The sequence below is a fragment of the Neovison vison genome, chromosome 3 (assembly GCF_020171115.1).
Source record: "Neovison vison isolate M4711 chromosome 3, ASM_NN_V1, whole genome shotgun sequence".
NCBI lineage: Eukaryota > Metazoa > Chordata > Mammalia > Carnivora > Mustelidae > Neogale > Neogale vison.
Window position 1 is genome coordinate 98,866,059 of NC_058093.1, and position 72,089 is coordinate 98,938,147.

Here is a 72,089-nt window from a genome sequence, read left to right on the forward strand (position 1 = left end):
AGGTTGGGAGCATGGAGGCAACAGCAAAGGGAACGATGAGGGAGTCCTCAGACTGCTGAGGGGACTGTTGCTCGACTCTGTGAATGCAAACCGGTGAAGTGGGTACCCTCATAGGTGCGTTGTGTGGTATATGAATTCTATCTCAAGCTGTCACAAAGAAAAGGTCATCTAACGACTAAGGAACGAACACCCAGTAGGGATGGGGATATCAGTGGTCAAGCTCATGATTACCTTCACTTGAGAACCAACTGACTCTTGACATTTAGCCCAGTCCAGCATGTCCAGGACAGTCTCTAAAAATGCTCCCACTTGGGATGCCTGGGAGGCTCAGTGGGTTAGGCCTCAGCCTTCGGCTCAGGTCATGATCTCAGGGTCCTGGGATTGAGCCCCGCATCCGGCTCTCTGCTCAGCGGGAAGCCTGCTTCCCCCCCCCACCCCCCCACCTGTACTCTGACTACTTGTGATCTCTCTCTTTCTCTTTCTCTCTGTCAAATAAATAAATAAAATCTTAAAAAAAAAAAAAAAGCTCCCACTTGAAGTAACTGGGGATCTGAGAGCATTTCAAACCGCTGAAAATGTGCCAACCACCGCATTCACCCGATGCGTCAACATGTAACCCTTGGCTTTTCTGCATATCGAAATGAACTATAACATGAAAGAAATCTGGCATTCTTGAGGCAAACTATTCCACAGAGCTGGCTGCCCAAAGCTGATTTGAAACAGTACTTTTAGACATGAGCCAACAAGTCATGGAATTAGTGGGTCAAGGGAGCAGGTGGGCAAGGGAATGCTTAGGAGGCCGCTTATCACTCATCCGTGGAAAAGCACACTTATTTATCCTATTGCTAACTCTTTTGATTGACCTCATAAAAAGAGCACCTACAAAAATCAGTAAGTAAAAGACCAGTCACCCATTAGGAAAAGAACATGACAATACAGTTCCCAGGGGGGGGGAAATAAGTAAGAACGAGATTTAAATGTGAGAAAGGACCTGTCCTCTCCTAAGAGAAAAATGTAAACTAAAATAAGTATCCCCAAATTCCATATTTCTGTCGGAGTGGCAAATACTAAAAATTTTACTTATGTGGTGGGCTTTCAGAGGAGTTAAGAAATTAGGACCCGGTGTATTATTGGTGCAGAAGGAAACTGGCACAGTGTCTCTGGGAGACAATCAGACAGCATCTAACACAGCGTACACGGCCCATGTCCTGTGACCCGGCGGTTCCCCTTGTAGGACTCATGCTCCATTCCATTTGTTCCTCAGTCTTTTCTGCTTTCCTAATCTCTTAGGCTCACTTCCGCAATTGAAGTCAATAAATGGGTAATAATTCCCTTAAACTTTGGAATTAATTTCTTTCTGACTATAGGAATTGGCGGTTCAGAAAAAAAACGAGATGCCTTAATAATTGAAGAGAAACCTTAGAAGTTCCTTCTATGAAGGTTCACAGCTATAAATGTAATAAATGAAGCTTCCCCAATACTGCACTGTGGATCGGGTTGATAATCCCATTCAGGGAGAGCTGGCAGCGCCAATTATCAGCATGTGTGCTACCATAGCGCCCCCTGCTGACCTAGAGCAAAAACAAATTTCTGTGGTCGGTTTTAGTCAACTTTTTTTCTTTTTGTCTTTTCAAAAGCTGTTCTAAATGCACTGCATTTCCTGCCAGTTGGGCAGGTCTTCAAAAAAAAATTAAATATAGAGTTACCTGATTATTACCTCTTCTCTGCTCAAGCAAAGAGATTGGCTGCTTTCACTGTTCTCTCCTGGCTGCTCGTCCCTTCCTTCCTTTCTTCAGCAATTCTAGTTCTGCCTGTTTTCCTCTTTCAGTCTACCTGTTGGCTTCACTGGCCACCTGTGTGCCCACAATGCACCTGAGCCTGGCACCCACAAACAACCTGCCATTCCTTCACTGACTGTAATGGCTTTCTCCCCACTTATTCCTTCTTCCAGGGTTTCTTTAAAATGAGGTCTGTGGGGGTGCCTGGGTGGCTCAGTGGGTTGAGCCGCTGCCTTCCGCTCAGGTCATGATCTCAGGGTCCTGGCATAGAGTCCCGCATGGGGCTCCCTGCTCAGCGGGGAGCCTGCTTCCTCCTCTCTCTCTCTCTGCCTGCCTCTCTGCCTATTTGTGATCTTTCTCTGTCAAATAAATAAATAAAAAATATTAAAAAAAAAAAAAAAAGCCTCTGCCTTTAGCTCAGGTCATGATCCCAGGGTCCTGGGATCGAGCCCCGCATGGGGCTCTCTGCTCCGCAGGGAGCCTGCTTCCTCCTCTCTCTCTCTCTGCCTGCCTCTCTGCCTATTTGTGATCTCTGTCAAATAAATAAATAAAACCTAAAAAGAAAATTGTTAAAATGAGGTCTGTGGACCATCTTTGCATTATTCACCAGGCTGTTGCCTAAAATGTGGATTCCTGCCCACCCCCCAAATCAGACTTCCTGGAATCCTGGAATCTACTTTAAAACAAGAGAATCTGCAATCTAGTTTAAAACTAGAGAATTGGAATTCTTATGTGTACATGTGCGCACACGTGCGCACACACACACACACACACAAATTATAAAAACCTCCCTGATTGTTTTGCTCTGATCCAGAAACTTGCCATACCCCTTAACCTTCAAAGTCCATCTCAAATGCCACTTCTAGTGTAAAGCCTTTCCTCATTCCTCCATGGGCTAGAAATAACCCTTCCTTTCAATTCTCCATAATGGTAACCATTGTAACCTGTGGATTTTCATTGTTTTTTTTTTTTCTTTCTACTTTTTTTATATCCCCCCAAAAGATCAAAACTCCTTGAGATGAGAGACTATTTTATTCATCAATGTATTCACTGAAGGTTTGTAAACAGTAGCTATCCACACGAGTACTTGTTGAATTAAATTAGCATTCTCAATTAGAAAATGGCTGTTTAATATATCTGTGATGTTTTTAAAGGTAGACTTTTAAAAAAGCACACACCATACTCATTGAGGAAGCAAAATGAACATTCAACTTGAATTATTTCTATTAGCAAAGGTTCCTGCTGGATGAAATACAGTTCACAGTTTAGTGGACCTCTGTGTGTGTGTATGGTGTAATCATCTGGAAAATAACCAGGTCTAGACCTTCATCCCTTTCTATCCCTTGCTAAGCCCAACAGGTCTCGAAGCAACAATTTCAAAGAAAAACAACATATCATAAAATTAAATTTCTCCTGTTGCATTCCATATAATAAGGACGATTTTTACAATTATGGCCCAAGTTAGCTAATGTATATTCTTATATTAAGGAAAATGTACTTGCCTATGATTAAAATTCAACAAAATAGAATTCCAATTTCAGAACAAATGCACTTACCAAATCCCAGTAACAAAGTGCTGCCGCTGCAAATCCTCAGAGTAAACAGGGTCCTTATTCTTGATAATGAGCACCAGCCCCCCTTCCCGCCTCTCTCCAGCTCCTACCCTAACGCCCTCTGAAACATTTTAGCAGCAATTGCAAATCTTCTTTAGGTTTTTCTGAACCTAATTTTATTTATTTATTTATTAAAAGATTATTTATTTATTTATTTGACACAGAGAGAGATCACAAGTAGTCAGAGAGGCAGGCAGGGTGGTGGGGAGCAGGCTCCCCACTGAGCAGTGAGCCCGACTCAGGGCTCCATCCCAGGACCCTGAGATCATGACCTGAACCAAAGGCAGAGGCTTTAACCCACTGAGCCACACAGGTGCCCTTGAACCTAATTTTAAAAGGATAGGAGACATTATTTTTTAACTGCTTATCAATCTCATTCTTTATGGTGTTTTAATGTAAGCTGAAGGTAAAAATACTTTGTATTTATTAGGGACACAAAGTTGCTTGCCAGAGCACCTCAAATCGGCTGTCTATGTTGGAAAAACATGTCATCCATTCAGTGTCCTCATTATCTCGGGAGGGGAAACATTTCTTTCACCAAAAACTCAAAGTCAGCAAAAAACCAGAAGGATTCCTGACCTTTTGTCAGCCATTTGCTGTCTTCAATATTAGCATTTTCCAAACCATATTCTGCGGCATGGAAGGTTCTCCACATATATGGATAGAGATTTAATTTAAAAAGCAAGAATTTATGGGAGGGTGGTGGGAATCAGAGATTAGCTAAGTTTGAAAAAAACCTGGAAGTTGAACTTCGTCCCCTCATACAGGATATTAAATAGTTCACATGGTCCTGCAGTGAAGCAGGAATGTGTACACGTTTCCCTGATTTATTCAAACACAGAATCAGCCTTTAAAAATTTGGTGGGGGGGACATCTCAAGTTAAATCTTGTGCGTTGCTAATAATATTCAGCAGGATTTGAAGTGAGAAATAGTTTCATGCAGGTATGCTCAAAGAATCCATCCAAAAAAATGCCAAGAAAAAAATAGTTGGAGTTGAAAATTCAGAATCACACAAGTACATTCAAGACGAGTGGCTTCTCAACAAAAGTAGGCTTAGCGATTCTGAATTAAGAGCACCTACAAGAAAAGGTGGCAGAGTTCTCACCTTATTTTGGTGGCTGAAGGGCTTCCATGCACTCTCCCTTGAACTTCAGGGACTGCTTCCGACTGGGCTCAGTGTGGAGGCCAGCCTCTTCTTTTTCTCTCCCTCAGATTTATAGAATTTCATAACTGTTTATGAAAGCACCTGATCCCATTCTCCACGCTGTTCACTGAGTACGTTCCTTGTCAGGCTCTTTACCTTGTCTAATTTGTCACTCCCTACATAGGCCTACCTATTTTCATTATTTGGGGGTACACACCAGACATGTTTTCTGGACCAGAAAGTGATTACTGCTCCTGCATTAAAACAATTTTCAAATGCATCTACCAAAGTCACTTTAAGGACTTGTCAATTTGATTACATCTCCGGTCATTCTGGAATAATGCAAGACACTTTTGAGATGGTGCTGTAGTGGGTCATTTGATGAAATCATGTGGATCCCTGCTATTTTCTGTTAAGGTACCTGTTAGGACTTTTTCCTTTTCCTATATGAAAGCAGTATCCATTGTGTAATTTGGATTCTCTTAGCTCTTGGGGTGATTTGTGTCTATGTGGCTAGATTTGATTCTAGTTGTTTCTCCTCAATATAAATTTAACACCAAGCATTTGTGGTGTCCAGAAGATTCACATGGGCAGACTGCACTGCCCAAAAGAAGAGATATTTGCCACTTTAGAAGACATCACCAAGGCGGCTAGAAAGGAGACTCCTCATTTTCCCTCCTCCCATCATGCCCCAAATATACAGCTACACAAAGATCAATTCTCTCTGAAAGAGATCCATAAACTAATTAATTGAGTGGCCCCCGCACACTTGGTGACTGAGAAAATCCCTACATCTAAATGAATAGGAAGGGCACCTAGGTGGCTCCGTGGGTTAAGCCTCTGCCATCGGCTCAGGTCATGATCTCAAGGTCCTGAATTGAGTCCTGCATCATGCTCTCTGTTCAGCAGGGAGCCTGCTTCCCCCTCTCTCTCTGCCTGTTGCTCTGCCTACTTCTGATCTTTCTCTGTCAAACAAATAAGATCTTAAAAAAAAAAAAAAAGAAAGAAAATGAGCAGGAAAGGCTGATACACACTCTTGCCATAAACCCCTGGTATGCCGCTTACAATCAGACCTGTTAGAAAGGTTATTCTCAAAAAGACTAAACAAAAGCTGGTACATGCAGAAGAGAACCCTTGTAACACTGTTGGTTGGAATGTAAACTCACACAGACACTACAGAAAACAGTAAGGAGGTTCCTCAAGAAATTAAAAATAGAACTACCATATGACCCAGTAATCCTGCTTCTGGGTATACATGCATGGTAAGGAAAGAAATCTGCCTCAAAGAGGTATCTGTACTCCCATGTCCACTGGAGCTTTATTTATAATAGATAAGGTGTGGAAACTTCATAAATATCAACATATGAATCGATAAAGAAGTTGTGATATCTGTGTGTATATACACATACACACACATATGATGGAATATTATTCAGACTTTTTACAAAAGGAAATTCTATCATTTGTGACAACACAGATGAAGCTGCAGGACATTATACTAAGTGCAATAAGCCAGATAGAACACAAATACCGCATGGTATCATTTATATGTGGAATCTTTAAAAAAGAAAAAAAAAACTCAAACTTACAGAAAAAGAGAGTAGAGTGGTAATTTCCAAGGGCTGAGGGACCAGGAAAACGAGGAAGGGTAAAAGCGTATAAGCTTTCAGTTATAAAAAGAAAAGGCTTTAATGATCTAATGTATGGCATAGTGACTGTAGTTAATATTTCATTGTATAATTGAAATTTGGCGAGAATAAATCTTAAGCATTCTCCCCAAAAAAAAAAAAAAGTATGTGAGGTGTTAGGTGTGTTAATTCACTTGATGGTGGAAATCATTTTACCACGTACATATATATCAAGTCATCATGTTCTACACTTTAAATATATTAACATTTATTTTGTCAATTATACTGAAAAAATAAAAAATAATTTGCTTGTTAACTTTTTTTCCTGAAAATAACAACTGGTGTATGGCCTTCTTTAGGAGGGAAAACTCAGGCCAATACAGCAAGCTGGATAATCTGATTCTTCACTTACATCCATGAAGTACCCTCGAAACCCACTCCAGGAGGAAAATGGATTCAAGGTAGGAATCAACATCCTGAGCCAAAGACCCAAGATTGTTGGTCAATACAAATTCCATTATACAAGCACACAAATCTAATATAAAGAACACCAGATCAGGAGTCAGAAAATGTAAAATTTGTCGGCAGCCTGGTTGTCAGGATACGTAAGGTGTATTAGGGTGGTCACATAATTATCTAAACTGTGACACTTGAGTGATAGGAGACACTGTTAATGACTATACCAGGACAGCAGCTGTAAACTAGGACTGTCCTTAGCAAATTGGGACACATGGTCATCCAAATTCTGCCCCTAGATACTCTCCAGAGACACTTTCAGTTGTAAAACAATGATCCCATGTTAGCAAACCAGTTTTAAATTTTTATCTCAAAAGGTTAGGGTTGGCAGACAATTAAGTAACATTTCAAAATTAGGTTGATTTAAAACAGAAGTTTTAAAAACTAAAAACAAGGTTTAGAACACCATCTCCCTAAGATTCCATTTACCAGTCTTTCATGAGTCTTCTGATAAATTATTGTTCTTCTTTCCCAACACTTTCATGAATACACTATTTTGAGGGCTTTAGCTTTTCTCCTCAAGCACCAAAAAAAAAAAAAAAAAGTATTCTATTTTTGTATTTGGTTTTTAAAGATTTTTATTTATTTACTTGACACAGAGAGAGAGAGGGATTACAAGTAGGCAGAGAGAGGGGGGAAGCAGGCTCCCCGCTAAGGAGAGCCCCCAACGTGGGGCTTGATCCCAGGACTCTGAGATCCTGACCTGAGCCAAAGGCAGAGGCTTAACCGTTGAGCCACCCAGGTGCCCCCACATTTGATTTTTTAAAAACAATCCTATTGCTCACCTCTCCCTTTAGTCCAGTCTGAGGGAAGGAGGAAAAGGAAAGGGTGGGAAATGGAAAGTGGAAGAAGAGGGACGGGAATGAGAAATGCAAGTCCAGGGCAGGCTTCTTCCCTCAATTTCTTTTTGCGGAGTGGGCTTCAGATGCACAAAACCAACAGTAGCTCCTGGGTATTTCCTGCACTATGCCGTCTTTACACACACACACTATGATACTATTGCTTGAAGACAGGCGTTTTACATAAAATCTGGCCTCCAAATGCAAGCTAGCCACTCAGTGCTTATACCTATCCTCTCCCAACTCTGAGGAGTGGACACCTGAAGGCTCTGTTTTCCAACTTCTTTGGTTGCTGGCTTCCAGTCAGGTCCTGCCAATGGCAGTGAATGGCAGAAAGCAAAGAAAAACCAGAGAATTTTTTTGTTTTGTTTTTCTTTGCCTCCAGCTGCATCACCTACAATGCTCCTGTTCTTTGCTGTGATTCAGCTTCCTCTGGTGATCCTGGCCTGGGGCTTTGCCCCACACTTCCTCCCTTTGCCCCATCAGCGTAGGGACAGCACTGGCATGCTGCTCTTGCTGAGTTGAGTTGCCTCAGTCTTCACTCGTCCTCACAGCTCTTTTAATACCTGAGCTATCAATTCTGTTTTACGCTGTTTAAAATACTCAAGGGTAGTTTTTGTTTTATTGGTGGAACCCTGACTGCTATTACAGTCAATAAAATAGTAAGCTGTTCCAACTGTGGAGGAAGAACTCACTCTGGAAAGGGCTTTATGGATGAAATGTAAATCTCCTACATGGAACCTTCCCCAGGGTAATGTCATTATTCAAAAATTTCACCTTTGATGTTGGATTTAGACCTGACCGTGCATAAGATGCAACTTACTCTACTTAATGTGTAGAGCTGAACCATGTTTTTCCACAGTAAGATATACTTTATCGAACAACTGAGACACATGTAGAGATTTAGGTATGAAAGAATGAGTAGAAACGTTCTAATAAAAGGAAGCTTTAGAAATCAAGTATTTGCTTGTATAAAGATAGATCCCAATGCTTTATGTATTTTTATTGAAATAGAAAAGGCATACTGTAAGTGGAGTACACAAATGATTTTACACAAAAAATGCATTGAAAGAAATGCATTAGGCTATTCGGAGTTTGTAATCTCTCCCAAATAATACAGTATAAAAATAAAAGCAATGTTGCAAATGGCCTTCAAAGGCAGGATAATTTGGGCCCCAAATTATATCAGAATTAGTACTGTAAGTAGTAATTTGAATTGATTTTATAATTATGTTTAAATTTCAAATACTCCAGGATCTTAAAATATTCATTTTATTAAATAGAGGGATAAAATTATCAAGTTTATAATAAATTTCAGGTAAAAATTCTGCATTAAATTATCCACACCAAGAAAAACATATTTAAGGTGTTTCCTTAGTCTATTATAAACATTTCATCTTTCTAAAGTTCTCTTTCATTATATTTGGCCTTCTGGTTCTGGTGAGTGAAGCTTTTATAGAAAATTACTGCTATACCAACTACTATTTTCTCCTGGGACTGTCCACACATAGCTCCTGATTGCTCAATACAGACCTATCATATAAAACTAAAATGCTGCAACTTGATCAGAATGATGCACTCTTGCCTTACATAAAAATACAAATCACAGTATGCCAACACTCAGTAATTCCAGCTTTAATTTACTAGCCTAAGGGGATTAAGAAGATACTATAAAATTTTAGTACGGGAAATATCATAGATGTAAAACAAACCTGCTTAAGAACTTACCAGAATGACTGTAAAGAAATGAAAACTAAATAAATATACATACCTGGCCCCACACAAGTATCTGAATATTAATACTAATCGGAGTATTAAGACTCACTTAGTGTATACCAGTTGAACTTTACTCTACACTATCTTGATGGACTTTTGCCATTATCACATACTTCATGTTATACTAAGAAAAGGAATTAGCATATTTTCTTGTTTAAAAGACTTTTATTTATTTGAAAGAGAGCACAAGCTGGGGGCAGGTGGTAGAGGGAGAAGCAGACTCTCTGCTGAGCAGGGAGCCAGATGGGGGATTCCCAGGACCCTGAGATCATGACCGGAGCTGAAGACAGAGGCTTTTCCAGACTGAGCCAAAGAGGCGCCCAGCATCTTCAGTGTCCATACTGCATTCTTCCTGTCCTCTTAAGCTCCACTTTCAAGAACAGGAATTTCACATGCAGTTGCAATATTCACTGTGTTGGGAAAGCCTTCCCAACCCTTGCCCCTGGGGCTCATCCTGCAGATACCCAGCAGTCCATAGTTTAAGACCATCCTGGATGGATGCAAATGCTGTATTCAAGTTCCACCTGTCTCCAAACCCCAACCAATTACACAAGCTTTTTATTATATGGGCTCTTCTCTGTATTTATGGTATAGCAGATTAAGATGGTGGAGGAAAGGCAAAAGGATCCTAGTTGTGATTATTTTCTTTAACAAGATGGAAATAAAAGATGAGAAAATCTAATAGTATTTTAGTCAGGTACTATTAAGCGTCCCAGTTTTTAAGATTATAGATTCACAATAGTGAATACACTAGTGACTACTTTTAAATAAAATACTAAATAATTATGTGCTATAAAAATCATATGCTCACAATTTCAGCTTGGATTTGTTTCGCAGCTTATTTAATGCTGTCTAAAAATCAAGCAGGTAATGAAAACTACGTATTTTGAACATGCATTATAGGAGGCAATGTAGTGAGACTCTAATAAGGCCAGTCACTTAGAAAAGTTAGCGCATTTATCTGATATACTTAGGCTCCATAAAACGGTCACGGATGCAGGCTATGCTGGAATTTAACTTCTGCAATGCTGCTTTATAAATCGGACTGAAAGCCTTTTGGAGTCTAGATGCTAAGCCCTAACAAAAGCAAAATGGAACTATGGTCTATGTAGAATCACTGTTATTACTATTCTATTAAGCACCACACATATACATGGTGTTTGGCATTCTCTCCTGAACTAAAAAACTTGTAGAATCACAGGATTTGAGAGCTGGGAGAAAATTAGAAGGCACTGAGAGAACTCTTCACTTTCTGCTTGAGAATAGTGATGGGGCACTCATCAAGGAAGTCAGCATTTATAAAGCACCCAGGCACAAGGGGCTGGGCACTATTGATTTCACTATTTTATTTCAGATTAAATAATTCTCCTCAATCAGTTTTGTTAAAGGGGAGTCCCAGCATCAAAGTCAGTGCTGCCTTCTCAGGATAAGTATTCATAAAGTGTGGCCATGGAACCACCATCGGGGGCATTCCTAAGAAACTTGTTAGAAATGCAAATTCCCAGGCCTCCCTCTAGACCTACTAACTGGGGGGTCAGGGGGACAGCAAGCCCTACAGGCGATGCTGACACATGCGTCTTCAGCGGACACTGCTCTTCAGCAGCGGCTAAAGTTAATTTGGAGAATATATATTAAAGCATAATCTTATACTAAGCTACTACAAATGGATTATTACACTTTATAGCAGAATAATTAAGACAAAGATAGCCTTCAACAGAATTTTGTTTTGATGTTACACGGTTTAACTGACACTGAATTTTTTCCCAAGAAAAGCAAATACTGGTAATAAAGATTAAATATTGGTAATAAGATTCTAAAGAACGGTTTTCACCTTGTATCAAAAGATTTTTGAAACAGAAATCTGTCTGCCTTTCAAGGACCCACCAAAATTAATAAATACTCCTGCCTGCCCGACTGACTTTATTACTTGCTATAATTAAAACTAGGTATAGAAAAACCAAGTAGAGAAATACTGAAGGCTTAGTATGTAAGATCTAAGTTATAGTTAATGAAAGAAGCTATGAAGAATGAAATCATATATAAAATTAAAAACTAAAAATTTCATGAAGTGCCTTGTTAAAGTTTCAATTTTAAAAAGTTTCACTTTAGAACTTCCAAGTTGGAAATTTTTCTTTTCCAACTTTGAAGTATCATGAAGGAAATGTTGTCTTTATCTGAGTACTTCTCCACTGCAAATTCCCAACTCAAAAACAAATTCCCATTCATCTTACCAAAAACTTAAAATGTTCTCAATTAGATATTTTTAGCATTTCAACATATACCCCTAACCAGAGAGTACTAATTACTTTCTGTAAGTAATTTTTCCTTATCTCTACATTAATGATTTCCTTGTTTGACACTTTGATAGTTAATGTATATTACACATGAGAAATTTTATAGGAAAGCATTGCTTTAAATGCAATGACATGGAGCGCCTGGGTGGCACAACTGGTTAAGAGCCTGAGGGTGCGTTGTGATCTCAGATCTTCAGATTAAGCCCCACCTCAAGCTCTGCACTCAAGGGAGTCTGCTTGAACTCTCCTTCGCCCTCTGCCCACCGCCACCCCCCACCTCCCCGTCGTTGGGCTCTCTCTCAAATGAACAGATCTTTAAAAATACATAAATAAAATACAATGACATTAATATGATGCTTAGTTTTAAAAATATATAAATCACAATTTTTCTAGATAACCAAAAACCAGGATGAAAATAAAGTGATCTAAAGAGTTAAGGTTAATAAACATTTCCATCATCATGCAATCTTTATGCCTGGAGGCAAAACAGTAAAGCTTCATGTAAATGTAACAGTAAATCCCAAGTCGTTATTTGCTTCTAATTTGTAATGAACTCCTCGTCTATCCTGCTTATTAAAGGCTCTTAAGATTTAAAGGAAAATTTCCTGTGTACATACAGTACTTGAACTACAAAACAAAAGTTTTGTAGAGACGGATAAGGCTGGTACTATTTAAAAAAGGAAATGGGGGGCAGTCTAAAAATTGCAAGTCTATGAAAAGATGTACCTCAATTTGTCTAAATGAAATTTGGTACACAACGTACATACTGGAACAGAAACCTAACTTCAAATTCTGTATACTGAAAATCTTCTGTTAGCCATGTCACCATTTAAAAAAAAAATCACACAAACTTAGCTACAAAAATTAAATCTGCAGATATCTCAAATACTATTCATGTATTTCTATGAATTCTTCCTAAAATATTATCTAGTAATAGAGAATATTTCAAAAGAAAAGGAGGGAGACATGAAAAGGATTATAATAACTAGAATTGCTTAAAATAAAAATAATGTTTCATTTATTTGCTAATATTATTCTGGAAAAAATATCTTCTAATTAATTCCTCCTTTATCCTTCTTTAAAGATATTTTGTTTCTTCAACCAGCACACTGAGGATTAGTGCTACATACCTTAGTATCCTGACTTATGAAAATCTTTGGCTTTCAGAGAAGTCATACCTTGCAACCCCAAACTGGCTCTGCATGATTGACTGTGATGGGGATATTAGCATTCTTCCTGAAATGAGGCTGAATACCTTTGAGAACATTCACATTTAACCTTGTGAGCTTACTTGTACAAAAACAGTAAACTTTTATTTATCAGCTACTAGGGAAAAATCAGTTTACTGTAAGGAATTAATTACACCAGGCAGATAGAAGCCCATATGTAAATTTCTTTTTTTTATTTAAAGGAGTACGTACAGGTGCACTGCATACACCTAAGGGCTTTTCTGAACTCCAAAAAGCATTCATCTAAGCACCTATAAGGCTACTTCATTTCTCAGTTTTGTTTCAGTAGAATCTGATGTTCATCAAACATCAAGTCTGACAAAACAGCAAACTCCCTTCAATTAAGGTCATAATTTGAAGCATTATTCAACAGTGGGATTTAAATTACATATATAGAAAGAAAAGTAGAAGACTGAAAAAGGTATCAGAAATCACTATTTGGTCTTTAGATTCAGAAAGTATGACTGTAGGCCAACACTTGCTTGAACAGAGGAAGGATATGAGCAGTCACCAGAATGTAACATTTCCAAAGGTTGGCAATGTGGTTGCTGTGATCTGAGGGCCCTGACACCTACATTTCTGGAACCAAAGAATGGAAGTAATCCACAACTTCATTTCTTGAGAAGATGAACCCTTAATTACAAAGGTGCAAAAAGGAAGTCCTCAATTGCTTACTCTTATGGCTGCAGTATTCAAATTATAAAAAAAAAAATCATTCAGACAAATAAAACCTGGGAGAAAACACAATAGGTAGGCAAGGAAAGCAGCAATAATTCATACTTGCAGTTAACCGATTTAATGATGCTTTCTTCTACAGAGGTTGTTCTTAAACACACACATACACACAAACACAAAGACAAACCAACAAAAAGTCCCAGCAGCCTGGTGGAGGAAGTCCTCTGCATAATCCATCCAGCATGTTAACCAAGCTGAATGAGTCCTGAGTGACAACACCGGATCTGTATGACATGTGAACACAGAGCACATGACCAACCAAAAGTCTCTAAGTTCAACCTCATCTCCTACCATTTTTGCAGAATAATTTAGAAGTTGAATTCTGCCTTTACTGTTTCAGCTATCTTAGCTTGTAACTTGCTGAAGGTATTGGTGAGCTGTCAAACAGCACAAATAGGAAGTAAAGGTATCTAGATAATAAACCACAACTGAAATTAGTCTTTGAGCAATTGAAATGTTACTTAAGTTCTTTAAAAAAAAAAAAATTCATTAGAATTGCACTTTTTACATGCCTTTTCCCAGTCAAGGTAACAAAATCAGTATTACTTTCAGCTTAATAAGAATTACTGCTTGCACCAAATAGGAGAAGAGCTGTTTGGGTTTTTTTTGTTTTGTTTTTTGTTTATTTGTTTGGTTTTTTAAAGATTTTTATTTATTTGACAGAGAGATCACAAGTAGACAGAGAGGCAGGCAGAGAGAGAGAGAGAGAGAGAGGGAGGGAAGCAGGCTCCCCGCTGAGCGGAGAGCCCGATGTGGGACTCAATCCCAGGACCCCGGGATCATGACCTGAGCCGAAGGCAGCGGCTCAACCCACTGAGCCACCCAGGCGCCCGAGCTGTTTGTTTTTTAAACAGAGTATCATAAACAATCTTTTAACACAAAAGTTCTCAGGACAAGCAAAAAGATGGCTAAATTCCATTTTCAACTCATGGTAACACCAAAGCAACTTTAAGACTGTGAATAAGATGAACTGAAGCTAAATACTGTAGAGGGAATTTTAAAAGTCAGAACTTTTAAGAAACTTTGAAGAGAAATGAACTATTCTCACATGACTTGAAAAGGAAATGGGTCTAGATGAATCCTGAGACATGTTCATCCACTGATGTTCCACAGTGAACAGGGGCAGTTGCACAAGAAGTACACCATAAAACCTAAGTTAATAAGAGTTGTAATTAAGAGTACTTTATATTTAAGCTTGGTAGAGGAAAAATTCAAATGAAATTTTTAAAGTAGAACCTTTTTTTGCCTTCTTTGGTATTTTAGTCATTAATTATTTATTTAGGAAAAGTAGAGGCATCCAGGTCTGGAGTAATTGGGCACATTTATATATGAAAAATAATCAGAAACCAATTAATAGATCTGTCATACACAAATACATATATATAAACATTTTATTTTAATAATACTCTTTATCACTTCAATTTAAATCATTCCATTATGAAAATGTCTTAATTGAAGACAGAATATTTCTTCAAAACTCTAAATTAAGCAGAGCTTTAACCATTAAATTTACAGCAATAGAGCCTTTAGAAATACATAACTCTTCATTTTACAATAATATTTCCCCTTTAAAAATTTGTCATAGTTGGTCACAGATTTAAAATACAAGGCACCTAATGCTAGGAAAGGATAATACAGTTTATGTAGTGTGATCTTTAAAGTCCCACTAAACTTACATGGACACACTTGCATAAAATTAAGCATTTTTTCTGTGTTGTTAATTTGCAATATTCTACTAAACTCAAAAATATAATCCGTACCTATTATAGGCAGCTTACTTCATCACTTTATCTGTTAAGAAATACTGATCTATATATACTTAAATGATTTCTTGAAAACATTTTCATAATATAGGCCAGCATTTAACAAATAATATGTGAAAATAAAGTGTCCAGAACATTAGAATTCTATTCCTTGATTAGTTCAAATTATTTCATCAGCTGAATTCCTTGAGATGTGTAAGGCAGGTTGGTCCTTTAGAGGGACTGTGGATTGGAACTTCCTATAACTGTAGTGATATGTACACAGCTACATAGCAAAGTACTTCATTATGAAATGAAGAAAACAGATATGAGGAAAATATATTTTAGAGTTCCAAACAACTGAAACTGTTATTTTTCAGACTAGGCACTGAAACATTTTCTACAAAAACTTGCCAGAGATTGTCTCTTCGCTGCATAATGTTCCATTATCAAGCTAAAAATAAAAACAAACACAAAATTGTCATTAGTTTATAACCGTCACAGCTTTAATTTTCTACAGTTATTGCAAAAAGCAAATTATCTTAATATTGAGATATATATCAAACACAGTTTATGTACTTAATAACTGGATACTGGAACTGGAGGTGAGTACTAAGAACTCACAGAAGGAAGTTCCATACTACTATTGAAGGCTGACAGCCAACACTGCTTAGTAAGACAGCATAGTAACAGTTTTGTTCATGGCATACCCCATCATTACCCCATGGAGACAAAGACTCCTGCCACACCTGTCCTTTAAACACTACTGCAGTCCATCTTCACAATCTCCCCTTTATCCAACTCTCACTTCCAAAAATACTGAATCCTTGCCTGGGTGGGGGTGGGCATGAGTGTGAACGTGAGAATAATGAACAGCATACTAGGGAGAGTGTGCATAAATTATAGTACTAAAAAGCTTTAAAGAATAACTGTATGGATTTTTTTTTTTTAGCTTGAAGGTGGCAAGTAAACATATTTAGTTCCACTCTGTCCCCAAAAGCTCAGGAGACGAACAATAAAGGGATTTTTTTTTTTTTTTTAAGGAATAAATCACATGAACAAAGAGAAGAGCAGAGGCAAGAAAACAACAGCCAACCAGATCTCTCTAAAAAGAGGGGTGAAGGAACACCAAAGAACAAGAAAATTAGCATGGTTTTTAGAAAAAGCAGTTACACGTTCAGATACCCTGCCTAACTTTTCACAGCTTGTCAAGTGCCTCTTCTCCAACCCAGGAGAAGATGTGAGGTGTATTTTCTATAAGGAGTGAATAGAGGGTCTCTGGATTGGGGAAATGCCAAGCACAATCCAACATGATTCAGTTACCTGAATAACACTTATATAATCATAACATTGTAAACACTGCTTATAGATCTATCCAGAATTATAAAATAACTACACTGAGATCAGGAGGTGAGAAGGCAGGTAAATTGGGTGGAGGCAAAGGAGGGGGAAACTTGAAAGTAATCTATCCTCATCTACCAAAGTGGGAAAATAGACCGATGATGCCTAAAATGGAGAAATCAAGAAATAAAAGTATAAGCAGGGTACTTAGAGAGACTGTGTGTGGCATGGGTGGGAAAGCAGGAAGCAGGGATCAAAACAAGAGACTACGAGTTTAAAGTGATTCCTCAGAGTAGGACAAGAGCGAAAGCAGAACAGGCAGTGCAGGGTGGGTGGCAGCTGCTTTGTACAAGAAATCTTGTAGAATTCTAACTCTGTGAACTATGTGCATGTATAACCATCATAACAATAAAAGCTAGAATAAAAAACTGGCTGACCAAAGAAACCCAGAGCCAAGACAATTAGCCCTAGGTTAGAGGTAAATTTACCATGAAGACAATAACAATTAAGCTTCCAAGTCCAATTTGAGTGCAGGGAGTTCACGGTAGCTGTTCAGTGTTCTAGGTGAGCCAAGGAAGCTCAGTGCAATCAGGAAACATTTCAATATAAAAGGGACCTGAAGCTCTCAAATTTCAATAATTCACTGTGATCTCTCACTCTAAATGAATATATAACCACTTTTATACATGCCAAAAATGTATGTTGGATATATTTCAGGCATTCATTCAGTGAAAGATAAAATATCATGTACTCATTTGTCATGTCATAAATATAAGGAAAGATAGTATTTCTTAAAATTTTTTAGGAATGGGGAAATGCTCTTGAAACAGTAAGTGAAAAATCCTAGTCAATCAGGATATACGCTATGCAGTTAGGGAAAACACACACACATGTATAGAGAAAAGACTGGATATACATCAAAATAATACATTTTTTTTTTTTTTACTTTTATACTACAGGAAAAATATCTTTCTAAAGTGTACTGTTACATAAAATGATGATTCTTAGTATGAATAGAAGTAATAGTTAAACGTTGGATCACTTCATTTGCACATAGTTTCAACTTACCAAGTATTTAATACTTGCAATAATCGAATGAGAGAGGGACTACTGTAACCCCATTCCACAAATAAGAAAACTGAGGCACAGACAGGTTAATAACCTTGCATAAGATCACATAGCTAAGTACATGGAGAAGCTAGAATTGGAACCCAGGCAGTGTGACTCTAGAGCTCGTCTTTTACCTTCTAGACTATGCTGCCCTGAAAAAGCTAATTACGGAAAACCAAGTCTGTATTTGAGCATTACGGGAATAAAGAAGCTTATACAAACCTGGACTACAGACAACAGCTAACTAGCTCCATCCTCCTGAGAAACACCATGCATAGGAATGAGACTCTCGCACTGTTCACTGTCTTCAGGAACCCTTAAAAAAAAATATGATAATAGTTAAGGAAAGCTTTAAAACTGAAAAGAGCTCTTAAAAATGATCTATTCCATTGTCTGATGCTGTGAGGTCAGAACTAAAATTAGGGCAAGATTTCTCAACAACTTGCCCCAAGTTCTGATTATAGTACGATGCAAAAATAAAAATCTTTTAAAAAAGAAAAAACTGAAAAAATGTGAGGCAGTGTTATCATGTTTTATTATAAATCTTATTCACACCAGTGAACATTTTTCTACTTAAGTTTAAATTCATTACACCAAAACAATAAGCACTTTGGTTTTACCTGTAAATCAAAACATTTTTAAAAAGTAGTTGTGAAGAAACTATCTTACCACCCAAAGGATCTCAACAACTTATTTTACCTGACATAATACATATATATAATAAACAATAATCTTTCAATAATTCTTCATACTAGGCCAGCATATGATTTCCAGTTTACTTAGCAAGGAATATATTTTTTAAAACTTGTATTAGAACCAAACCTACCTCTGAATTCGATGTTTTCTGCATATAAAGGCAAAAATTCTTCTGATTCCCACCATCACAGGATCCCAATTATTATAATGGCATAAGAGAGTCACAATAAAAAATGAGAAAAATACAGGGATAGCGCCTGCAAAAAATAACCAAGAAAACTGCACCTAAAAATAAAAACAAAAAACCCCCACAATTATCATTAAGATAATTTTCTCCTTTAACATAAGTTTTCCATTTACGAAAATTTCCAGGAATAATTTAAAACACCGAGAATACTAAGCACTGACAGTATGTTATTAAGTATGTTATTATCAAATATGAGGATTCAGAAATCAACGTATGATTCCACTTGCTTAAATTACCAACAAAATTATGTCCTGTTTGGGAAAGGGTCTAAAGGAAAGCCAGAAGGCACACTTTTCATTTATTAGGTGTAATATATCCGGGAGCGGAATTACAAAACGTTAAACTTTGTCTTCTACATCATGATGCCCTTTTCCTTTTTTTTTTTAACTGATTACTGCTGACTTTCAAGTAGATCCTCCCCTTCAGTGTCTAAAGTCACCTTCAAAAACTCACATTTTTAAAAACTGTGTTACAGTATGCTGGGATATGTTGTGCTATGTGACAGTTTCTTAAAGATGGCACCAAAAACAGATAAACACTTAAGTGCAACTTTTGCAAACCTTTTATTAACAATTTGCAAAAAATTCTAATTCTGACTCTTAAAATAGTTTGTTTCTGTAGTAACAAATGAAAAATTTCAAAAGGAAATCATGGCTAAGTAAAATAAAGATGACAAATAGGAATACTTTTACTAAAATGTGAGCCAGAAAAGACAAGCAGCAAGCAGAGCTAATGAAAAGCCCCTCAGATATCATCAAAGCTGAGCCCCCAGTACATCATCTTATCAGGGTTCTCAAGGAAATTAAAAATAATGAGATGCCATAAAGTGAAGAAACGCCATCTAGATACAACAAAGATCAAAAACAATTGTCAAAGAAGGCTGCACTGACTGAGACTTACTGCAACCCACTGGTGTGATCTCCTTCAAATAATGATGAAAATAGTAACTCCTGTCTTTAAAATAGATCAGAAAAACTGTGTTTGCCCTCTTTAAGTGTTAAAAAAAAAAAAAAAAAAAAAGTGAGGTTTAGGATCACAGGCAAGACTCCCTCTGGTGGGTACTACTCCATTTCATAGGACCATTAGTCAGAGTAATGGGGATTTATGAGAATATTTTTTATGAGGGACTCACAATGCATAACACAAGAATAATCACTGACAACTTTTAACATGCATGTCCTGCTTGACTGATACACACATGGGCTTTCAGTCTAAGACCCAGGAAAGAGCATTCAGTAAGAGAAACTAAAAAGCCTTCACGCTGTTACCAAATTACCGTTATAACATACTCCAGGAATATTTGCAAGAATATACATAATCAAGAAAAACCATGATACACTTATATGACCCAAGACAAGAAAAAGTATGAACACTGAAGACTAATGAGTTAAAAATGTAGACAGAATTGATAAAAGTGGCTTCATGAATGTTCAGCCTATTTTATAACTGAGTAAAAGCAACTTTGTAAGGTAGGTAAAACCCTAGTTGACTTTTAAAGACCAAGTTCCCTTGTAACAACGCAAGTTATTTATGTCACCACATAATAAAAAACTTCTAATTTGATTTCCAACAAGCTATGAAGATAATTTTTCAAATGAAGACATTTATTATAACAAAATATTGTCTACATTACAAAAAATATCTAAAAACCTGAATATATGTGAATACAAATCTGAATACAATCAGAGATGCTTCCTATTACACAAAATACCAATTATATTAAATAGGTAACGATTTATTTTAGGCATGATAAAAGATATTGATAACTGCTAATTTCAGAAACTATATATAAATACAGTTGGCTATTAGAATCAAAAACCCCATGAAAGTAGATTTTCCTGTTTTTTTTTTTTTTTTCCTCCTGGTTTACATAAGAGAGAGACAGAGAGCATGAGCAGAGGAGGAGCAGAGGGAGAGGTAGCGATGCAGGGTCCCTGAGACCAGGCTGGATCTCAGGACCTGGATCATGACCTGAACCTAAGGCAGCTAAAATGTAAACTGACTGAGCCATCCAGATGCCCCTCCTGTTTCTACAGCTCTGGGGCACACCCTGCCACTTTTTCTAGAAGGTATCTTCTTACCCTCAATTCCCACACACCAAAAGGCCCACCCCCTACTCATTTAACAGGCTAATTCTAGATGTGAAGACAATCAAGAAAGGACTGGTTATGTTTTTCTAATTATTCAATCAATTATTTATTTATTTTCATTTTCCCTTTTCTTCTGTTTTGTCCTATTTTAAAGTATTTGATTAAACAAATTACATAATCATTTAATAAAATTAGGTCCCCTGTGACAGTTCTTTTTTAATCCTAAAATTAACCTTCAATTTTTATTTTTCAAATCTGCAAAAGCTGATGTTTTCAAAATATAGTACAGAAAAATTCATTTACACAGTAGTCTACCAAAATCCTCTAATAACAATACTTCCCCAGTTTCACTAGAGCAAGTTCGGTTGATATTCAAGATCCTGAGATGTGGAAGGACCTGGCTATTATTCAAATCTGTAAAGAATCTAATGATGTGTAACTTTAGTGTTATGTATATTTTATAATATTCACATTCTTTGAAAATGCATGGTACATAAGATAATTCTCAACTAAGGAGAAGCTGTTTTTAACCATGACAAATAAATAAGAATTTACTGAGTCATGAAACAAAGTAAATTATCAGCACAGAATTGTTTAGAATATATATCACTTGGAGTATTTTGCCTTTATCCTATGAACTGCACAAAGATCTAAAGAAAAATCACTTTAAAAATCTGATTCTAACTTCTATATATTATAAGCTTTGGGGCTTTTAAGTATTTCCTCTTCAAATTTTATTAAAACAAAGCACGCGTGCGCACACACACACACACACACACACACACCCCATTTTGTTACTTAATACTTGGGAGTTCAGGGGAGCGTGGGTGGGTCAGTCAGTTAAGCATCCGACTCTTGATTTTGGCTCAGATCATGATCTCAGGGGTGTGTCACTGAGCCCTGTGTTGAAATCAAGCCCTGTGTTAAGCTCCAGTTGGGCATGGAACCTACTTAAGATTCTCTCTCTCTGCCTCTCCCTGCTCATACTCTTTCTCTCTTAAAAAAACAAAACAGTGGGCGCCTGGGTGGCTCAGATGGTTAAAGCCTCTGCCTTTGGCTCAGTTCATGATCCCAGGGTCCTGGGATTGAGCCCTGCATCGGACTCCCTGCTGGGTGAGGAGCCTGCTTCCCCCTCTCTCTCTGCCTGCCTCTCTGCCTATTTGTGATCTCTGTCAAATAAATAAATAAAATCTTTTAAAAAAAAAGACCAAAAACAAAAAATCAGGGGCGCTTGGGTGGCTCAGTGGGTTAAAGCCTCTGCCTTCGGCTAAGGTCATGATCTCAGCATCCTGGGACCGAGCCCCACATCGGGCTCTCTGCTCATTGGGGAGCCTGCTTCCCCCTCTCTGCCTGCCTCTCTGCCTACTTGTGATCTCTCTCTGTCAAATAAATAAAATCTTTAAAAAACAACAACAACAAAACAAAAAACAAAAAAAAAAGTTTGCAAACTTTGAAATGGGTGATAAATGACTACACTACATCTTTTAGTACTATATATATACTATGCCTCTTTTCTCCTTGTTACTCCTAGAAGCAGTAAAGAAATTCCTTGCTTCATGCTGTGGGGAGAGATTATCTTTTCTGTGATGTTATCATTGCCAATGTTTGCCATAAAAATCCCTGCATCCATACCAGGACATCACAGAAGAGGGACAGAGCACCTGCCCTCCTGAGTCCTGACAGAAATGAACATTTGCTGAGAAACATAATTCTGTGTTGCTCATATCTATAATATTACTACAGTATTAAGGAATCTTTGGAATTTATCTTAGGAATCAAAACACCACTACTTATATAATAAAATATATCCCATCCCCTATTCTATACCACTGACTTACCAACGAAATGTGGAATAACCAGCTCCCAAAACTGGAGAACTACATTTAAGATACTGTCCTTAACTTAGTAATTAAGAAAAAAAAAGTTAAAAATGTATGAGATTATCCATTTCTTTGGTACTTTTTATATCTCTATATAGTAAAGCACCTTAGAGAGGCAGAGCAGGCACCAACTATTAATCATGGTTGTATGGCTTATAATTTAATCATATGTCCTAACTTTCACTACTCCATTTTAAAAATCCATCTAAAATAGGGGCACCTGGGTGACTCAGTTGATTAAGTGTCAGATTTTTTATTTCAGCTCAGGTCACGATGTCAGTGTCATGAGATCGAGTCCCAAATGGGGCTCCACTCTCAGCAGGGAGTCTGCTTGAGATTCTCTCTCCTCTGCCTCTCCTCCCCACTCATGCTCTCTTGTGCACGTTCTCTCAAAAAAAATTCATCTAAAATATTTAATGAACGGTTTGCCTTACCTTTTGCATACACATGTCAGCTATTATGGACAGAGGTATTGTAAGGCTTAGTGCAAGTGTGCCTATCAATGATGAGGTAAGAAAGCAGCCCCTAAAAAGGAAAAAAAGAAAATAAACATTTCCATATGAAGAAAGTAAAACCACCAAAGAAAATATAGGCATGAAATATCAGGAATAAAGATAAAAGCTTAGGGCAGATTTAGAAGCAATAAAGCAACTAGGATGATTTTTTAAAGTTTACCTTCAAATATTAAAAAATCCAAATATATAAGAATAAAATTTTCAAGTATTTCATACTATTTTCAAAATTTGCTTACACATATTATTCAACATTGGATGTACAGCTTCTATTTCACTAACATTTTTTATACAACTGTCAAAAGAACTCTTATAGTTTTGTAATACCTAGCTAACAAAGAAAATAGCTTAATTAAACTTCAGGACGTTACTTCACAACACAGACTTTTAAGAAAGTAGATAACCCAACTTACGAGTCTGTCAGCAAAGCAAAAATATCACACCCTCATGAAAACTAAAATAGTCTTCAGATCTGTTTTGCTCTTTTGGTTTGGGTTAGCAATGAAAAGAGCTGACAATTTTTAAAGGATACTTCCTTCCTGTTTTCCTTTTTTGTGGTAATTGTTCTAAGCAAAATATAAGTTCTTCATTTTCTTTTCACCTTGAACTTTCAATGTTGGTATCAAATTTTGAATTACCACTCTGGAAATAGTTTTATTTCGTTGATGGGAGAAAATGAAAGGAAGCATTATACCGAATAGGTAAGCCATTTATACAGACTAATAATGTGGGTGTATAAAAAGAAAATAGGGGTGCCTGGCTGGCTCAGTAGGTAAAGCAACACATTCCTGCTCTCAGGGTCATGAGTTTGAGCCCCACATTGCAGGCAGAGGTTACTTAAGGAAAGAAAGAAAGATAGATAGATAAATAGATTAATTAATTATAAGCCAAGATAAAACCATAATGTATATAATTAAGAGACTCACAGAAATTCTAAACTACTAAATTCTAGCTCAGTATATGACAGAATTAATACTGTCCTGCAAAAAAAGAGCCTATCTCTTGATAAAGTGTCACTCAACATTTCAACAGAGGCTATACCATCAGTTCTTATCACTGCAGTAAAGAGAACTCAAGCACTAGTAGTTCCTACCACACATGAGCTGCTCTGTGAAAAGACAGTTTAAGAAGTCAAAAAAAATTTTAATGTGGCATATGTTTTTAGAGATTTATAACACAAAGTACAATCATGAAGAATCTGAAACAAAGTATTAACAAGAAAACTGTTTGACTTACACCAGCTTTTCCCAATTTAGCTGAGGTTAAATCCTTGTCATCTATTGTCATTTCAGGGACTCACTTTAGGAAATGCTGAGACAAAGAACTAGGTACTATCATTCAACATCTATACAAATGGTACAGGATTTGGGTTTAACAATGCACCTCAGTTTGTTTGTTTGTCTGTTTGTTTTAATAAAAAAAATCAGTGACAATTCTGTCTCTTTAAATTTACAAAAAAAAAAAGCTCACAACCACACTTTGAAATCTGTAGTTTACTACTCAGCACTTGGATTATGTAAGATGAAGTTTACTGTTCTTTTTATAGTTAAACATACAATAATAACCCTGATCCCCACCCCCCGCCAAAAAGAAGGGAATCATCCTACATGCAGAATATGAGTTCTGATTTAAATGTGTATTTTCTTATGATATAAAAAGATGTAAAATATATAGAGATATGCTTCTTAAACTTGTTCGGTTGCCAAGAGCACCCAGAATTTAAGGGATGTGTTTGTTTCATTACTGATTGGTTTGCTGCTACTGAACCGTTACTATTAGTACTCTTAATCACTCGAGTGTCAAAGTATATATGAAAAATAAACCTTCTTGAGATTCTGAAAAATCCATTCTAGGTAAGGATAAACATAGCTTATATCATAATATAAGACTATGAATGTCCAATTTATCATTCAACAATACATACTCATATACACATTTGGGAAAATAAATAGTGTTCCCTCCATGGGGACTGATAATGTAATTCTCTATCAAAATCTAGTAAGTCAAGCAGAGAGAGTCAATTATCATATGGTTTCACTTATTTGTGGAGCATAACCAATAGCATGGAGGACAAGGAGCGTTAGAGAGGAGTAGGGAATTTGGGTAAATTGGAAGGGGAGGTGAACCATGAGAGACTATGGACTCTGAAAAACAATCTGAGGGGTTTGAAGTGGCGGGTGGGTGGGAGGTTGGGGTACCAGGTGGTGGGTATTATAGAGGGCACGGCTTGCATGGAGCACTGGGTGTGGTGAAATACAATGAATAATGTTTTTCTGAAAATAAATAAATTGAAAAAAAAATCTAAAATCCGTATGACTGACTCAGTCTTTTCCAATTACAGGCATTTAACCTGCAGCTTACTTAAGTATACATGCAAAGATAAACAGGAGGATATTCAATGCTACTTTATTTACAAAGCAAAGCACTGGGAACTTAAAATGTCTACCAATAAGGAACAAGTAAAACACATTATATTCTACCTGGTATGTAACATAATGGATTGGAACATAATATACTAGAACACTACGTAGGCTTTAAAAAAATGAATTGAACCTAACTGCTGATATGTAAAGATTTACAAAACAATCAGGGAAAAAAAGCAAGTACAAAACAATATCCATAGCAAGTCCTCATTTGCGTGTTAAAAGTAAGACAGATTGGGGGTGGATCAGGAGACTGATACACACTTCTACATGGGTAAAAAATTTTGTAGAAGGTTTAGAAGTTAATAGTGGTTGCCTCTAGGAAAAAGGAATGGAGATTTAAAGTGAAAGAGAGAAAACATTTCCTTTTCATTGCATATCCTTTTGTAAACTTTTGTATGTATTATTCTTTTCATTCTAAAAAAGTTAAATTAAAAAAATTCTAAAACATGTTATTTATTTAAATGTAAAGTTTTCTAAAGGAGCAAAAAAAAAAGCTCACATAGAGAGACGACATGTCACAACTCCTACTTGATCATCCCCTAAAGCCTATATTAAATTCTGCTAAACATAATAAAACTCTCTACTGTATGTTTAATTAAAATGGAGCTCTCAATAAAGAATGAGCATTTTAATATTTGTAGTGACATAATCTGTTTATTATGAGTCTTAATGTAATAATGTAATAGGCATCATACTTAACCCTTCTCTAGTCTAACGTCCAAAGAAAAATTTAATAATTGCTTTCAAATATATTACTTTGCCTTGAAATTATCTAATTTAAACTAAAATTCCTAGAAAACATGAACCTGTATTAAAATACAGTGAGTACATAATTAAACTGTAGTAAAAAATGGTGGAATATCAACAATCCCTCATGATTCAACAGAGTTCAATCAAAAAACTACCAGTAAGTAGTCCTATCTGTTCAGAATCAAGAGTAGAGAGAGGCAAGAGAAACCAGAGAACAAAAGAAATACCAAAATTGATAGAAAAGAAGCAATAGGATGAGAGAGTATACAATATATATTAATAAAGAAAATAAAATATGTAAATCTCTTGGCTTAAAAAAACATAGCACATAAAATACACATAATGAAAGATGGAAGACTGAATGAATAAATGGATTCTGATATCAAAGTGTTTTAGATCAGTAAAGAAACTTAAGGACATAAATTAACTATAAAATAAAGTCTATCTTTAAGTGCTACATGAAAGGAAGTAAGAATATCAAGAAAACTGAAATTTCCCTGATTGAGGAGAGGGAAAAGTACAGGTAGAGAATTAAGGAAGTCTTCATGGAAAAGGCTATTTTGTCTCAGTCTTTTGCAAGGGAAAACTAGTCAGTGGTCTTAATTGGCCTATCGTAAAATCCATTTAGGAGCTTAAGTACAATTTGTGGGTTTTTTTCGGTTCCTATTAGATAGTAACATGACTAACTTTAAAGCTCTGTATTTGAAAGATTTCTTAAATTCCATACATGATATTGTCTTCAAACTATTTTAGGGTCATTATCACACATCAATATATTTGATACAACATTTCAAAACATGTTAACATCTCAAATTAATCAGGGTTACATATCTAGCTCACTTATATGAAAAGTGCTAAGAATAAAACAAAAAAAGTCTATGAACAACCATTCCAAAGTCTCTAAGTTCCCTAGATTCTCACTCAGAACTCATGTTATTCATATAAACCTCCATTAGATAATGACATCTTTCATCTATATAACATTCTACTTTTAAAATACTTCTATAAATTTAGATCATTTATATGCATTCATTCATTCAAATATGTATTCAACAAATATTTATTGAGCTCCTTCTACGTATAAGGTATTACTCTATACAGTCAGTGCACAGAAGTTAAAAAACAAAGTTCCTGCTCTAGTGGAGTTACTTTATTAAAGTGTGAAGTGTGTAGGGGGAGAAGGTGCACAGAAGAAGCCATCAGAAGACAAAAGAAAACAAATGCTTAAACTATCCAAAAGTCCATGAGCTGGTAGCTAATAAATCAGGGTAGGGTAATAAATAGTACATACCACAACCACAGGAACTCTGAGAGAACTGTTCCAATAAGGCCGTTAATGATAATGCACATTAATACTACTTTATTGGGGAACTCAAAGTCCTCAAATCCAGTATAATGAAGTAAAAAGAAACCTGGCCATAAGAGCAGCAGATTAAACAGACCTACAAAACCTAAATATGTATAAAAGAGACAACAGTTAGTAACTGAGATTCATTTAAGTTTTTCAAACTTATAACGCTGTAATTAGAAAACATTAGATTTTGCACAAAGAGCTCCAACAGGTTTCCTTAACTGGAACTTCTCTTTCTTTCAGTCAGACATATGGGCAGCTCAACATCGGAAAAAACTGTACTAGCAACTGTGGTCACTGAGTCTTCAAGATTCCACTATTCACGCTGCCCAGAGCAACTACTACAGAATAAACCACTAATTCAAAAAGAAAGGTTGTTAACCTTAGCTACTAATAAGTTAGTGACTTCAAACTTAATGAAATAACTGGTATATCTGTGTGTATGGATATGGAGCCCAAATTAATTATGGGGAAGTAGACAGTCTTCTCTCTGATTTAACACATATTTATGTTTAAAGCACCTGTGGTAATGCTGGGAATAATGGAGAAGTTTCCAAACCAGATATATTCTTGGTCCTTGCCTTCCAGGGAGCTCATAAGCTAACTGGTGAGATAACATATATACACAAACAGCTCCTCAACTTATGAACTACATGCAGACTATCTGTAAAGGAAGGCTGTAACGTTTAGTGCGAAAGTGTGTGCTCTGCAGTCGGACTGCCCTGAGTTCCAATCCCAGCTCCACCATTCACCAGTACTGTAAACCTTATACAAGATGCAAAACCTCTCTTAAGCCTCAGTTTTCCAACCCATAACCATAAAATCACATTTAATTCGGTTACTGGGAAAATCAGATGAAACACTTATACAATATAACACAGTACCTGGCATAAAAAGTTAGAAAAGGTAAACTATTATTATTAAAGAAATATAAGTTTAATGTTACTACATGTGAATACAAAGACTATAAAGGAAAAATGTACAATTCTATAGTAATTTTTATTGCACTTCCTCTACAGTTGAACATCATAGATCCATTAGGTAATTATAGAGCTTACTTAAAAGAAACTTAAATCACAGTAAATATGTATTTTGTATTTGTTCCTAAATAATAAACTAGAATTTAGGATGCCTAGTTAAATCTAAACAGGACTGGAGCATCCATTCTCTATCTGCTGCTAAGGACTTACAACCACCCACCATCTCTGAAGAACTGTCTTGGAGAGCAAACAAGCTTGCCTTTCCCATGAAGTTCCCACCCTGATCAGCCCACCCCCTCTACAGCCCACAACTAACTCATGAAGGATGCACAAGGCCATGCTCATGGCTGAAATCCTAATGGCTCAAGCCCAGAAGGTCTCTGAGGAGTACCTTCTTCTTCACCCTCCTGAAGTGTTACCTGCTCCTTCACCCTCCCCTCTTCCTCTTGCCCTGACATGCCCCGAACTGGGCCAAACCTCAGTTATACATGAGCCCACATGGCTCTTTGATTCTCTATCCTGCTTTTTCTTACTTCCTTGTCAGTTTTCCCTGCAGAGTGCCCCTCAATAAATCACCCACAAGAAATTCCTGTGATTAACATAATAAATAAATAAATGTAAATGAGGGGGGGAAGAAATCATATCCTGCTTCTAAGATACCCAGTTTAAGATATCTAGCGATAAAAATAGAAACAAATCAAATGACATATACAAAAGGGACCCAAGCTTACACAACATTAAAAAGCTGTAATTAAAACACCAAAATTTGGTGTTACCAAAAACCAAATCTAGTTTGGGGTCCCTGAACTAAATTAAGTCCACAGAATCCCACATAAATTAACAACCTTTAGACCTAAAGACAAAGGTCCCAATTGCTTCCACCTATTCTCCAGATTCTTCAGAATCTGACCTGCATATCCTCCTATTCTTCCCTACAGTGAGCCTCTAGTCCAATCACATAGATCTACACATTGTTCCCTGTTATGCTCTGCTCTATCCCCATGCCTAAAGAACCCTGCACAACCCAATCCTAATGTCTTTTCTGTCCTGCCTATTGTAAGGTCCAGGTCAAAATAATACTGTGTTACATCATATATGACGAAGACCAATCAAGTTACATGACTGTGTGTACTGTAGTAACAATAAATTGAACAATTTCCTGAAGATTGTCAGTCTTAAAAAAAAAAAAAAACTCAAAAAATATTAGCATTTTGTTCCATTCCAAGTGGAATTTTCTATGACTCTAAAATAAGACATCACTAAAGTTACCTTCCTATTTGAGGTATATTAATTGAATTCCATATTTAAACTTGAATGATCACTTGGTCTGGTAGCTTTCCAAATGTTTTGTTTCTGTTAATCATCAGGTGAAGATATTCAAACATTTTTTAGCAGAAAAATATTTTCTACAAATTAAATTATAATGCAAAAGCCCCCCAAAACAGAACTGTTTCAGCTGAAGCAGCAAAAGAATCTAAGAACCAGAACCACGCATACAACTCCCACTTCCTCTCACCCTTCGCAGGATCCTCTGCAAATCAGTTTGAAAGCTACTTATCAAGTCCAATTTCCTCATTTTGCAGATGAGTATGAAATAAATGAAATTAGAACAGTCATATTCCTGGTCTCCTGATTCCCTATTAGCTGTACTTCGAACTTTCATCACCAGGCTTTTTTATCTAGTGATAGTCAGGTATCTTTTGGAAGACATCTACAGATATCTAACAGAGAGCACAAGTTTTTTACTGAGCTGATACAAGGCAAGGAAGAGCTTATAAATCATATTAGGTATTTTATTTACCAAAATTAAGAACTGACGCTAGAAACTACAATTGGGTAATTTGAAAATCTTTATCATAAAAGAATCTATATCTTAAAGTGCAGTGGGAAGCCTTTAAATGGCCCTTGACTCTTAATGAACAGTACATAGACTAGAATGGTATTATATATATCATTGGGAGCAGTTTCTCCAATCTAAAGCTTCTAACAATTCAAAAATAGCAGAAGGTGTAATACAGCAAGTATATTCTCACATGCCTAAAACAGTGTAATTCTATCATAGCAATGAAGAAAATATCTGATTCAAAGGCTAAAGACACGAAAGCAAAAAAAGCATTAGGAGGAATTTCTTTCTTTACCTCACACTGAGGAAACGAGCATTCCATCACAGGTGCAAAATAATGCAGGGCAAGGTATGAGAAAAACACTGAGACTGGACTTCATAATCTTTAAAATCTGATGGTTTTAAAGAATTATATGGAGAAGAAGAGAAAGGCTTCTTTATTCCCTCCAAAAACAAAACCCTAAGTTAATCATTCAAAGAAAGTAGCCTCACAGGTAGACATATTCTTACCAAAGAACATTGGAATATCCAACTTATCTTCTCTGTCTACTTTTCTCTTAATCATAACAATATAGACAGCATAGAGCATAGCTCCAACAAGAGACCAAATGGAACCTGTAAAAATCAACATAATGAATTAATGCATTTGTTCATTAACTCATTCAACACACATTTATTTTAAACCTATGTGTCAGATGTGATTTCAAGAAGTACACAAATATGAAAAAATGAAAGTAATCCCACCTCCCTCATGCCCTTCAAGAGTAGAGGAAGAAGTTTAAAGAGTGAACAAATACATGCAAAAACATCCAATGATCTAGCCAAACATGCATGATATAATATTAAAACTCATATAAGTAACACTTTGTTTCTAAATTCTGAAATGCGTCTTTGTATTTTCCCCTACATAAACAATTTCACCTGACACTGTCTGGCATAACAATGTTTCCTTCCATCTCTAAGCCACTGCTTATACAGTCCTCCCCACTGTGACCTATCATCTTTATTACATATTTCACTACCATCTTCAAAGCCCAGTTAAAATTCCCACTTCTGCCACAAAGCATCTCCTTCTCCTCCATGAATTTCCATCCTCCTTGTCTTCTATTTTAGACTACTTAATACTTACATGGTTAGATATAGTATTATTTATTCTCTAGTGGTTTCATTTTATAAATCTAATGATTAAAATCAAGAACTCCTTGAAAACTGCAAACACATTACTTATACTTTTTATTGTTCTAAAATATCTAACATAATAGAAGGTTTATAGTATAGGCATAATAAATATTCGTTCTCTTAAGTATTAACTCATTCTCAAAAACATTTTGCTAAGTCCTTAAAAATAGCTAAATTAATGTGCCGTCTGGCAAGTGACCACATTTAATACTTTAATTATCCAAAAGTCCAATGTTTTATTAAATCTATTTTTAAAAATTATTCTAAAGCATTTTTAAAAAGCAAAAAAAAAGGCTATCAATAAAAATCTCACACATATACAACAAATACGTGTATTGTTTTACATATACAAAGTTGCTCTGGCCGAGAAAGAGGTGATACAGTTCAAGGCATGGCTCACTGGGCAGTGACCAGGGATGATTTAGAAAGCACCGTTCCATTCAATGAACTTCAAATGTCTAAACAAAGTATCCAGAGGGAAACCATTAAGATGGGTTCTGATTATCTTTGCTTTTGCTTAACCTAAAGAATGGATCAAAACTGAGTGTTCCCCTTAGAAGTAAATGTTTTAGACAAGAAACATGAGTGAATCACAAAATTAGTGAGTGTAAGTGTAACAGAAACAGAGTATTTGCATAGTCTCAATGTATCTCCCCACAAGATGCTTATTACTTACAAAGAAAAAAATGTGTAACTTTACACTGGAGCAACCTAGCAGACACTACCTTAAAATTAACTAGTCACTAGTAATGGGAGAACACCATGTGCCTTCTGATATGGTATGTGGATCAGGACAATTCTAATATTACTTCCATGGCATTCTTACCAAAAATACACAACATAAATTTAACCATAAAGAAGTATCACACAAACCAAAAGTGAGGAACATTCCACAAAACAACTAGACAGTATCCTTCAAAAGTGTTAAGGTTATAAAAGACCACCACCACCAACAACAAAAAAGACTGAGGGGCAGTTTCAGATGAAAGGAAACTAAGGAGACATGAAAACTAAATGCAACAAGTGATACTGTACCAGACATTAGTGGGAAAAATGCTGAGATTTAAAAAGGACATACATACAGACCAGATAATTTAATTATAATCAATTTTGGAGTGCCTGGATAGCTCAGCTGGTTAAACAGCAACTCAGTTTGGGTTCAGGTCAGGATCTTACAGTTGTGAAACTGAGCCCACATCAGACTCAGCATTGGGCATGGAGCCCAAGATTCCCTTCCTTCCTCTCCCTCTGTCCCTCCCCAGGCCCCGTCTCTCTCCAATCTTTAAAAAACACACACACACACACACACACACACATATACACACACACATGCATATATATATGATAGTCAATGTTAATTCCTGACTTTTATAACTATACTGCAGTTATGTACATAGTTAGCAGAGAATGTGAGTGAAGGCTATATGAAAATTCTGTAAACTATTTTTGAAATTTTTTACATTATTTCCAAAGGAAAAGTTAAAAAAAGACCATGTTAGTGCCTGACCTCTGTATGTGTGTGTCTGCACACACATGCACATAAAGACATAATGACGTGAACAAAACTTTCTTGTATACTCTTAACAGAAAAAATGCAGAATCACATACTTACCTATTGTATCTCTTCCAGCGGATTTTTCAGACCCTGACAAGTTTACCAGCACAACACCTCCAATGCTATGGGAATAATAGGATTACTGATGAGCAAAACAATAAACTCCTTAAAAAGGGATAATAATAAAGATAAAAATTATTTACAAGTGATCTAGACTACTCTCAAAACTGGGCAAAACTACAACGGCCAAAGAATTTAGTGATTTAATTAATATTTGAACAATATGAACAGGACAGAATAAGTGCTATACTTGTATTAATTTAATTCTCACAAAATGTACAAATTACTTTATAATAAAGGTATTATTGCTACTACCATTACCATTTTACACTTCAGAAAACAAATGCACAAATATACAAAGTAACTTGACCAAAATCACATAGCTGGGATTGAAACTCAGCCAGTCTGCTTCTAGGTAAGTACTTTTACCTCCTATGTTACCTGCTCTTTTCAGTTAACCAACTTGTCTACCCTCTTCCAAACTTTTTTTTTTTTCCAATTTATTTATTTTCAGAAAAACATTATTCATTATTTTTTCACCACACCCAGTGCTTCATGCAAGCCGTGCCCTCTATGATACCCACCACCTGGTACCCCAACCTCCCACCCACCCCCCGCCACTTCAAACCCCTCAGACTGTTTTTCAGAGTCCATAGTCTCTCATGGTTCACCTCCCCTTCCAATTTACCCAAATTCCCTACTCCTCTCTAACGCCAAACTTTTTTTTGAAGATATACATATAGTATATCCATACACATCTTGCAATAGCACTAAATCTTGCCTACTGATAAAACCTAAATTAGCAATAAAACTCTCCTTAAATGTTTAAATGATTAATTAATGGATGAAAAAAGGCTGAATTAAAGATGTAGAGAAATCTGAGATCATTCATTCACTCAGTTATTATTTACTGAAAAAAATTTTCAAGTTATTATTTACTGAGCTAATCACTGTGTTACAGGAGCAAACAGAACAGATGTAGTTCCTGTTCTCAGGGAGCTTATAACTACTATTTCTATGGTTCTTGTAATTGTACATATTTTTAAAGCAGATAAAATAGTGTTAACTTTTTTAAAAGCCATTCTAATTCTTTTACCTACCGATGCAAAAAAAACTAAGTGACACAGGAAAGGAATATTAAAAACTTTTTTTTTAACCTTATGGAATTATATCATCCTAAGTCAAATCTAGTGCTTACATTAAGTATTCATGTCTCTCAATTAAATATTTAAATCTTCTGTTAAACAATCATTGTTTAAATTCAACTATTATTTATTGAGCACCCACAACATCCTAGAAACTAGAGGTTTCAATCCATTTACATAATAATAATCACAATGACTAACTATATTGAGCACCTACTATACATCAGACACTGTTCCTAGCACTTTTAAAGGTTTAACTCATTTAACACTTGTAAGAATCCTCTGAGACAACTCACTAGTATTCCCAACTTACAGGTGAGGAAACTGTAACACAGTGAGGCAAGAAACTTGCCACAAACCACAAAACTAATAATGATGGAGACAGGATTGAATTCCAGAGAGCTTAGATGGAGAACACCTGCTTTTTTATCTCTAGACTGATAATGTGAGACTTTTTAGCTTATCAGATTTCCTTCAAAATTGTTGCTATGTCAAATTCTTTTTATAACCTCAGAAACTGAATCTCATTGCACAAGACTACTTCAAAACAAAGTATAATCAATGTTCAATACAGTATTAAGAACATGTAATAAACATATTAAATATTCTAAGCAATAATTTTTCTAGACAACAGGTCAAGCAAACTTCCTCAAAGGAAAAAACAGTAAATATTTTCGGCTTGCAGACCATATAGTCTGTTGCAACGGAACTATCATTATGGTGCTTAAGGAGCCATAAATAATATGCCAACAAATGAGAACGGATATTCCAATAAAACTTTAAGAAAACAGGAATCAAGCTAGCCTTATTCTGCTGACTCCAGTTCTAGATCTACTTTAATGAACCCTGTCAAAATTTACAAATTCAACATTTTAAAACTATTTCCTTCTTTTTTAAAACTTTATATTAATACAGTAAAAAGAAAAGTTAAAAATTGGCATGAATTTTTAATAAAGTTGAATAAAACCTCATTTACTTCCCCAATATAAATCTATTACATTTCCCTAATACACAAATACGTTTGGCTAAAACAATTAGTCAATCATGCAATATGATAAACTTCTATTGGTCATAAAATCTAAGTAATAAATTAGTTATAGTAAATTAGTCAACCAGTCTAACCTTGGAAACTACCATGGTTATATCAATAAAGGAGAAACACACCGAAATAAGAGTACCTCAGTCCCCATTATAATAATTTTTTACATACATTCCCTCTGAACTTAAAAACAAGTCTGGAAAGTAGATACTATCAACATTTTCTCATCTAAGGAACCCTCTTGGAGAATTTAAGGGAACTGACAGAAACAAAGAACAAAGCTCTGATTCAAACCCCGCTCTGACAGCTAGGAAACATTACTTTCTCTATTAAATTATTCTACTACCTTCTCTGATTCCTGATTTTTTTCCTCAGTAAAACAACAGCTTTACCAAACTGACACATCTTTTTTGAGTACTGCTGGTAAGCAAAGCCCTAGGCTAAACTGTTGGTGGCAAAAATAAGTATAAAACAAGGCGGTGGCCTTTAAAGGTTTATAATCCACAGAAAAGTAAGACAAACACAAAGTTACATAAAAATAAAAGACTTAAATACAGTTATTGGCGATACTGATGATATACAGGAATGCAAAGTTGCCAAATGATTTATATAGAAAATAACTGAAAGATCACTTGAGGCTGAGCCAATCAGGAAAGACTGCATATTCGACTTTCAGAAGTAGAAGTAAAACCCAAAACAAAAACAAAAAGGTAACTTGTTTTAGGAAAAGGAAAAAGGAACTTGGAGGTAATGAGGATCAAGCTGCCACATTAAGTTAAATATAAGCACCAGTACAATACATAGTATTATACCATCTGTCCTCCCATGAATGGGAGCGCCTTGGGATCCCTCCCTCCAGTTACTCTCCCAGGAACATCTAGAAAACTAGTCAAAGATGTGACACGGGCTGAGTAGCATGCTGTCCATATAAAACCTTCTTTTATTTTTATCTTTCTCTGCCTATAGAGTACACTATAATACGAACTATCCTATGTCACTATCAGAAATTTTTTAAACATTACATTTTTAAACAGAATTAACTAGCTATTATACTATATTCTTACCTTAAAATTACAGCTAATAGTTTAGAAAGAGTAAATCTATCTCCACTGTTACTTGGAAACATTGCAGCAAGAATTAAGGTAAAAAGTCCTACAAGGAAAAAAGATACATCAGTTTAAATACTGTAAAAAATAGCCTTTAAACTAAACCATGCTTATTTTAACCATGCTTATTTTAACAGTATAGCCCCGTTTACTTTAAACTAGTAAGAGTGAAATTGGGCACTCAGAGTAACATTATGACCTCATCATAGTCAAGCATATGTGCTCAGGTTAGTTTTATAGCTTCAAAAATACTTTTCCTCTCCCAGATTTGGAAGGTAATTCAATTTTTTAAAATAAAACACCTTTCATAAGGTAAATTATGGCTCTGAAATAAGCAATTACATTTAGTCAAAGGGTCTAGAAAAAGATCTTCAGAAAGAATGTGAAAGGAATGACTATAATATAAAGAACTAGCCTATAAAACCTTAATATGTTTTTATATTAAAAAAAAACATAAAATAACCAAAGGAATATAAATAGCACAAAGCTGCAGCATAAAACCACCGGTATTATATAGTTACAATACACTAATGTACATCAGAATGAATGTAATAATTTATAAGATAAAAATGTGTATATGCGTGTGTCTGTATATATATATTAAAAACAGAGTGTATATATAATATATATATAGCCGAATATAGATATATAAATAGATATAACAGAAATATATTTTAATTTATAATGTAGATTTTTAAAGACAAGTTTCTTACCAGAAGTTGAGGACAAAATATTAACTATAGCAACTTGTGTGTCTGAAAGTGCTTCTTGATATGACAAATTTGCCAGAAACCACTAAAAAAAAAAAGAAAACAAAGTGAAACCTAATGAATGACATGCTTGTATCTGTCATAATTTATAGGTCCCTCTTTTACCCCCCTAAATATTTTATCATAAGAGCTTCTAGAAGTCGCCTTCTATTGAAAAGTCACTGACTTAAAAAGAGGGCATTTATAATTAGATTTAAGATCTTTGCTATTCAATGTCCCTTAAGAAATTAACAACAGTTTGTTAAAATTAGCATTCAGTTTTTTAAAAAATAAGGGTAAAACTGAATCAACTCAACTTTAAAATCTGCTTTATCCAAGAATTTCCAGCATTCTACTAAAGTTTATTTAAACAAAATTTAAATTTGGAGAAATTCTCAAATTTTTTTTTTTTTGAAGATTTTATTTATTTGTCAGAGAGAGGGAGAGAGAGCGAGCACAGGCAGACAGAGAGGCAGGCAGAGGCAGAGGGAGAAGCAGGCTCCCTGCCGAGCAAGGAGCCTGATGTGGGACTCGATCCCAGGACGCTGGGATCATGACCTGAGCCGAAGGCAGATGCTTAACCAACTGAGCCACCCAGGCGTCCCTGAAATTCTCAAATATTAAAATATGTACAGACACTTCAACGAAACAACAAAGAAATATGATCTTAGAGCACTACTAAATGGTAGCAGATAGCTGAGTTTAATAGATTCCATTTAGTCTACACAGTACTCAAGGAGAAAGCCACAGTAAAACTATAGCAAAGTGATTTTCATGGCACCTGTAATCTTCCAACTTCCCAGATAACTTCACTGGACTTTCTAAATAAGAAAATGAGGTAGCAATTGCTAAGACGAGCAATATCAAACATATATGAAGTGCTAGAAAAAAGGTAGAAGATTCTGCTTCTAATAATCTTTTGGAGATCTATCTACAAGAACAGACAATAGTTACAAGGTGATAATTAGCTTTCTTGACTCACTTTCCTTACCACTTTAACACATAAATACTGTGCTCATTTTCAAAACAATCTCACTGGTCTCAGCTAATGCATGATAAAGAAATAAAGACAGATCATTCAGATAGCAGTCATTCAAAAATCATAAGAAAACATCATTATTTAGAAACTCTTCCTAGATAGATCTTCCTATCCTACACTTCTCGCCATTCTCTGGTTCTCAAACCCAAGGCACTCTCAATACAAAATTAGACCCATCCCAATTGCCTTCCAATAAAAATTAACCTTACAATGTTTCCCTTCACTATTCCACAATTGAGGAAACCACTTATTAATAAATAATACATCACAAATAATTTGTATATTTCATTATTTCATGAGTGGTAAGTTATTTTTAAATTATCATTAAAAATATTCTAGGTAAACATTCTATGACCTAAATTATATTCTACAGAGAAAAATTAAAACATCATAAGCCCTCATGAGACAAAAGATATTCAAGGAGGACTGGCAAATACAGGAAGTATTAACTCCTGTCCTGCACTGCACAATAAACTAGCCACTAGCTACATGTAGCTACTAAAGAACTGAAATGTGGCTAGACTGAATTGAAATGTTTAGCGACTAAAATTGAAATAAGAACTGAAACTGAAAGGAAATGGAAACTAAAGTAGCAAGGAAATGTTTAGAATATTTAGTACTAAAAAAATAAAAACTATCTCATCAATAATTTTTATATTGATAACATACTGAAGTATTTTACATACAGTGGGTTAAAAAAACATAGTATTAAAATTAACTTCACTTGTTCCTCTTGATTTCTCTTTTAAACATTTTGAAAATTTTATTAATGTTTTTCTAATTGTAGAAAATTTTAAAAATACCTATGACCCCTGCATTTGAGGCTTGTATTTCTGTTGAACAGCACTGTTCTAAACCTTATCAAAGCTTATCACTCTTAAGTTGGGTTTCCAAAAAGCTATATACCTGGACCATATTACTCTGACTTTCTACAGAAGTGCCTTTAATAAAGACTAACATCATTTCCTACTCTTGTAACTTACTAAAGTTTTTTTTTTTTTTAAAGACTACTGATTTAACCATCCAAGTGCACACCAACAATGAATAAACAAAATGTGGAATATCCATAGAGTGATATGGTATTCACCCTTTGAAAGAGAAGAAAGTTCTGACACATGCTACAAGGATGAACCTTGAAGACTTTATGCTGAGATAAGTCAGTCATAAAATGAAAAACAGTGGGGCGCGGGGGTGGCCCAGTCAGTTAAGCAGAGAGCCTGCTTCTCCCTCTGCCTGCTCTGACAAATAAATAAATAAAAACTAAAAAAAAAAAAAGAAAAGAAAAAACAATCTATGAGTCCGTGCACACGAGGTACTCAAGAGTAATCAAATTCATAGAGAAAGAAAGTAGAATGATGGTTGTCAGAGGCTGGGAGAGGTAAGAAAGGGGAGTTATTTAATGGATATAGAATTTCAGTTTTGCAGGATGAAAAAATGTTCTGTTGATAGGTGGTTGTGATCTTACCTAATGCTACTGAACTATACACTTAAAAATGGTTAAAATTAAAAAAAGGTTAAAATGGTAAATTTTATACCATGTATATTTTACCACAATTTTTTTTTAAAGATTTTATTTACTTTATTTGACAGATAGAGATCACAAGTAGGCAGAGAGGCAGGCAGAGAGAGAGGGAGGAGGAAGTAGTCTCCCTGCTGAGCAGAGAGTTCGATGCGGGGCTGGATCCCAGGACCCTGGGATCATGACCTGAGCCAAAGGCAGAGGCTTTAACCCACTGAGCCACCAAGGCGCCCCTACCACAATTTTTAAAAAGGCTTTTTATATGCACATATGTATCTGTAAATCAGCATGCTATATGAAATAGTACCTATGTATTTAAGTAACATTCTCTCAGAGTTGTGAGTTGGAAAAAAGTTTGCTTTATCCCATGAAGGGAAGTATTTCCTTTTAAACAGGCAATAAGCTGTGAAATTCAGGAGGTTTTTCTTTTTGCCTTTCCTTTTACCAATTTGCCTAGAGATGAATTGTGTGCTCATTCAAAGTAGCTTTCTTCCTCTTAATCCGAGTTCCTGATATAATCATCCCATTCCACACCCAGGTTCTTTCAACCACACACACACACTACTCATTTAATCTCTTATCTTTCCCCCTTTGTCTTTAACTTTTACTATATAGATGCTTTTATTATTCTTCACCTCAAGTGTCATTCAAAAATTAGGTAACACTGTGAAGTGTGTAAACCTGGCAATTCACAGACCTGTACCCCGGGGGATAAAAATATATTATATTTTATAAAAAAATAAAAAATAAAAAATTTAAAAGAAAAAAAAATTAGGTAACAAATGGTAAGTCTTAGTCTTGCCTCACATTCATTTAAAACAAGCAAACAAAAAAAATAATTAACAGCATAATCCAAATCTATGAGCCTTTAAATTAATTTTAGTATATATATCATTCTAACTCACAATGATTTTTTACTTGTACTGGTGAATATATTAATCAAGGTATCACTCAACTAGATGTTACTCAGGAATAGGATGGAGAAAAATGGGCTCAGCAATGAGGCAAAACTGAGAAGTAAAAAAAATCTTATAATCAGTTTAATGATATTGACATAAGCACTGCATTATCTAGTGTTTAAATAAGCTCAGTACAAATTTAAATCTTAAAGGATCATACTAAATAACCTTGGATTAGACTGCTCCCAATGACATATATAGAAAAGAGCCCTGAAATCCATTATCAAATTCTAAATTTCAGTTTTCACAAACTCAGACAAGTCTAATCCCAGCTTATTCCAAAATATTTCCTGTATGATTATTCTATGTGAAATCTTCAGCACATTTTCAGTTTATCAGTACAATAGGAAAGGTATTAACAATATAAGGAATTCTGTAGAAATGTTTACTATGAGTACTTGCTAAAATATTTGACCACCTTTATACAAATTTAAACACAATTAAATTATTAATTAAATTGACCACAAATTACAAATTAATTATAATTAAAGTAATTAATTAAATTAATTATAAATCCTGTTATTTATACAATTACAAAACCACTTATTTGACAAAATCAATGCATACAGTAAACTCTTACTTGGATATTTACTAGCCTTTGTATATATCATAGTGTAAAACAACTATTAGTTATCCTGACCATGAAGCAATGCCAAATTCTGAATATATATAAGTAGTTGTTGTGTTAAGAGTATTGGTTGGCTTCTTTGAGGTATGATAAGCAAACACTGACTTTGATACAGAAAGTCCACAGTATTTTTTAAAGTCACAATTAAGCAACCTAACAGTGTTACATTTCAATAGCGTACTGCTGGCACATATACTGTCTTAAAATTCAAGTTCTAAACATATAAAAAAGAGAAGACCTACCACAAAGCAAAAAAAAAAGCTAATTTTTGCTACTTGAGTTGCAGTAAGTTTTCCCACAGTTTTGAATAAGGATTCTTGTTCTTTCACAGTAGGATGTGACATGCGAGACAACTTAGCTTCCAATGCATGGCTTGATGGAAGCTGTCGAATCTCCATGATATTACTGAACCTTACACGAGACTTTTTGGGAGCTTAAAAGGAAAAGTATAGTACAAAATCATTAACATCTCCCCTCACGTCCAATGAAAGTCACAAGTTTTAATTTACTGATAAATGCATATTCTTTAATCGACATATGATCAGACTTGCACAGCAAAGAAAACCACAGTTATATTATTGCCTGAGGCAGTTCTAGTCAAAGAGTTAACAGGAAGAACATTTTCATCTATAAAAAGGTTTTAAAATGAGACCAATATTCAAACAAGGGTTCTGCAACTGTGCACATACACAATTATAGAATTGTAGTAGAATTCTATAGTAGAATTATAGTATGGTTATTATTTTAGCATTTATGGTAAAACTTTATTTGGATTTTTCTTCATAGAAAGCCAACTTATGAGAATTATGTTCCTGGTCAAGCATGCAGAACATTCCTCTAGAGGTCTATTCTTTGCAAGAGAGTATTATGGATGAATACTGCACTTATGCTGGAGCTGGTATTCTTTACTCAATTCACAGAACCAACAAAACTCATACAATTTGCTATTAGGAGTCTCAAATGGCATGGTTGAAGAGGATCTTACTCATTTAAATATATATATTTTATGTATTTATATGTATATATATGTATGATGAAACCATAGAGATTTCTAGTATTTGGAAATTATTTCCAGTTTAAATAAAAACTTCCAGTCAAACTCTGGAAGATTAGAGGCCAAGCCAATACCACATGGAAAAGAAGAAATGCCAGTTGATCCGAGTCCACCCCACAAAATCACTAAGGCTGGGGATGGCTTACATGAAGCTAAAATCTCCTCCCATTTCTAAGTTATAAAATTCTAAGTTTTGCTTACTTTCTTCAGTATCAATGTTTGTGTTCTCAGGTTTTTCACTTGGAATATCATGAAATTTCACAGGAACATAAAGAGGTTCACTCTAGAATGTAACAAAAACAGAAATAAATATAAACAGCAAGTAAAATGGCTGATACATTGGCTAAAATTTAAGTTGATGGAATGTAGACATGAACACCACTCAAAACACAGCTGTTCACCACCATATTCTGCTGTTCACCACAGCAGAATATTCTTGAAACGTTTTGGAAGAGCACTGGTACATTATATTTAACATTTAAATGTCATAAAAGCAGATCTCCTTCTCAAGCTAACAGATTAGCTCTAATTCCTTTTCATTTATTCTTTTAACAAATACATGGTGAGGTTCTACTACGTCAGAAACTGTTCTAGATCCTGGGGATGTAAGACTGAAAAAAGACAAAGTCTCTGTCCTCAATGATCATACAGTTTAAAGGGGAAGGTAGACAATGAAGAGATAAACAAGATCTAATATGTATGTGTATTTGCCAAATGTTTTATCTTATTCAACTAAAGATTCAACTAAAAATTAAGATTCCTGAAAACCATTAGAGGATTAACAGACAAGAAAAAAACAGCTACCACTTATCAGTTCTTTACAATGTACCAGTTACGAAGTCCAGAGCAGTTAAACATGTCTTTCTCATTAGTCCTCATAACAACCTCATAAAATGGCATTTTTAAAAAACTTTCCTAGAAACAGAGATATAAAATGATCAAGTGGTAGACAACAGAATTGCCAGGTTTATCTAACCATGCTCCAAAGGTCTATGTTTTTAAGTGGTTCTGAATTCCTCTACTGTTTTTACATATGTTCTTTAAATGATCTATATTTAAGGCATGATTATCCAACTAAGCTGTTCTTAAATTAACAGAAAATGTTTTCTATTTAATTCTCTATTAGTTCTTGGTTTAGAACTCTGCCAATAAAAACTATGCAGTAAGTGAAGAGGCAACAGGATCTGAAAATTGACAGTCTCTTTGTTACACTGAACTTTTCATTATAGCATTTGGCCCAGAAAGATGTGACATACCCGTATTACTGATAACAGCAAAAATTAGTATTAGAGTAGGTAGAAGAATAGTCTATCACCTCAACTCTGCCTTCTACCCTGATAGAAACAACTGATATTAATTTTTCTGATTCTTAAGATCCCAGAGAAATGGAATGATATTTTCTCTAAGCTTCAGAATACCTTTACAATACCTGGTAACCTACCTTGCATGCAACTATAGTTCTAAAAGCCAAACAAACAAGCAAAAAATTGCACTGACCATAAGGCCACAAAGCTAATGGTTTAATAAACTGATGTTAAACTTTAGAGTAACTTTAAAATTTTTCTCAGATAGAATGCCACATTTGGAACAATACATCTTAAAAGAGAAGCCTTAAGTATGGTCTAAAAAAAAAAAGATTTCTAAATACTTTCTCTCAAACTGGATTATAAATGCTTAAAATAAGTAAATATGTTAATTACTTTACTTACACACTACTTATTATCTGTCTCTTCTGCCCTCCCTGAACACACACACATTCTCAAATACTAGGACATAAGCTGCATATTTCTAGAGCCTAAAACAAGTGTGTAACACTTAGGAAAGCCAGGAAGGTGCAGTTGGTTGAATATCCAACTCTTGCTTTAGGCTCAGGTCATGATCTCAGGGTCATGAGCCGGAGCCCTGCTGGAGATTCTTTCTTCCTCTCCCTTGGCTCCTCCTCCTCGTGCTCTCCCTCTTCCTCTAAAATAAATAAATAAATCTAAAAAAAAAAATGCTCTTAAAATTTTGTGGAAAAAATCTATGGAACAAATGAACAACTAGCTTATATATTCTTAGTGTCAAACAAATGTATTTGCTCCTAAGTGATGATAATAATGAACACAAAGTGATTGATGAACCTAGTAAGAAACAAAGGACAAAGGACTATCCCTTAGGATTTTCACTCCTTAATCAATGCCCCCTTCCCTTCTCTTCTACAGGGCTGAACTGCTTACTTCTGGGTCCCAAGAAATAAAGTACCATATTACAATTCTTATGGCGGGCACCCAATATTAGGATATATCTACATCCTAATATAGAGGTGTTATAAAGCTATTTCAGTCCTTCCTATCATGGCTTAACTCCACCCGTTCCAATCCTTATGAGAAAAAAAGCACTTACCAAAGAACTATTCATAGTTGTATCTGTTGTGCAAGCAGCAAAATAACCCTCAGCATCTGCAAACTACAGATAACAGGACATAAAATTCAATTAAATTCATGGTATAAAGTAAGGCTGCTGTCAGTCACACTCAAAGGAACAGAATAAAAAATCCAGAGTATTATACGGATATACTTATTATTAATCGTAATAGCAGCTAAGGCCAAGTATTCAATTACGCAAAGTAGGTATATCATCTTCTTTTTACTGATGAAGAAATAGGCTGAGAGATCTCATCTAAGTAACAGAGCCAGGATTAAAACCAAAGTCAATCTAAATACGAAATTTATGACCTCTGCATAATACCATTTATTGTAACATTTCAGATAAGAAGGTAAAGGATGGGAGGGTTTGTGAAAAAGAGAAATAACTTCTTAGTGTTATCATGATAATAGTAATAACATCAAGAACTCCCTAAAAGATTAATGGACTGGATTGCACTTGGAGAACCCTACGCTAGTGCGAGTGCTGTACAAGCATGTTTTTATTTACCCACAGCTACCCTATTATTATCCTTGTTTAAAGTCTGAAAAGGTTAAATAACTTGCTCAAGGTCATAAAATCAACAAATGAAAGAACAAAACTCAAACACCAGAGACCATACTCTTAAAAGAATTCCTGTGTCAATGAAGAGTCCAAAAAGAATTCTACTGTGCAACAAATATATTAAAAAACAATAAGAAGGAGTCAATGTAGAAAAATGAACAAAATATAGGTAACTCCAAAAAGAATTCTACAGTACAACAAATATATTAAAAAACAATAAGGAGTCAATGTAGAAAAATGGACAAGATATAGACAACTCCAAAAAGAATTCTACTGTGCATAATATATTTAAAAACACCAAAAGCATGCAGAGTAAACAAAATATCATTATTCACCTATCAAACTGGTAAACATAGGGATTGTGATAAGGATTTGATCTCATGTACTGATAACAGAGATATGAATTACAGACTATAATTTAGCAATAGGAAGCAAAAGCCTGAAAAATGGCATTACTGTTTATCCAGCAATTACACTTTGGAGACTTCTCTTAAGTAAATAACTACAGATGTGTATAAAGATATTCCTATTTACTTATATCAAAAGAAAAAGTGGAAATAATCAAACTATCAAGGAACAGTTAAATAAAATAGAAAACATAGTAGCAGATGTTTATTTATTAGCCTGGAGAGGTATTAATGATATACTGCTAAGTAGAAAGTAAAATCAAGTTAGACAATGATATAGCCTAACTTGACTTCTACTATAATTTTAAATATATGCATGTAAACACATAGCTACAGAAGTATCATATATATATACAGTGGTTGCAGAATGGTGAGATTATGGACAGACTATTCTTATTCTTCATGTTACCATAAATTTCTCTTCAACAATGAACATGCATCACTACTACAATTTAAAAAAAACTTAATATTAAAAAATGTTCTAGGAATACTAAATTACACAGAAAGTTGTTCATGATATACCACTAAGAACAGAAAGCCAACTGTAAAACAGGACATAATAGTATAGTTACACTTTTGTAAAAAATAAAATAAAAATACACACATGAAAAAGAACAACAGGATATAGGTCAAAATACTCTGGAGTTATTCCTTGTAGAATTACTAGTTTCTTTTGTTCCTCTGTATTTTCTAAATGTTCAGTAATGTACATGCATTTCTATAATGTGTATATATTGCTTTTGCAAAGTAAAAAACAAAAGTTTTCATTAGAAAAGATGAGAACTACTACTAGTTTAATGCACAGAAAAGTACACATAAAAGAAAATAATTAATAGAGAAAGAAAGTATTTGGGAGGAGTGGGGAATAGTAGTTATTACTTAATGGGTACAGAGTTTCTGTTTGGGATCATGAAAAAGTTCTGGAGATGGACAGTGGTAATGGCTGCAGAGCAAAATGAATGTAGTTAATGCCAATAAACATTTAAAATGTTCACTATCTGCCACTATACATTTAAAAATGGTTAAAGTTGTAAATTTTATGTCATATATACTTTACTACAGTAAAAAACGAGGGGCAAGAAAAAAAAGGGCTAAAATGGTAATGTATATCCTATCAAAATTCTTTTTAAAAAGAGGAAAGAATTGAAAAAGAAAATAATTTAGAGTCAGTTCTATAGTCTTCACTCTCAAAAATTTAGTTTCTACTTCTAGAAGATATATCACTATATACAATGCCATTTCTGTAAACAGTGTCAATCAGCATGTTATGTTACATCAAGGAAAGAATATAATTTGGTTAGCCAAACATATGAAAGATGGCCTGCAATAGCCTATCTTCATTCTAATAAACAAAACCTTGCTTTACTTTACTTCTAACCAGCAACTTTACAACTATTTGGATACTACTCATCTAGTATGCAAATGACCAAAGACTCTAGACAGTCATCATCTTCTTCACTTTTATCTTCATCTCCACATTAATGACTTGGGCTAGTTCAATATTTTTAACAATCCAGAGGATATTGGGATAAGGGAAAGAAAATGATTAGATATCTTTGATTTCTCACAAGATACTATGATACCACGTTGATTAAAAGAATAAATTTAAAACTTTGGACAAAAGTAGGTTTTTCTTATATCATGCTATCCTCAATTAACTGAACCACCCAGAATCTGACTGTCCTTCAAGAAACTACTAACTTTAAACTCTGAAAAACTAAATTCCCTCTCCAACAAATACTTAAAATTTAAAACTTACAAAAGCAGCATGCTTTCCTCGAAATCCTCTTGTACACTGTTGTCTCCATGGCTTCCAAATAATAAAGCCCAAAAGGTATAAAACAAACATAGATGTTTTTGCAAAGGTGCTGAAGAACGGCTTGTTGTACTGAGTAAAAACATACTGGAGAGGAAAAATGTACATAAACTATGAGATGACGTTAAATCTTATTACTTATCTCCAACAAAATAGGCTATTACATGATTTTTGACTCTAGAAGTTCATGTGGAAGGGAAGATCAGAAGAGATTACAAAAATACTTTATACTCATTTCTAAATATTATATTTGCTTGTATACAAAGGATAATATTCCCAAACAAAGCAGCATCAACTTCCAAAAAAAATTTTGTTCCACCTTCATTAAAATCCTACTATGCACAAGTACTTGTGCTAGGAGCTAAGGAAAAATAAGACAGTCTTTCCTTTCATATATATATGAAAAGTACACAGCATAATATGCTAAGTACCACAACAGGGGTGTACCGGTACCATGGGATTACCAAAGGGAGACAGACCATTTTGAGGATTGCAGAAGATTCCTAAGAGAAGCTATTTTTGAGCTGCATGTGTAGGGCTGAATAATAGCCCAGAGGAAACAGCATAAGAAAAGGCAATGAAGCAGAATGGCATATGAATAAAACTGCATGAAGATTAACATTACTAGGAAGTTATATAAAACCTATAATCTTCATTTAGCTGAGAATTCATGATTTTTTTGTTTCATTAAAAAAAAAAATTCCTAGTTACATACACTGAAAGGCCTAAAAAAATAACCCAAAAGAAATGAGCACCTATAGAATCCAGAGGTGTTCTGTATCATCTTGGATAAAAGAAACCATGGGTTCTTAAAGAAATGATCAAATCTAAATATGGGGAAGAAAATTATCAGATGAACCTGGGGCATCTTGCACCAGAAAGCAAGTAAGAATGTTAAAGATTAATAGGGTCATACTGAAAGGACAATTTGAAGAGGCTCCTACTGGGCAAAGATAGTACAGTTTAAGTACCAAAAGGAGTAACTACAATTGTCTGAAACATATGAAATATGAAATACACAAAAATCCATGAATGTATGATGATACTCTACAGGATCCAGTACCATTAAGGTATTTTTTCTTAATGACCAAGGTATTTTTTTCCTAAAAAGTGAACCTGAATCAAATCAGGACTTTACACTTAACTACCATTTTACAGGAAATAAGGGAAAAGGAGGAGCAAGTTAAGTGATACCCCAAATAAATAATCAGCCAAATTTGAAATGCGTACTATGCAGTGAATCTGTGTGTCCTCCCCAAATTAATATGTTAAAATTCTAACTCCCAATGCGATGATATTAGGAGGTGGGGCCTTTGGGAAGTGATTAGGTCTGGTGCAGAGCCCTCATGAAAGGAATTAGTGCCTTTATAAAGATACCACAGAGAGCTTTCCTGACCTTCTAGCCTTTTGAGGACATAGTTACAAAGACTGCCACCCAAGAACCAGGAAGTGGATCCTCAGCAGATACCTAATCTGCCAGTGCCTTAATCTTAAACTCTCCAGCCCCCAGAACTCTAAGAAATAAATGTTTGTTGTCTGAGCCAACCAGGCTAATGGCAGTCTTATTGTGGCACCCCAAATGGACTAATACAGTGTGATATATGCTATAGGAAAAATGATCCAGTTTTTCCAACAAATCATTAGCATGGTTTAAAAAAAAAAAGGTGGGGTTGGGGGAATATAGTTAAGGAATGAAAGCAACTTAAATTTGAATATGGACCAAGTAACAGATGATCTTAAAAATTATAATTAATTTTATTAGAATATAATTTTGTTAATGGCATGGTGATTCTATTTTTAAAAATTAGGACCTTTTCAGTTTGAATTGAGTATGAAAGAATTTACAGGTGAACTGACACGGGCTAGAATAGACTTTAAAATACTTCAGGAAAACATGTCTGGAGAAGAGTTAATAAGAGAAGATGGACAAAATTTAATAGTTGTTAGGTATATGAAAATCCATTATACCATTTTTTCTACTTTGTATATGTTAGAAAATTTCTTTAAGGAAAAGGTTGATCTACTTGTTGAAATACACAATGTTATCTCAAAAATTTAATGCGCATATTTGGCTGAAGAATTAGACATATTACATATACTCTTGGATAACAAAATCATAAATTATCCTCTTACTAAGAGATACAGACTGCTAAATTTTAATTTGACCAGATCCTCTCTGTCCTAAATTTTATTACCTGACAAATAAAAAACAAACTATTCATTTAAAATTAAAATAAAGTTTTAAAGATAAGCTTATTTCCCCTTCAACATTACAGAGGTTTTATTGTGGTTAAACTACAGAATGTTCATCTAAAGAAAAAAAAAAAAAGGTTACAGAAAATTGAAAAATAATAAATGGCCTGTTGTATTCCAGAGCCTACTTCCAAAACGGTGAAAAAAGTATTTACTCATTGGCTACAATGACATAGTTAAGTCAACTATTTATTTAGATATGATGTGAGATGACCAGCAGTAGCAAACTGCTTCTTTTGACATTTAAATTCATTTTATAAATACTATTTCCTTTTGTATATTAGCCTTAAGACTACAACATGTAAGTTGACAAGCAGTAACTTCTGAAAATAAAAGTTCACATCTTTTTATAGAGATCATTAGCCAAATAGAATAAAAAATCTACATATATAATTAGAAAGAAAAACGACTTTGTGCACTTAAAGTAACACATTACTATCAAGAGGACACTGATAAAAGTAAAATTTAACTGAATGCAATCACCGTATACCTTGTATTTCACAATGTTTGAATCAGCAGATGTATAAATGTGTATGCACCCATGCAAATGCATTATAGTGACCTGTACATGGAATCTCTGATCACTTTCACCCACCTGTTCAAAAGCATTCTTACTTTCCACTAAATGGTGACAAAAGGCTGTGCATCCTAGATACTTGTTCCACTAGAAAATATTACTTATAAACAAAGAAATTGAATTTAGAAAGAAAGATACATAATCGAATTTTTAAAATAATCCTCATTTTTAAAATAACCCTCCCTAAAAGACTTAAGAAAACTGAAACAAAAACAGTATCTTTTGTTTCAACTAGAACTGACATCAATTCACTTATCAAAGAAAATAATTCAACCACATTCAAATTATTGCTTTAAGTCAGCATGAGAGATAGAAATGATTATCAAGATTCCCCAGATGCGCAGCAGTATTACTATAATGCAATATCATTCCTAGACAAAAATTACCTACCGAAGTAAGTTCGGAGGATGCGACCCATATCACATCAACAAGTAGGAGAATAACAATCCCAAGAGCCATTCGCCGGCGCTGAGTGAAACCACTGCTCTGGGAATTCACCCGGTTCATGATAAAGACACACACCATTTGCAGTCTGTTTTTTAGAAAATACAAATCACATTAGAGAAGATTTTTTAACCGTAAAAATGAGAAAATTAGTATAAGAGAAACATTTGACATTTGTTAGCCAATGTTGTCGAAAAATCACACAAGTAGATTAAAAGTGGGGCTTACCTTACTTTAAAGGCCTTTCTAAGATCTTCAAGGGCAATGCCGGAAAACCTGGCAGATCTGAGCCTATAAGGAGGTGAAGAACTCAGCGCACCTAAAAACAGCCATAAAATGAGGCTTATGCAAACATAAACCACTCAAAAAAAGGTTTATCACATCTTTTTTTCTCTTAAAATTCAAAATGAACAAATGAAAGAAAAATACCAAACGCATTAAATATAACTGACACTCTTCTCTAGCTTCCTTATTCTATGTTTCAAATTATACTCCGAAAAGTACGTGGTCCAAGAAAAAAAAAAAAAGCCATCTTTAATAAACGGCAATATGTAAGAGTAGTCAGCTACTGGTTTAAAAAAAAAAAAAAAAGGCAAAGCTCCTTCGAGTTTCGAGTTTCGTAAATCAAGAAACTCCATTCGCCTCTCGCGACACAGGAATCCACCCCAAGACACACTGTCTAGACTCGCGCCTGTTTCCGTTTTTCCTGTCTTCGATCTCTTGGAGGGGAGTTGGATTGTTTGACAGGAAGCGATTTGTTGTGCGTCTTGGGGGCGCGTTTCCAATCGCCTCACGTGGTAGAGTGAGGGAATACTTCATGCTTCCCCACCCACCCTTGCCTGTCACTGCACCTAGTCTCTTTAGGTCGGAAGAGTAACTCCCCGGAGACCAGTGAGAAAACAGCTGTTAAAAGGAATCCTTCTCTTCTTTTGATGGGGGGGGGAAAAAAAGTTAAGCCGGTGACGCTCCCGCAGGGAGTGAGAAAAAGCGCGGAGGCGGCGCTCGAGCAGCTCCCACTAGTGTCGCGAGTGCAGACCAGGCTCACACGCCCCTGTCAGCCTTCCCCTCACGCGCCCCTTGGAGACCAATACCACTTCGGCCAGGGAGCTTCCACCGACTCCAAAGCGGGGGGTGGGACCATTCGTGGGTCCCAGTTGGGGTTCCGGGGAATTTCGGGGCCCTCCCCTGCCTGCTTACCTGGCCTTCCTGCCCCGCGATGGTGTCGTGGCGGCACCATGAGCGGCCTCGGCCCGGACCCGCCGCCACCCAGCGCCACGGCCGCGGCCTCGGACTCACAGAGCTGTCGCGGTACCTGACATTGCGCTGGAGGGAGGTCCAGCCCCTGAAGCCGCGGTGTCCCTCGGGGTGAGGCTGCGGATGCCGCGCGGCCCCACTCGACCCGGGAGGGCGGGGAGCCGGCGAGTGGAAGGGAACGCACAGGCAGCGATGGCCGCGGAGGCCCGGAGCTGGACCTCGGCCCCGCCCCCAGCCGGCCAGCCAGCCCCGCGGCCCCGCCCCCTAGCCCGACGGCGGCCGCGCGGGGTTACGTCACGGCGGCGCGACGACGGACTGCGCGTGTGCGCGTCTCCAGGGTGACTCGGCGGCGTGGAGCGGAGTGCTGTCAGGCAGTGGGCGCGAAGCTCTAAGGCAAGGCAATGACCCTGGGAGGAGCGGAGATGGAAGTAAAGCAGGGCGTGGTGGAAGAAGAGGGAAGCGGGAGTGGGTGGCTGGGGCGGAATGAAGGACGAGGGAGGTGGCCGGGCCTGTAAAGGGCCCCGCCCTAGGAAGAAAGCTGACAACTCCATTTGCTACAAAGTTGGGCACTGGAACTCTCCATATCCCTTTCTCGAGGAGAGGACCGAAAACCGAAGTGGCATGGGAGATTTTTACTTTCTGGAACCTTTTGTTTGTAAACTAGATCCCAGCTCTCGGAGTTAGTTGTGTCCCTTGGGGAAAGCTGCTGCACCTCCCCGGCCCTCGGGTTCCTCATAGACCGAACTGATAGTACCTGCCTCATCTGTCTGTTATATACACTCATATGTATATACACCTATGTAAATATATGCCAGGATTACATTAGTTTACAAATGTGAAGGGCTTAGATCAATTCATGGCACATAGAACGCAAATGAAAGTAGTAAGCTGTATAGATATTTTCCTATCTTTTGAATATCCTATAAGAAGAAATGCTTGGCCAAAGTCCTCACTGATACTCAGAAGACAAAAACAAGACTAAAGGGTTCTGTAATTTAACTGGAGTTATCCACCACCATCGCATTCTTCCCTTCTTCAGACGGCACAAAGAAATTTTACTACTTTCATAGTGGCAATATAGTGCATTTCTTAATTCTCTTAAATCTTCTCTTGTTTGACTAAAATTAAATACATATTCAAGTAATGAGACAATACCAATGCACATTTTTCGTACCGATTCAGTCAGTTTCTAATAAATGATCAGCATCAAACAGCTCTAATGAATCATTCAGAAGCCTATCATTCAGAATTAGAAAAGTCTTAACCATGTACTTGAAATTACTACTCTGGGGAAATTTGGTTGCATGCATTTACCAGCACCCTTTTTATTCTTTTTTTTTAACATTCTTTAGAGTGTTAAGCTCATAGTATGCTACATTTATGATCTATAGACTGAAAAAAATAATAGTATAAATACCTCTCAAGATCAAAGGGTCAGGAAAACTATGTTCGAATTCTTAATCTGACCACTATTTGTTATGTAATCTTGAGAATTATTCTACTCAATTTTGCCTCAGTTCTCCATCTCTAATTATAGAGATACTGTTAGCTTTTTCTTAATTAAATAATGTAAATGATAGTACTTTATAAATGTATGTAAATGCAAGTTACCATTATTACCACCTACTGCCAGAGCATTTGCTAAAGGACAAATGCTGTGATATTCTTGTGACAATGAAGATAAGGTAATTTTAGACCAGCTTTCTTCAAGTAGTCTCCAACCCTAGGTTAATCTTCCATTAACATTTTTTCCCACTACCCTCAGAAGGAAATTCTACTGTACTTCTGTGTGACAACTGACTCTGGTGTGGTTTCTGTGCTGTGACACCATCCTCATCTCAGGCATTCCTTTCTTTGGACCCCAAGTACATATCTTGCTTAAGGATAAGTCCTCTGTAACTTTAAAGTCTTGCACCAGATGCCAGCTGTCTGCATTTTCAAATACAAGTTCCACAAAAGCAAGGATTTTTGTCAATATCATTCTCCACTATATCCTCACCATCTAGAATAGTACCTAGCATGGAACTGGCAGTCAATATTTGTTGAATGAGCTTGAACTTCCCACTGTCTCTTGACCTTTATACCTAATTCCTTTCCCAAGTCTCCATTTCTGTTAGTTGGCACCACCTTTATTCTGGTATCACAGGCTTAAAAGGTTGATCTTTTATTTGTACTAATTCCCTTTTCAGTCTTCAAAGTTGATTACTCCTCACTGAGATCTCTCAATAGTAGACCCTTAAGATTCATCAGCTATTGAGTCTGACACAAAAACAAAACAAAACAAAAAAAACCAAACACCTGAAATATAGAGAATATAATTTCTCCTGTAAAGAACATATGCCACATTTGAATATGAAAGCAAAATTGTCTGTGTACAAAACAGTCACTACCTAACTCTCCTGTATACCAGCCTCAAAATTGAATCTCTAGTAAAATTATAAATAATTATATCATGAATCTCTGGGGCCTCTAGTTAAGAATTGAAACCACCTATAAATTCCAAAAAGGGAAATAATGAAGAATACCCAAATGAGAACAAGCAAAGGATATTTATTCAGAACTTGCCATAGCAAGTGGTCAGCCATAGCAAGTGGTCAGCCACTCTCACTTGAATTGGGCCAAGACCCAGAAGCAGTCACGGAGGGTAAAGCTTTACAGTAGGAAAATGCTTCGGGTACATGCTGATAGGTTTTTGGCACAAGAAAGGCTAATGCGGGCGCCTGGGTGGCTCAGTGGGTTAAGCCTCTGGCTTTGGCTCAGGTCATGATCTCAGGGTCCTGGGATCAAGTCCCGCATTGGGCCCTCTGCTTAGCAAGGAGCCTGCTACCCCCGCCCCCATGCCTCCTGCCTCTCTGCCTACTTGTGATCTCAGTCTGTCAAATAAATAAATAAAATCTTTAAAAAAAAAAAATCTAATGAGAAGCAAGACATTCTATGGGATTGTTTAGGAGTGAGTGAATGCCTTTCTCTAGTTGGGCCTAGATTGGAAAGGGCAAAAATATTGTAAGGAGCTCGAAGTTACTGATCTAAGTCCTGGCCATTTCGGCCAATTGCCACAGAGACTGTGGTTGCCTTTCTGGACAGACTGCTGCAGAGGTTGTGGGCCAGAGTTCTATTTTTATATATGCTCTGGTCATTGTCCTTTTGTATTTTCAGTCTCTCAGAAAAGTCTATTACGTATCCTATTCTCTGCAGTACCTACTGGAATGCTGGGCACATAGTTTAATAAATATTTGATTTTATTTGATTCCAAGGTATAGTTTAATAGATTGAGGTTTACAATTTTAAAAAATTGTATACAAAAGACTGCTTTTGAATGTGTCCCTTCCTGCATTTTATGGGGTAAATCATATGCTACAGGGATTCATAAACTTGAGAGGTTCTGAGATAGCTCAGGTCTGAAGATTTATTGAACATGACAAAGTCTTAGATTTTTAAAGCATTTCAAGGCAGGTTAGAGGAGCATGATATCAACAGAAATTTGAGTACAAGTTTTAAAGATCCATAGAATAGGTATGCCAAGACAGTAATTGACTGATAATCATTTATTGCCACGTCCTTGAGGGCATGGGCTAGAGCTCTGGAGGCATGATGGCCCCAAGCAGATCTATAGAGAAGGCTTTAGGAACAGGTAGAATCTGAACTTGCGCCTGTTCTCAACTTCCATCTTTTGATGAGGGAGTAGGGAGAGGAATGATTTCTAAGAGAGTAAAAGAATGTGAGTGTAGGGGAAGAAAATTATTTTTCCTTTTACCCTCCTAGATTCTCCTGCTGGGACCCTGTAAAATTAGACTGACAAAAGACAGATTGACAAAAACAGTTTATTAACATGGATAGCACACATCACTCAGGAGAAACTCAGTGAAGCGTAACTCAAAGGAGTGCCTAGAACTTGGGCTAATATAGCATCTTAACAAAACAACCATTTTAAGGAGAAATAACAAAACAACAGAAAAAAGTTTTAAACTTTCAAAAGCACTAGAAAATTGGAAAGTAAACATGCGAGGGCATAAATGTTTGTGCAGGTCCACCTTCACAGTGACCTGAAGATATTCTTCGTGGCCTTGAAACTGCCCTGGGCAGGGGGATTTCTGGCAGTCCTCATGTTTCATAAGTTTCAGCTTTTAGTCAGATAAAGGAGACCTCAGGAAGGCTTCTGTCTGTATCTATTAACTCTCATTTGTTCAAAATAGTCCTTATGCCAATGTAACATATTTGGGGGTGGCATATTCTGGTCCCCTACATGAGCAACTGGAAAAGATATGTCCAGAAGCAAGTTATAAAACTGATTGCGCATATATGTAAAGAAGCAATGGGAAAGGAGACAGATCAGGTGAGTTCTGGAGTTGTACCATGCTCTGGAAACCAGGCCAGAGATTTTGGACTTTTATTTTGTTTAAGATGGAACCTAAGAATTACAAATAAGAAACACTTTTAGTAGATCAGAAATTACTGTCCATTATACATTTACTAGTATGGTCATACTATGGAGACACTGCATAAGGTGAGGAGCCTGCCTTCAAGGAATTCATATTATAGGCAAAATTGATTATGTAATTAGAGCAGGTATTTGCTAGGCTAGAAGATACTGAATCTAAATGTACTTCTCTATTATCCCATTAGGAATGTGTACTGTGGTGGCCACCAAACTGATGCTCATTTTGAAAAGGGCCTTACTTGAATATTACTTCCTCTACTATCTTCCCATAATTGACAAGGTATTAGACAAGAAAATCAAGACGATCTAACTAATCCTGAGGAACTTAAAATGGCACTGTTCATGCCGACCCTGTACCTTCAACCAGCTGGCCAGGCCCAGGCCGGCTGAGTGACCCATGCCAACAGGCTAGAGCATGGTAATGAGGAGCTCATGAGAGCTCACTTCCCAACATGATCTTGACCTCCTCAGCTTCTAACTTGTTCTTTTATCTCCTATCTTTGGCTTGTATTCTGTTCCCGATACTTAATATCTGATACCATTCATCCAGGACAGCCTTGGCTTCTTCTCTTATCATTTTCACCAACACCTGGGCTCCCATCTGCTGCTGGACATTAAGTAAACCACCCAACCTGAGCGTCGTAGTCCCTGGAACCCTTCCTCTGCCCATGTGGCCCATGTACAGCCTGGCTTGCCTCAACTCCCCATGGAGAATGTTTGAAAGAAAAAACAGACTGAGGCTAAGACACATGTAACAGATGTGACTATTCTTGTTTTCTCTTGCTTTGAGCAGAGGCCCCCAAACACAGAATAAACAATAGGTAGCAAAAGAGAGTCAAGTTTGAAGGTGAGGTCTCAGACTATCGGTCTATGGGGGACTGATAAAGAGGGTGTCCTATTCCAGTTTACCATCAGCACACCACTTGTAGCCAGGCTGTATATGTAGACTAAGAATCTATGAGAGGATTCAAAAGACGGGAAAATAATTGCTTGAAGAGAGTTGTCATGTGATCTCAACATCCTCATCGGCATCTCCATGGGAATTGGGAGGTATGCTTCTCTCCTCTTCTAGCACACCAAGGGAAGAGGGGAGGGCAGGCACTTCAAGGGATCATTCAAAGGTCCTCGCACATGTTCACTGAAGTTTAAGGAACACAAAACACACGGACTAGTGTCAGAGTGACAGGAGGCACTGGAGCCTGCAGAAGTCTTGCTGCTCTGACTGCAAGATAATGGGGAAATGGGAACAGCCTGTATTTTGAGGTGGGGCAAAAGAAAGTGAGTTTCTCCTGGGCCAGGATGACTATTTACTAGGGCTGCTTATAGGGATAAGGTATCCCTAACAGAGAACTGCTCAGGGGAAGATCACAAGTGGTAGGGTGGATGAGACAGGATCATGCCAAAGTAACTATAGGAAACACGTTTCCCAACATCCCGCATTCCATGAGGATGAAGACCTGCATTTAGAATATACCACAGCAGTGATGTTCTGGTAAAGGTTTAACAAATAGATCTTCAGAAAAAGGATCGAGATTTATAGCATTTCTGACCTCCATGGTATGATTCCATGGCTCCAGACTCCCAGAACACTGAACAGGCTAACCATGTGACATCTATTAGGGAAGGACGCACTGTAGAACATCATTATAAAGTACTTCTACCAAACAGATGCAGTAGACATAAGTAAACTCAAGACAAGAACATAGATGATAGTAAAATGTAGTTAATTAACTAAGAGATGATGAGTATTTATCTTATTTTAAAACATTTATTTAATTACAAGTTAATATATAATTTAATTTTTAATGACAGCTAGGCTTAACATTGAACAATTAGCTCTTGCAAGTTGGCACAGGCAGACTCTAGTGTACTACTATACCATTCCCAGAAGTAACAAATGTCATGATGTCATATTACAGCCAAACCAATCAAGTAAAACCTTTTCTCTTCCTTACTGAGCTTCCTTCCCCCCACCCCCTATCCACAGAGGCATCCTAGGGCCAGCCTAGTGAGTGAGGGAGAGGAAGTAGAACAAGATGGAAAATAAAGAAACCAGCCACACTTCCCTCCTGATGACAGGCTTTCAGGTTTGAAATATATCCCCGGGTTAGCAGCAGAGTGAAACTTAAATTGAACATTAGCTCAAATTATATGATTATTAGACAAAAGTGGTCTTTTTAATATCTAAAAGTATCCAGAAAAGCTAAGCAACATGCCTATTATTTCATCGTGGACAGCAAAGAACAAAGCAAGAAAGCATGTTTATTAGGGGAAAAGGCAAGAAAGAATAATGTTATTTTCTGTTTGTATCCTGCAAAGTCCAACTCTTTCAGTAAACATAGTGATTATATATTATTGTGTAACAAAACTTAATAGATTTAAAATTTACTTCACAATATCTCTGGGTTAGCAATTTGGGAGTGGCTTAGCTCAGTGGTTCTGGCTCAAGGTTTCTTCGTAAGGTTGCAGTCCAGAAGTGGTGGCTGGGCTGCCATCACCTGACGGCTGTAATGGGGCCGGTGGCTATGTTTCTAAGAAAGCTAATTCACATGGCTGAGAGCAGGAGGCCCCAGTTCCTTGCTATTTAGTAGTAGGCCTCACTTCCTCCCTTGGTGAACCTCTCCCCAGGCTACTTAAGTGTCCTCCTGACATGGTGGCTTGCTGGCTTCCCCCAGAGCAAGCAGTACGAGGGAGAGCAAGGAAGAAATCACAACATCTTCTATGACCTAATCTTGGAAGCCACATCATCATTTTACCATTGTCTACTCATTAGTAAAAAAAATCACCAAGTCCAGCTCATATACCAGAGGGGTGGGGAAGTGAAGAGGATAGAATGTATGGGAATTAGGCTCCATCTTTTATAAAACTGTCAAATTTGTGACCATGACCAGTAGACATATCTGAATAAACAGCCACATGTGTTTGATATAGTCAAGTTATCTCAGAACATTATGTACCTATTAATGAAGACTTAACGGTGAATCTTTTTCTCTCTATGTAACAGGAGCTCTAGCTTGAGTCTAAGAGGCATTCGTGATTATCTGGGAATCAGTGACAGGTACATGAAGACTGAGGCTTTCCTGGAAAATGGTTCATCCTAAGAAACAAATAATCAGGGAACACGACTGTGGCCCTGTAAGAAAGACTTGGTCTGCAGAAAAGAGGAGCAATATTAAGTAAAACATTGTATTTGTCTCATTTCTAGCATCTCAGCCTCACTAAAGACTACTGGAGAGAAGTAACAAAGAAAGGGCTTCTACCTTTCAAAATTCTGTAATTGAGAAACAAGCAGCATTCAAAAAGGATATACCTCAAAAGAGAAAATGAGAGCCACACAAACTTGATGCCATCCAGGTCATCAAAGTGGGTACAGAGCAGTACAACAATGATGTCGACAGGTGGAAGTCCTCTGCAGTAAGCCACATGTAATGGTTTCCCCGAGGAAGAGAAAGCTTGGGTATGGGTACACACATGTTCACGGTAGCACTACTCACAGTGGCCCAAAGGGAAAGCAACCTTAATCTCTTCAGGCTGCTATAGCAAAATACTACAAACTGAGTGGCTTTTAAATAACAGAAATTCATTTCTCATAGCTCTGGAGGCTGCCAAGTTCAAAATGAAGGCACTGACGTTGTTGTAATATGGTGAGGGCCCTTTTTCTAGTTCACAGCCAGCACCTTCTTTCTGTGCCCTCACGTGGTAGGGAAGGGCAGGGGATCTCTCTGGAGCCTTTTTTGTAAGGCGTGATTCCCGTTCATGATGGTTTGTTTCATCCTCATGAATTAAGCATCATCAAAAGACCTCAAATACTAATACCAGCGCATTGGGTATTAGTGTTTCAACATATGAATGGGGGCAGGGACACAAGCATTCATTCTATAGCACAACCCAAATGTCCACAAATGAATGAATGGATAAACAAATTGAGGTCCATATGCATAATGGAATGTTGTTCAACCATACAAACCTTCGCAACATTGGATGTACCTTCGCAACATTGCTCTAAGGTAAAAGTAGCCAAACACAAGAAGTCACATATTGTATGATTCCATTTATATAAAAATATCCAAAATAGGTAAATCCATAGAGAGACAGAGCATATAACGATGGTTGTCAGAGGCTTGGAGGAGGAAGAATAGGGAGCAACTGCTTAATGGGTATAGGGTTTCCTTTGGGGATGATGAAAATATTTTGGAAATAGATGTGAATGGTGGCTGCAAAACATGGTGGAGGTAGTGAATGTTCAATTTAAAACAGTTCATTTTATAAGGAATGACTCTCACTTCTAAGTAATTTTTAAAAAAGAGAAAAACCTCATGCATGTGCATGTGTTTAGAGAATCTCTAACTACAGATATCACTAGAGGGTACAGGAAAACTTTCAGGGCATGAGACGAAGCATTATGTGTGTATGCAGATCAGCCAGTGAAAGCAGGGGTCTAGCTGCTACAATGTACTTGTACCCATTTGAAAGCTTGGGTGAATTCCGGTTATAAGCGGAAAGCCCCAAGAATGGTGTCCTTCTGCAAGCTGTCCATGCTCGGTAGTTTGTGTCACAGAGGTTCAGACTGCCCAGGCTCCATTTGGCTTTTGAGAGCCATCTGTCAGGTGGAAGCAGGCTTATGTTTTGGAACATGAAAGAGTCCCTCTTTACTTTGGCTTAATTAATTCATAAAAATATTCAACCTACGAATATTAGAAACTCCAAAAAAGGGAGACTTCCATGCTTAGTGACCTAAAATGACGGAGTCCATTCCTTAAGAGCAGCTCTTCTCCATCAGCCATGTTGCCCACCACTTTCATTTCCCTGGCTAATTCGCAAGAGTGTTTGGGGGGAGCACAGAATACAACCATCTCACTTCTCTAAGTTACCCCTTAGAGTAGATTTTCTAGGTAGTAGAGAGTGTTTTCTAGGTAGCAATTCTGTTGAAGGAGAATTGCTTTTGTGGCCAAAGTTACATTTCTGAGAAACCTTAAGATATCTCTGGGACTTTCGCTTTGGCCAGGCATTCACAGACCTGGTTTTGCTCCTGGAGTTCACAAAAGGACACATTAGTAAGTGAAGCTTATCCATGATGTTATAATTTTAAATATTTAAATGTGCCTTTTCACACATAGAACATTCTCTTTTTAAAAAGATTTTATTTATTTGAAAAAGCATGAGCAGGGTGGGGCAGGGCTTAGGGCAGGGTGTTGGGGGTAGGTACAGAGGAAGAGAGAGAAGCAGACTCTCAGCTGAGCACTTAGCCTACTTGAGGCTCCATCCCAGGACCCAGAGATCATGACCTGAGCGGAAGGCAGATGCTTAACCAACTGAGCCATGCAGGTGCCCCATGTATAGGACATTCTTTTTTTTTTTTTAACTTTTTATTTATTTGACAGAGAGAGAGATCACAAGTAGGCAGGTAGGGAGAGAGAGGGGGAACCAGGCTCCCTGCTAAGCAAAGAGCCCAACTGGGGGCTCAGTCCCAGGACCCTGAGATCATGACCTGAGCCAAAGGCAGAGGCCCAACCCACTAAGGCACCCAGGTGCCCCATGTATAGGACATTCTTTAGAAAGTATTGCAATACAGGTTTGTACAACTGTGTGTATGTATCTATTTTTACTTATACTAAATATTGTATATCATAGGTTTATGACATTATAATTCCTAGTAACTCTGAAGAACAAGATATAGAACTCTAACTCAAACCATAGTATAATTTGGGGCACTGGATGGCTCAGTCCCTTAAGCATCTGCCTTAGGTTCCCTGCTCATCAGGGAATGTGCTTTCCCTCTCTCTCTCCCCCTCCCCCCGCTTGTGCTCTCTCTTTCTCAAATAAATAAATAAAATTTTTTTAAAAATTATATAATTTTGCAAAGATGCTTTTCCTATTACAGACCCTCATAGGAAAATTGAGCAAAAGTATTGATGGTCTCTTGTATGACCATTGCTAGACAATATGGGGGATATATCCTTCAACTCCACAAATATTTATTGAGTGTCTACTCAATATTGAGTGTCTACTATTGAGTGTTCCGTGCTCTCTTCAAGATAGTGGACCATCTAAGAATGACCTAAACCCCAAGGCACCTAGAGATATAGCAATAAACAAAACAAACAAGGCCCTTATATTCTGAAGCATATTTTCTAAAGGGGAGAAGTAGACAATAAATAAGCAAACAAATATCTAAAAACGTTCATATAGGATTGTGATAAATATTCTGAAGGAAGATGGAGATGTGTTAGTAGGATAGGCTGGTTTCCAACAGATGTATCAGGGAAGGGCATCTCTAAAGCAGGTGGCTTTGGTTCCAAAGACAGACCAACCCAGTGAAGGAGAACTGTGGGCCGTGGGGAAAGTAAACCCATGGAGGAAAAACAGGTGGGTTTAAGAAAGAAGACCAGGTGTTCCTAAGCCTTGGTGGACAAGAAAAGGTATGAGATGGGAATGGAGAGGCAGGTGGCAGCCAATGTGCAGGGTCCTGAGGCTCGTGGTAAAGTTAAGATTCCCTTTTTAGGGCAGTAGTAAGCCATTGATCAGTTTTAAGCATTATTTTGGGTGATGGTAAAAAAGAAATTGCTTTGGTTGCCATAGGAAGGGTGACTAGGGGTGGATCAAGAGCAAATGGAGAGATCAAGGTCACTGTGGGAGTCCTGAGAGATGATGGTGTCTATGGCTTGATGAAAAGGCATTAAAATGTAGCTAAATGAACAGCCTTGGGATAGATTTTGAAAATAGAACTTGCCGATGAATTGGATGTGGGCTTGACGTGAAGAGTATTAAGTGTTTTCCCAACAGCACTGATGATCTGCTTATCTTTAGTGGCTCAAAGAGTACCTGGAACATGCACCTATTTCTTGAGTGAATAAAACTGGTTGAGCGTGCAGAAAAATAGGAACTGAACAAGAACCACAGAACAGGGGCGCCTGGGTGGCTCAGTGGGTTAAGCTGCTGCCTTCGGCTCAGGTCATGATCTCGGGGTCCTGGGATCGAGCCCCACATCGGGCTCTCTGCTCAGTGGGGAGCCTGCTTCCCTCTCTCTCTCTCTCTCTGCCTGCCTCTCTGCCTACTTGTGATCTCTACCTGTCAAATAAATAAAATCTTAAAAAAAAAAAAACCACAGAACAGTTGTATCAAATCCGATTCTGTGATATCTATGATAGCCACCAGAAAATATCAAAGATAAAACTAGTAGTCAACTATCCAGGCATGAAATGAGATAAATAGGGGCGCCTTTGTGGCTCAGTCAGTTAAGCATCTGCCTTCAGCTCGGGTCACGATCCTAGGGTCCTGGAGTTGAGTCCTGGCCAGCTCCCTGCTCAGTGGGAACTCTGCCTCTCCCTCCCTCATCCCTCCCCCTGCTCATGCATGCATGCTCTTTCTCTCAAAAATGAATAAAATCAGAAGGAAGGAAGGGAGGGAGGGAGGAAAGGAGGGAGGGAGGGATATGTGGCAAAAAAGACAGACAGGTGCTCCAAGCTGCGAACCAGAAGAGTCAAGAACCAACTAATGATAGAGGGTACTAACCAGAAAACTGTGTCGCAGGAGGCGGGGGAGTATAAATTCTGTTGTAAATACCCTGAATTGGGCTCCTAAAAGATGCATTTAAATCTTAGGTCTCATGTTGTTTTTTTGTTTTTGTTTTTAAGTAGCAAGCGATTGTGTATATGGTTCTTGTTAGGTTAGATTTTAAAAGCTGAACTTTGCAAAACCTAAAATATCTAGAGCACTGCTTTGCCTTCCAAAATCCTTTGTGTTGTGCTTTCAAGGGTTTTGAACTGCAGTGCAATAAAGAGTATAAGGTAGGTGCTTTGAAATTCAGGAAGGTGTGGGAGGTGAGCAAACCAGGCAGCCAAAGCTGTGGGAAAATCCTCATCTTAGAATGACCTTCATTCACTTCAGCTTCTCCCCCTGCCAGGAGTAAGCATCGTTAAGCAGCTGTTATCACTGAAATGGTATGATTTTTGAGATCACTAAGTATGAGATAGGACACAGGAAATAGGAAAACAGGAAAAATGTCGTTAGAACCCACTAGATTTAGCATTAGTGTCTTAGCAAAGGTCAGGATCTTTTTTTCCCAATGGACTTTATTTTTTTTTTTAAAGCAGTTTTAGGTTCACAGCAAAACTGAGTGGGAGGTAGAGGGTTCGGATATAAGCCCTTCCCCTACCCTCTACCAGCATTCTGAATCAGATTAAGGTAGTATTTTAAATGTGGTGATTTTACATACACAAGCCATTTCTCCTTGACGCTCCCATCTGACAAAAATATACAAAAGGTTCTTTTCACAACATGCATCCGCTTCAGCTAAAAGGGAGTTTCTGATGGTTTAGATAACTGACCTTTCAGTTTTCTTCATAGTCCAAGTTGATCACCAACCCGGCCAAGGGCATGAAAACCTACCCATCCATATATTCCACACAGGAATTTTCAGTGGGAGATATCAGCTGCCTTCATCCCACCACCTTCCCTGCCAGACTTAAACTGTCAATGGTCTTTTCTTTTAAATAAATGAGATGAATAAATCTGAAACTACAGATGGTCCCTCACTTAACATGGGTTTTTTTGTACATCATTTTTAAATTTTTCTTATGTTGAGGCAAAAGTAATAGGCATTCAGTTGAAACTATACTTCGAATTTTGAATTTGGATCTTTTCCCAGGCTAGTGATAGGCGGTAGGCTCCTCTCATGTGATGCCAGGCATTAGGCTTCAGCCCCCGGCCAGCCATGCAATCACAAGAGCAAATAACCAGTATCCTCAAAACCAGTCCGTACCCAAATAGCCATTCTGGTTTTCACTTTCAGTCAGTCAATTCCGTAAGATAGTCAGCACTTCATTATAAAACAAGCTTTGTGTTAGATAATATTGTTCACCCGTGGGCTAAGGCAAGCGTTCTGAGCACATTTAAGGTAAGCAAGCGTAAGCGACGATGTTTGGTGGGCTCGGCGTTTCACATGCATTTTTGACTTACTATAGTCTCAGTGTATGATGGACTTACCAGGCTATTACTCCATCATAAGTTCAGGAAGATCTGAAATTACATACTGATCTCTATTTGCCTGTCTGTATTCTACAATGGGTCAACCAGGGCTTTGAATTTTAATTCAAATGTACTGTCATCAGAACAATTACATGGAGCCAACCCAACCCTTCCTTGTCCAATCCCTGAGCAAATCTGCGGTGGGGACAACTGAGTACAAACACAATAGGGACACTGAGCAAATGAACACAAATCTAGTGCTTTAATTCATTAACTTGCTCTTTATCACGTACTTATTCGGTGCCAGATACAGTGCATGCCACACAATAATAAGTGAATCAGAAATGGCCCCTATCCCTGAGGAGTTCAGTCTAATGTGGTCGTTCTCAATTTTTTTTTTAATCCCTGCAAAGGATATTTGGCAAATCTCTGGAGATTTTTTTCAGTTGTCCAATGGGGAGGTGCTACTGGTATCTAGTGGGTTGAGGCAAATAACGTGGCTAAACACCTTTAATACTTGGGATACTCCCTTAAAAAAGAATGTCCGTAGTACCACCAAGAGTCCTATCCCAATATGTCAATAGTGCTGAGGTTGAGCTATCTTGGTGTAATGAATGGAATTATGTTACTCACAGATTTACTGAAGAGTAAGCTCAATTTTCCATGGAGGCGTCCCCCTACTGAGACTCCTTACTTAGAATGAAGTGTTTTGAAGTTAATATAGACATCCAAGACCTGAAACAAACAGAAATAGGTCCATCCAACATCAGAATAATGCACAGGATGAGCAGTTTGCTTACTGTGATGTCTTCAAATTCTATTGCAATGATGCTCAACCTAAGGACCAAGGCAGAATTACATAAGGTGTCTGTAAAGACTTTGGTGGTGGGTTACCCTCCAACTTCACATCCAGGAGAAAAATGCCCAGCCCAATTCACAGAAGTGGAGGCTAACCTTGATCCTACACTCCCTCTCTTTTTCCTTCTTCTGTCCCTTCTTTTTTCCTTCTTCTTCTCTAAATTCCTTCAGCTCTTGCATATACCTTATTTCACACTTGACTATGCATAGCTTTGAAGCTATGGCCTTGTCATTTCATGAATAGAAATATTGTCTTCTCAAGAAATGACATAATAGGAAATTTCTTCTCTCCTTTTTTTTGTCCTCCCCTGGCCTAATATAATGGTAACCATTTAACAGATGCCTAGTGACTTAAATAAGGGAAGGAAAGAAAGATATCTTAACATAAAGGCTCTGACTGTAGAGATAGGAAAAGAGGGAGGACATCACATATGTTATAAGATGACACCTAAATACAGTACAATGAATCAGAAGAAAAAAATGCTAGAATGGCTATTCCTGGGACACCCAGTACAATTTGGCTATAGAGTGGACCATACATTAGATAGTAACGGGTATTAAAGTTAAATTTGCTGAATTTGGTCATTGTTCTGTGGACTATCAGGAAAAGGGTAAAGGGTTATGATATCTGGAATTTACTCCTAAATGGTTCCACAGCACAAAAAATAAGAATAATAATAAATGCATGTGTGTGCATTTATATAAACGTATACCTATGAAGAAATGATGATTAAGAAGAAACTGGCAGAATGCCAACAATTAGAAACTGGAGGGGAAGAGTGTATGAGAGTTCATTGTACAATTCTTGGCTGTGTTCTGTAAGTTGAAAGTCTTCAAAATAAAGAATTTGGAAATTAAACATACGCTTGGCCGTTGCTTGAAAGCATCCAGCAAAGAAGAGTGAAAGACAATTTCCTCAAATGGAAATTACACCTCTGCCATCTGCTATAAGCATGATTTACTTATGAGGCTACAGCAAGGTTTGTGTGTGAGATGGGAGTTCAGCCAATCCAGGAAGTGTTGTGCTTTTCTTATTAGGCAACATATGCCAAAACTACATTTGGATGAAAGCCTGTAAAACCTGGATGGAGAGATTCTCTAGCTCCCTGTTCCAGCTGAAGGGGCAGCATCCAAATGCTTATTCCTACACAGTCAAGAAAAAATTTACATTCTCATTCCCCCTTGAACTTCTCAAGTGGTAGATCAATGGTCAAGGTAAGTCAGAGGCCTTAGAGGGAAATGTCTCATTCTTTTTCTTCCATCCCTTATGTCAAGCCCTGAAAATGTTCTGAGCTTCAGTTCAGCGCTAGTTCTTGTAGACTATTGGCTGACCGGTTGACACTCCTAAATACTCTGTGTGTTTTCAAAAGTTTCTATAGCCCAATGCCCGAAATTCTATGATGATCTAGAATGATTCCCAGCTATCACATACACTTATCATCTCATCATAGTGAAGAAGGAAAATACTTATCATCCCCATCACTCTGATTTGGAGCATCATTGATTGTTTGATTCATTGGATCATTCAACAAACATTTAATAAGTGCCAAACCTCCTCCTCTCCCAGTCTTTCACCATCTCAGTAAATGGGCATATCATTCACTCTGGGGTTGGGGAGTGTTAGCCTTTATTCACCTCTTTTCTCACACCCAAGTACATCAACAAGTTCTGCCAGCTCTTCTTTCAAAATACGTCTAGGCACTTATCACAACCTTCACCCCCACACCCTAGTCCAAACCACCATCACCTCTCACTCACCTTGACTATGAAAAGTACTTCCTGTAGATAGGCTTTTGCACTATATAGGCCTATAAAGGCCTATAGATAGGCCTTTGCACCCTAACAGCCTTTTCTCCAAGCTGCATTTAGAATGATCTTCTAAAAATGTAAATCAAATCATATCATTCCCATTCTCAAAGTCATCTACAGTTCTCTTTGCATTGAATAATCCAATATTCTTATGGAACCTACAAGGTCCTAAATACAGGTGCCCCTACCCACCTCTACTGCCATTTATCCTCTAGCTCAGAAGGTTTCAGCCACACCACCTTCTTGCTGTCAGTCGCTCCATTATCCTTAGCCTTTCCTGCCTTAGGGCCTTTGCATCCACCATTTCCTTTCCTTGGAACTTTATTCCTGAAAAATTCTAAGTCAACTCCTCAGAAACATTTTCCCTAATCCACTGTCCTAACCATCACTGCACACCTACACACCTCCATCACTTTCCATTATCCTACCTCACCATATCCTTTTCTTTGTAGCATTTAGCACTAACTGAAAATGCCATATGATTTATTATTTTCTTTGTTTTCCATCAGATGATCAACCCCATGAGTCAAGGAAATTCTTCTGTCTTGTTCACCACAGCATCCCCAGCCTCTGGATCACTGTCTAAAACATGAAAAGAGCTAAATTATTATTAACTAATGGAATGAATGCATGTCAAATGCTCTTTGACAAAGTTTCCTAAAGAAGCTCCCCGCTCCCACAGCAGCTAGCCTACAGTTAAGGTTGTTGGAGTCACTGGCATTGTCTTCAGCTTTTTATTATTATTATTTTTTTTTATTTATTTGAGAGAGAGAGACAGTGAGAGAGAGCACGAGCGAGGAGAAGGTCAGAGAGCGAAGCAGACTCCCCATGGAGCTGGGAGCCTGATGTGGGACTCGATCCCGGGACTCCAGGATCACGCCCTGAGCTGAAGGCAGTCGTCCAACCAACTGCGCCACCCAGGCGTCCCTGTCTTCAGCTTTTCAGAACACTTGCTGTTACTGCTCCCTGTTCCTCCTAGGAGCTCTTAAAAACCAGGATTATGAGAGGATAAAGGAAGAGATTAACAGTTTGGAGGAGATCAACTCACTTTTCAAGTGTGGCAGAACACATGGGTGTAGTATAGGTGTGAACATGTGGGATCATCTGAGATGACAGGAAACGCAAGTATGACAAAAAACACCTCCTCTACTGGACGAGGACATAGCCTGAAATTCTACTACTAAGAATTATATTATTAAGTCATCTACATTAAGATGTTGATTCTTCTTCAATTAATCAGACCATTAATGGGTTTTCAATGAATGATACTCTTCTCCATCCTCAATGTCTCTACATGACTTGCAGCATTAACTATGTATGTATTCAATAAATATTTGTTAAATAAATGGACCGACTCTGCTCTTTGAATTTACGACTTCATTTTCCTTGCCATTCACTTAAGTCTCTATTCTGCATACTCTATTGCCACTTCAAACTCTGATAGATCTTACTTTAATCATACACCTGGATTTTTTCTAGAAATAAATATGCTAGCTACTAGTTAACAGTGAACATCTTGGCAGTTGAGATGAAAGGCACAAATACTTTCCTGACATATGAGCTTTTCTGCCTGGCATTCAAACTTGTCAGGAGACTGATCCTGGCCTCTGTCTTCCAAATGTATTTGCCCAACTTCCCAGCCTGAGCCTTCTCCTGCAAGATCACCAGCACCCCCATTGTCTTCCAGGCCATTTTTACTCTCATCTTTATAAACTGTGTCCATGTCCACCCCCACTTTACTTCAACCCATGGAAATGACACTCATCTTTCAGGGTTTGGATCAAGGAACAACTCCTCCATAAATCCACCTCAGGCTTTGTATTAAGGAATGAGCCCTCCATAAATCCATCTTAGACCATGCTAAGCTGATTAATTTCTCTGTCCTCTGAAATCCTACAGCAATAAGTACTAGTGTCACTTGTTTGAACATGTAATTGCATATTATCCTGGATTGTAATCTAATTCTTCCTGCATTTATCTTGTCTCTCCAGCTTGCCTGTGTAAGGAGGGAATATATTTTGTATTTCTCATGTATTTCTTCTGCATTGTACACAGAGCCCAGCTCGTTGCTTTTACACAATGCTAGAGCTCAGTTAGTACTTGTTGAATTGCACTAACTAATGAATTAAATATATTTGACTACAGGAAGATGTACCTGTGCCATCTAAAAGGTTTGGGTAAAGCCAAACATAGCAAGATGTTACCTTCTGTGCCCTGGTTTCAGTTCTGAAGAGAGGATAAAGCTGACATAAGATACAGTGGTGATCTTCCTCCCTCATTCTCTCTGAAGTCAATGCTCACCAAGTATGGCTTGGCTTTTTGGCTTTCCTTCTGAAATACAGTGAAAACAATCTCACCACCATATGTAAAAATTTGAATTTTTAAAGCATATTTTATACTCAATTTTTCCTGGTTACAAAATTACTTAATGTTTCAACTAAAAATAAACTGCCTTCAACTATATTAAAAATGAAGTTAACCCTCCTTCACTGGATCTATCTATCATAAAATCAAGTGTTGAATGCCTGGCTTCAAGTCTGAGGCAACCTGTCATACCAGAAGCAATGAAGCCACCAAAGATTACTGGGTCATATCAAAAATTTTCAAGTGCAGGGGCGCCTGGGTGGCTCAGTGGGTTAAGCCGCTGCCTTCGGCTCAGGTCATGATCTCGGGGTCCTGGGATCGAGTCCCGCATCGGGCTCTCTGCTCAGCAGGGAGTCTGCTTCCCTCTCTCTCTCTCTCTCTCTGCCTGCCTCTCCATCTACTTGTGATTTCTCTCTGTCAAATAAATAAATAAAATATATAAAAAAAAATTTTCAAGTGCAATGTCACAAAGCTCCCACCATCAAAAAAAAAAAAAAAAGGATAATTTGAGCAAAATCAGAATTGTAATTTCAATAGATTTTTAAATACCAAATATGGGGCTCCTGGGTGACTCAGTTGGTTAAGCGACTGCCTTCAGCTCAGGTCATAATCCTGGAGTTTCAGGACTGAGTCTCACATCAGACTCCTTGCTCAGCAGGGAGTCTGCTTCTCCCTCTGACCCTCCCCCCTCTCATGCTCTCTCTATCCCTCATTCTCGCTCTCTCAAATAAATAAATAAAATCTTTAAAGTAATAATAAATAAGTAAATGCCAAATATGTTTGAAATCTATACATTAATCTTTTTAAAATCCTATAAAATCCATTTGTTAGCTTTGGAACATGCTAAATGTCAACATTTTGAGAAAATAAGTTTCTTTTTATAGAGATACTCTAATTAATAACAAAAAATAATAATAGACTATCACTTCGATAGATTGGGTTTTGACCCAATTCTTCACTCCTTCCAGTAGCCACACCCTTTTTTATGTAACTTGGCAATGCCCCCTATTGAGTCATAGGTGTTACCACAGTCTAATAGGACAACAGCCAAACTGAAAGCAACAGTTCATTCAGCCTTACTCACTTACTGCAACAATGCAGATAAAAGGCAAAAGAGAAAAGCACCAACTACCCCCCAACCTTGTCCCCATGTTCCCCGTGGAAAAACACAGGTCTAGGGTCAGGTGGGTGCTCTGCAGATGGGGAGAATCAGCTCATGTTGAAGGAGCCCTGAACAAAAGGCTCCTGTCTTTTGTGGACTCGGAGACTCCACATGTGGTCAACCCACATTCAAGGAGGAGGGACAGATGAAAGGGCCCGGAGTACAAAAGTCCCGGGTTCAAGTGGGAAAAATGCCTTGGCCAAGGTCCTGAGGAGGGTCT

General features: G+C 37.0%; 1 protein-coding gene across 1 annotated transcript; it reads right to left on the bottom strand.

Annotated features, from left to right (window-relative positions):
- Positions 1-14,926: 14,926 nt before the first annotated feature.
- Positions 14,927-52,481, bottom strand: SLC35F5 (solute carrier family 35 member F5). The gene is made up of 16 exons (XM_044242598.1): positions 52,215-52,481; positions 51,246-51,336; positions 50,964-51,105; positions 47,687-47,830; positions 44,936-44,998; positions 42,755-42,836; positions 41,742-41,932; positions 37,319-37,400; positions 36,564-36,651; positions 33,313-33,377; positions 31,032-31,136; positions 27,639-27,798; positions 23,094-23,184; positions 18,573-18,727; positions 17,969-18,062; positions 14,927-15,749 (listed from the first exon to the last, which is right to left on the bottom strand). Exons 1-15 carry the CDS (start codon positions 52,252-52,254, stop codon positions 17,987-17,989), a joined length of 1,575 nt encoding a protein of 524 aa, XP_044098533.1. The 5' UTR covers positions 52,255-52,481; the 3' UTR covers positions 14,927-15,749; positions 17,969-17,986.
- Positions 52,482-72,089: the final 19,608 nt, after the last annotated feature.

Bases quoted from the DNA above. Each gene is read 5' to 3' on its own strand.
- SLC35F5 (XM_044242598.1), bottom strand. From the start codon at position 52,254: ATGGTGCCGCCACGACACCATCGCGGGGCAGGAAGGCCAG. The intron at 42,837-44,935 runs GTAAGTGCTTTT...GTTACATTCTAG, and splicing joins CAACTATGAATAGTTCTTTG to AGTGAACCTCTTTATGTTCC. The intron at 33,378-36,563 runs GTAAGAATATAG...TTATTCCCATAG, and splicing joins CTATTAGCTGTAATTTTAAG to CATTGGAGGTGTTGTGCTGG.